We start from the raw sequence: 72,089 nt of genomic DNA, 5'->3' as shown, positions 1-72,089 counted from the left end.
ATACTCTGTGTGCACTGGTCCTCACTGAACTCCCTTTCACAGATGCTTGCTGCAAACCTTGGCTCCAGAGGAGTGGTTGGGGTAGACTTTTGGGAAAGAGTCTTCCTATTCTGGGAGAAATTTTCAGTTTTTGAAGTTTTTTCTGATACAAAGCGAAACAAAAAATTGAACTTTTGTTATTGTTTTGCAAGCTGTTCCTCTGAAAATTACTTGAATCAGGGAGGTTCAGAATTTTTTTTCAATAACAAGCTCTTTGTTTTCAGTCTTGACATTTGCTTTTTTGCTCCACCTTTCAGTGAAGATCAACATTTCCAGGTTACACACTCAAATAAAAGTACTAACCAAACCAATAATTCTGTTGTAAATTTTCCAAACAGTCTCTGTCAACAAATTCAAAAGCTTCTGATGCTGGAATATCCATCATTGATACGTCTCCAGAGTATTGTCATAACCTTGACAAGTCAAGAATGTCCAACAAAAATTCCTTGCTGGTCTAGCCCCTAACACATATTTCTTCTGCCATCCTGAAGGTACCCTTTTGGGAGCCAGGGTGGAAGGGGAAGAAAAATGTGGGTTGTGGGATAACAGGCTCATCCCTAATCCAGAAGGGATGATAGGAGGAAGAAGCAGTCATGGAAGCTTATACAAGGCAGAGATGACAATCTATCAGATGTTAAAATAGTCACAGAGTCAGAGTAGCATCTTTGACTACTCATATATAACATAAAATCCTTTTTCCACATCAGAAGAAACTATGAGCCCCCTAAGGGTACTGCAATTACACTGATTTTACATCATCATAAATCAGAGAACTGTCAAAATTGCTATAACAACAAGGACCAGAATTTCATCTTGCCTTCTCTGTGTGGCCATGGGTCTGCCCTTCATCCTTTCTGATAGGCATTTTTCCTTCATGAACCATTTCTCTGAACACAATTATGTGGAAAAATGGAGAGGCTCATGAAAGTTCCTGAGGCAGTGCCAGCTGAAGGAGGCACACATTCCCATAGCTCAGAGGAGTCCTTAGCTACAGCAGAGACCAAGAGCTACTGCATCTCCCTTTCCTGATCCTGGAGCAAGTTCTGCTTACAGCAACCCAGGCCCTCCCTGCCACATCCCAGGGCAGAGCACATGGCTGCAGTTTGCCATCCTGGGACAAGCTTCATGTAATTCCTATGTAGTTCACAGCAGGAGGAGCGCAGTCTGCAGAGAACAGCCACGTAATTCATGTTTGCAGTGGCCCCCTGCATACATTTTCTGAGATCATCCTAGCAGAGAGCCAATTTGCCAGACCAGATATGCAATATGCTCAGAACTGGGAAGAACAGTGTTGTAGTGTTATATCACAAAGACCATCCCAAAAAAACCACAGGGACAATAAGAAATATTAGTCTCCAAAAGCAAGTGGGAAAGCAATTACGTATTTGGAACTGTGGCAAGCCCAAGTAAAACTTGCCTGTATTTTCCATCTAGGATGGAATCAGGTTTTTAAAAAGCTATTCTAAAGAGAGCGTAGGGTTTCTCAGCTTGAAGGCTTCGTGTCACCCTGTGTCCTGTGACGATGACTACCTCCCTGTTTACTTCACAACTGAATGGAAAGTTGCTTATGTACCTCCTACGCTTTTGCTAGCATCTTGATCCTTGTCTTCCAGCAGCCTCAGGGAAAGACTGAGAGATAAAGAATCCCCATAAACAGAGAAAGAGGGCTTCCTAATCCTATTCCTTGGAATAACCTGTTCTACAAGGACAGTATATTTCCTTGATGGCAGAAAACTATTGTGGAATGTCTACGAGGAAGTGGTTTCAAAACTCTAGTCCAAATTCACGGCAGACACCCCAAAACTCTTGTGTAACACCAGGGAACCTCAGAGATTTCCCAGAGCCTACTGGGTTTACTGGCAGTCTTGCATCTTCCTCTGCCAAGTATGGATCTGTTGAAGCCACAATGATGGAGAAACACCTTAATCTCTGCACAGGGTAGTCACTGAACAGAAACACTAATCCCACCTTGGACCACATTACATTCCTCTCATAAATTCATCCAGTTTAGGCAGGTAACAGTAAGCTTTCCCTCCCTGCAAAGCACAGGGCAGGGAAGACATTGAAAGTCATCAGGATCTCATCTACTGCACAGAGGGGTTCATTTGTGTCTGTGGAAGCCCCATTGTACCCAGATCTCAGGGACAGGAAGGCCTGAGGGCCTGCAGGATGTCAGAGGAAGAAATTCAATAAGAAGCCACTTAAAACCCAATAATTCAAGGGGATTATCACCTTAGAATTCAACTAAATGGAATATATTTCTTGCCAAATAAAGGAAAAATAGGTTATTCATTGTTTTAGCAAGGATTTTTTCATTAAAGCAAACACAAAGTTTATTGTATTCAAGTAATAAAGATAAGCAACAAGGAAACTTCTGAGATTAAATAATCATCTTCTCCAAGAACTAAATTGTTTTTTTACTGTTTTCTTTCATTTTTAAAATGAAAGTTTAGTTTAAATTAAACAATTGAATACTGAACCTCACATTTTTTGGAACAGGCTGCTAGAAGGGGGTTTTTTTGCCTTTAGCTGTCAGCTGGAATGAGTATCCTAAAAATACCAAAGACAAAGATATAAACGCCCCTGACTTCAATCTGTACAATTTAAAATCAGGTTAGATAACTGAAAATATGTGGCTTATATTCCCAATCTCTGCATGCACACCAAGTTTACTAAAAATAAAAATTTTGTCTGATTTACATCTGTTTTATTTTTTTTTCTGTTGAGCTAAGGGTTGATTCTCCACCCACACATGTAAGAGCAGCTAACTCCCAATTAATTTTAAAAGAACTTTAGTAAAAAAAGCATGCTGGAGAGGGAGTGAAGTTACTGGAAATTAAGCATCTGGACTTCTCTAAAGTATAAGGGTTTTTCCATCATGTTGGAAGGTAATTTGACTTTAGGAAAAAATATACAATACTTGACTGGTTGATAGATTTTAGTGATTCATTTTGCATGTAGAAACATGCCCACTCTTGCCATTTGAACCAAACACTAGTTTGTTTTGTTTCTTAAACAGTGTGAAATGGCAGGATTTATACATCTATAATAGTTGCCAAAACTAGATTAAGACCAACCTAGTGCAGATGTAATATGACTTTCCATGGATGTAAGATCTCCAAATGACAGGAGTCCTTTTAAGTGCTGAAACACCAGAAACTGAAAAATCTGGAAATGGAAGTGAGAATACTTCTGTTATACAACACTACATGAAATCATGGAGAGACTAAACAAGCAGACTGGCCTTCCATAAAGCCCTATGAGAGAGACATTGGTGCAGGGCATGTTGATGGTGTCCCATCTGGCTTTCACAGTGTTTGCTCCAGCAGATGCATCCCTTTCTGCAAGTGCAGAGTGTACCCATCTCCTGGGGACTTTCCTCAGCTGTAGAGCAATGAGAGGGACTTGAAGTAATCTTAAAAAGAAGTGGTAGTTAAAGAGAGCAACCCTGAGGGAGAGATGTCATAAGCTGCATCAAAATTCAAAACAAGGTTTCAAGGAGATGTTCCTGAAGCATTCACACTGAGCTCAGCTTCAGCACAGAAGGAAAGCATTACCTCAGGCCTCTGTGTCACACCTAAGCAACTGAGGTGAAGCACATCTTTAGCTTTAAGCATTTAAAAGTTAAGTGTCTACATTAAACCAGTAATAGGACAGAGTGAGGCATAGCCCAGGGATCCCTTATCTCACTGGAACCAGGGGCCCAAGTGCATGGATTGCTGCTCCGCACTGGCCACAGTCTGGCTCCTCTCCTGGCACCTCACACACACAACTTCACACACCTCCGTGGGGTAAAGGCATGTAATCCTAATGCTCAGTCTTCATCTGCCTTGTCTTTGTATCAAAAAGAAATTATAGTTTTATTCCATACATTTATTTTTAAACCACGTCACTTTTAACATACCAGGGCTAAATGGAGAGATCAAAACGATTTCTAGGGATGGTGTTCAGTCAAGACAGCATCCATGGGGCTGCAGCAGAACAAAGGGAAGCATGCAGGGAGACAGTGCAGAGAAAAGCCTCAGAAAACCTGCAGTGCAGCAGGATGAGTAAACTAGCTAACGAAACACTTGATATCTTTGTACAGCAAGCCACAGCAAATGAGGCATGAAAGAGTAATCTGGACATGCACTTAGTGAAAGGAACAGACTGAAAAAGAAAGAACCAGTCATATAGCTTCAAGCTGTGATGTTGAAAAAGAAATAATAAAATAAACAGTTCAGGGTTAAAGAAAAAAATTAGGTATATTTGGAAACTGAAAAAACCTGAAGTATGACTTGCTGTTTCTTTATTTCACAAAACTTAAAGACAGAAGAGACCTTTATATCATCTATTTTGACTTCCTGAATAATACAGGCTTTTACATTTCTCTCCTCTTTTAATACTTAGGTTACCTTTCCAGGTACATTTAAACCAATGCAATGCTTAGCTGCATGAAAACAGGTACCCCTGATTAACTGTGTCATTGAACTACACTGTCAGGCTAAAGGACAGAAGGATTATTTCTGTCCTTCTGGGGATAAACAGTTCCACTCCACAGGCAGAGGACAGGGAAGACAATTCAGCTCATAACTGAAGCCATGCCAAGAAGATAATAATCCATACCACTGACTGAAAAACAAAATCAGAACCTATCCAAACAGCTGTTTTTCCCAGATGCAAAATCTGTATTTTCCCCAAATCTGGCTAGACTTTAAGTGCACAAAGAAAGCTCATCAGTATATTTACCTCCAGAACAGGCTTCCCATTTTTATCCTAACCTCTGCTTGCTCTTTCCATTTTCATCCTCAACAAATGGCCCTCCTCATCAGTTTTGGAGAAGTCAGGAGACAAGCTAAGCAAAAGTCTAAAATAAAAATGGTCAGTTGTTCTTAAGGAAACAGAAGAGGGAGAAAAAAGAAAGAAAATATTCTTCTCCATTCTTACAGACATTCATAAAGCCCTGAAGCATAAGATTTGATTAAAACCATATCTTTATTTAGAACTGCAAGTGCTGTGGGCATACCTAAGGCAATGCTTAACCCTCTGTCCCCTAAACGAGACTCAGTGATTTCCACAGGGTTGCTTGAGAGCTGCAGCAGAGAAGACTCCAGCATAAAATATTACTGTGGAGAAAGAGCTGCAAATCCTGTAGTTACAAGGGGAGAAACAGTAAAAAGGCTAAGTAAAGGTTTCAAAGTAAAAGAAGGAAAGAACAGGGGAATGTAAGACACCTAAATACACAGAAGGCTATCCAGTTTAATACTTAACATAAAAGATGACAGGATTTTGCCTAAAGTTGAATTCAAAGACAGAAATATATGTAAATCTCATCTTAACAATGTGAAACAGAAAATCCAACCCTGCCTCGGATCCTCTGTTTATTCACCCTCATCTGACATCTGGATTGAACACCCTGTGTTCAGTATTCCTTTGACACATACAAGGTTCACTAAAGACAAGGTCATTTTCCTCTTACTTAATACTCTCTTGTCTACATATCCCAACACAGTATCAGTCTTTCATGATAAGCCTTTAACACACTTCTCAGAGAGGTGGTTATCCATGAAGTCATTATTCCTCCTTACTGACTAACAAGGAAAAAAAAAAAGAAGAGGAGAAAAAGAATATAAAGAACATCAATGTCTACCTGTGGATACAGTCTGATGATATGATCTTCAGATCTACCAACTGTACTACCCTGGCTGTTAGTCTCCCAACTTCTAAGCTGGTACCTCACACCACTGTGTATCATGAGACTGTTCTCATGATTTACTACAACTTGTTATGTCTTCTGCAGACTCAGTAATAATGATTTAAATAATAGTTATATTTCTTGTGAGATATACATAACAAGTTTATCTATTCTGAGATAGAAGTATCTCACAATGGACTTCTTTCCAGATATGTTTTTTTAAAGTGTCCTGTCATTGACTTCAAGTACATCAGTGTTTTCATTTGTCTTTTAAATGGTTTATTATTAAAGCAACCAGTTTTCTTGATTTTAAGGAGTCATCACTTCTCACTTTCTTGGAAGGAAGGATGTAAAAAAGTCCCACCATCTTTTTTTAGTACTGCCTACATGAATGTGATGATTTCACTACACCAACAGTCATTTCAATTTTGAGGGAAATGGTAGTTCTTAAAGCTCTAGGTATGTTCATAAAAGTTTGTGGTATATTCTGCTCACAGAAATGAGCAGAGAACACATGAGAGAAAAAGGTGATTTGTACATAAGCAAACATCATGTGTTTAGGCCAGAGGCACCTTTTTTGTCCATAAAAATAAAGTTTCATACTTATTATCTTGTGCAAAGTGGTGGATCTTGCATTAAGAAGAGACTGTATATTAGTAATAAGTTTGCTCCTGGTCACATAGAATCTGCAGCAAATACAATCTGAGCTGAAGCTATCATGTGAAGTTCTTGTGTCTGTATGCTTGTAGCTGCCATATGCAGGCAAAGGCCACTTTTATGTTGATTTACAGTTTGTATCATCTCACCTCACCATTTTCTGCATTGTTCTGCCCTGGCATAGGTTCACTGCCTCTACCTGAAACACTGGAAAGAAAGTGATAATAGCACTTGCCACCATGTAAACAAACTGGAAAAAGAACTGACCTGAAATGTTGCAGTAGATACAAAGGAAGAGCAAAAGTCCATTGCAGTGATGAACTTGCTCAAAGACAAGGATTAAGCAGTGGTTTCCTAGGAAAAATAAGCAAGGGGCATAAACTGCTTAACCTAATCCCATGACACAAAAAGGGAACAAAGGACAACTGACAGAGAACAAAAAAAGGGAAAGAGAAAACAAGGGTTTCTTTCTTTTCTGTAGTGTCTGTGGTTTATCAGATACTACACACCTTGCAGAGCAGTTTAATTGGATGAAGAGCTCTCTGTTATTATCCAACCACATAATCACATTAAAGTTTGACTTACTCACTTCAACCAGAACAAGTAGGTATCAAAGGGTCAGGGAATTATGTAAATTGGAGCGTGCATTTCTCCATGAACTCTGAAAGACTCAGACAGACTTAAACTATAAGAAATGTTTTTTATCTTCTTAAAACTGATTTTTCAAAAGCAAAATTCCGAAACTGATATAATCAAACCTGTGTTGTTGACCTGTCCTCTCTTAAACAAATCAGCGAGTGATGTATGTCACCACAAAGTACGTTAGCTATTTTCAGCAGCTTTTCATGTGTGTTATGAACTGATCTGTGTCTTATTTTAACTATATGTAACAGCAGCTGTGGGGTAAAAAATTTGAGATGTCAACACCTGACAGAAAATGGTCTCTTGTGGCTTTTGAGTACGTCATGCAATGGCTGCTCTGGACCGTAATTCTTCCCGATAATCATCTAATTCCCTCTGGTGTGCAGGCACAGAAAGCGGATGCAGCCATGGTGAGAAGGGGAGATAAATGCTTCCCTGCAAAGGGGTAGTGAAGAGGAAGGAGGCAGGAGGAGAACTGAGATGCAAGATGTGCAGCAGAACCTCTAGTTCTCTCCACCAAATCCACCTGGGCACCAAATTATGATCTCTTCACATTCATAATTTAGTTTCTGTGCTGTTTTTCTGGAGCTGAACCCATACTTTAGTCCAGATGCCATTTTATATGAGCATAACAGTAACACCTCATTTCATCTTTATTTAAGTGGCCACCAATTGCATTATTCACAGCTGCTACGTGCAGATCAATGATCCTGGCCAGGCATGCCTTTACCACCATTTTTACTTATTTCATGCAACTTAGAAGATCCCAAACCATTAGAGTATTGTGAGAACTCTTTTTGTTGTTTCAGTGTGCAGTAACTGAAACTAAATATGCAGTAGTGAAAAGTGGAACATAAATGCAGTTGAAAATGTGATCCTTTCCCTGTATTACTAAACCACCAAACTTCCTTATTAAATTGGAAAGTTTTATTAGAGATGAAGCTGTCTTTCTGCTATTGTTTTGATGTTAGCTGCAAGAGTTACATATTTAACACACAGAAGGGCTTAACTGGCTCAGTGAGATAAAGCTTTTTCATTTTATTTTAAACTTCTTGCAATTCACCATTAAGATACATCTACTGTTTGAGAATAGGAAATTATCAAAGGGTCTGGGAATTCTCTCTGTTCAGGGCAAAGCAATGAATCTTCATGCACACTAGAGATACCAAGTAGCACTTCCACAAGAGTAGGGAAAGGACTGAAGTTAAGATGACTCACACTAAAGAGCTCTTGCTCTCTTTCTCTACCCCCTTCCCTTCTCTCCTCCCCTCTCCAATTTGGCAGACAAGAAGGTAGGCAAGTTGGAAGCTTTCAGTTCTGTCTGATAGTCTAACAAAATACCTAGTACAGATGCAGGGAGCCAGCATAAAAGCATGGTGTCTGATTAGATGAGATACCAGGAGCCAAGAAAAAGATTGCAGTGCCTGCTGAGTTGAAACGGAAGTCAGGTTGAAAGGAGGTGTTCCTCGCTCAGGCAGGCAGCACAGGCACTGGGGAAGGGTAGGAAGTTAAAGACAAAAAAATGTAGGGAATGCTAATGTTTTAGAAGAAAACCTGCAGCAGATAGCAATTAAAAAGAAAAGCCTCCCATCAATCACATTCTCTAATCTTATCACAAGGGGTATCAGTATCACTAAAAGACACTTGGGGATACATGGAAGTAGCAAGCTCCACTGAAGGCCAAAGAGGAATTTCAGATACTCACTGCCATCCACAAGGCTGTACACATGGTTTAAAACATATATGTCTATGCTTAAACGCCTTCCTGAACAAAGCTATTGCATTACCAAGCTCAACTTTCCTGTCATCTGCAGAATAGAATAGAATAGAATAGAATAGAATAGAATAGAATAGAATAGAACAGAACAAAACAGAAAGAATAGTTCAGTTGGGAGGGACCTACAACAACCATCTACTTCAACTGCAATGTACATCAGCTTTTTCATGAATTATAAAATATGACAAAGGTATTAACAAGTCTAGAATTTCACCCAGCTTGCTGTAGTATCTTCCTTCCTCTCTGATACACACAAATAGGTGGGGATACTAAAACCAGAAAATGGGTGAGCAAGAAAGGTAGGACTGAAAATGTCACTGGGGTCAGCAGAGAGAGTGAATCCTTTAAATAGAAAGAGGTGTACACAGTCGAGGAGAAGTTTTTAGTCAAAAAAGAACTAAGCAGACTACCCCCACTGAACTGAATTGTCTTTGTTCCTCAATGTTATTACTTGCACTGGCTGTTCCATTTAATTATGATTAGCACTTGTGGGAGCCAGAAGTGGGTGATGGGCAGGGAGACACAGGAGTGCCTGTAATGCAGCAAGTGACTGATCATGTCACGATCCTCCATGACCTCTTCTATCCCTCTTAAGTGGGAGGGTGAAAGCAAGCAATAAAAGGACAAGCCATTTTTTCTCTTTTTCAGTATTATGCATTCCACATTTCTAGACTTCCTTTAACTCCCACTAGACACTTGAAAAAAATCATGATCTTAAATACCAGGCTTTAGAAAATTTTAATTTAATTTTCTTTAAAAATAAATATTTGAAAAATAATTTTAAAATGTTTGCAATCATGCAGATGAATCTTGATCAAATCACTGTTCAAATTCCTAGTCCCTGTGTAATTACTTGCGTAAAACACCTCTTGTGAATAGCATGTAAATCATTAGTGATTAGATTTTTTTGGATTGTTTTGAAGAGACCCAGCTGCTGTCTTTATGTCAAAGAACATCCATAAGGCACCAGTGATTAAACAGCATGGTATTTTTGCATGTCAGACATCACATGCTTGGATATTAATCACGCTTAGTGCTTTTCAGATGTGAATTGAGAAGCATCTCAGTGAAAAACAGTTATAGTCCCTGTTTACAGACTGGGAAGCCGAGGCACAGGCCAAGTGACTTGCTCATTTCATACAGCAGATCTGAGGTCACAGCCCAGATTCCAGCAGGGGAGAATTTCCCTTTGTTTCCTGACTTTCCATCCACCTTTCATTTTCCAATTCAAATGCCAAGACAAAGAAAAATCTGGATCATTTGATGATAAAGAAGAAGAAAACCCAAATTACAACACAAAAAACCCCCCAAAACCCTAAGAACAAGGCAATCATATTGCCAAGATTAGAACTGAATTTAAATTAGAAAAAAAAACTCCTAACCTTGTTTAATCTTACTTCTTTTCTAAAAAGAAATATAGCAAAGCATTTTCCGAATATACAGCTCTTCATTTGCCCTAAATCACCAACTGAAAAATAGCTCCCCTGTCCAAAAATTGTCATCTTGAATCATAGCTCGATCCTCATTACTGAGATATATATGTAGAAAAAGAAAGAGAAGCATGAGGATTTCTCTGCTTAATTGTGATAGCAGCAAGAGCTATTTAGTATATCTGCAAGACATGTTTTCTGCATAAAATATGGCGGCTTTGCAAGTGACTCTCAGAAGTAATTTTTCACTGTTTATATATAAAAATATACATATGAAACATTCATTGATGCATACATATAATGTTTCATAAGCCAAATGGAACAACAGCTGTAATTCATTACCGAAGTGAGAAATTAAAACCTTCTTTTGTGTCAGCTGCGTAGAGGGCAGTTATTTATAAGATACCCTAAATATATAGTTGAGTTTCCTACTGAACTCAAAAAAAGGTACAGAAGCTACTCATAAAGCTGAGTCAGTGACTGTAAAAAGATGAGTTTGTGGAGCAGTGCTGAGCTGGACCAGAGAGATCATGGTGACATTTAGTGGTTACAATACCACTGGAACAGCAACCAACTCCTCCAGAGGAAGTGGTAATGTGCTTACTCAAATTTTCTGCCCTCCCTCAGGTTCCTGAATTCACAATCTGAAAGTCTTCAGCAGGCTTAAATCCGGAGACAATAATGCTCCTCCACTTCCTTGCGCAGGAAGCTTTAAATTACAAGGATGGATTATTTTAATTGCTACTCTTTGGGTTCTCTGCTTGAGCTATTGGTAAACATCCACGGCAAAACATATGGATGGTGAAGCAATAGCTGTATCAGACCATGGTGTTTTGCAGCCACTGCATTATAAACTTTGCACCCAGTGTATTCAATAAAGAATATAACTGGAAATATTCGTAAAGAACTTGTAGGCAGTAGCTGTATGTCCTAACATTAGTAAACTGCCCACTAAATTAACCAGCATGTGTTGTCAGTAAGCAAGTCTTGAAGATATAGAGGAAGCTCTGAGTTGCTGCAGAAGAAAGTCAGGGACCTCATAGGGCTAAAAGCCTGTTTCAACAATTTTTATTTCTGCATCCTTCTGTTAGTAAAATCCTAATGTGAGTGCTTCTATAAATTAATAAATAGAGAAAAGTTCAAGCTCAAATTCTGGATCCAAATGTATTTGGATTATGATTTTTTCAGGGCCTTTAAATGAGAATTTGGGTCAAGACTGCTACCAAGAAATATTTAGTAGAATTTAAAGATACCATTCCTTTTCATGGGGATCACAAATCATATCCTCCAGTGCAGAAAGAGAACTGCATAAAATGCCCTGCAACCATCTCTGAGTCTTTTCCAGGCTACTGGGTGTCATATGCAGCACAGAAGGGGACAGGGCATTTACTCCATCCTTGTCTTCACCAGCCACTAACCTGGCTGCCTGCTGGCACTCTTCAAATATCAAGATACTTGCTGCTACCACATCAGATGTCATACAGCCTGTTTTCACTTTTTAATCTTAAACTACCACAGCCTCCATGGGCAAGCCTGAGAAGAGACAAAGGACAGGAGGGGAAAGAGAAAGAGGTGAGAGCTCCTGTTGCCCAAGGAGAGATCAGGATCAATAAAAGCTTTTCCATTAGTTTCAGCAGAGAATGCAGCTAATTCTTCTTTCCTTCCCTTTTCTGAGAGATTGCAGCTCACTTCTTCAAGCCCTCAGCATCCAATTTCCTTTCAGACCTGGGCACCCTAGGCCTTCTTGCATTTGGGGGGTGAGGAGTCAGCCCTACCTTGAAGTGCATGTTCCCAAGCCATAGCTTGTAGTAGTAAACAGCACCATGCTCCTCCATAAAACTTTTTACTCCCTTATGGCTGGAAATAAGGGCATGTTTTGCTGTTTCTATTTTATAGAGGGAAAAGTTTAGGTTCTAAAAAGGTCATCCAGTGAACAGGAACAGAGAGCGCCTTTGGGTCTTACTGACCACAGCTGAGATGTCTTAGGGTCCTATTTCACTTTCAGTTTGCCTTTACAGCAAGAAGGCAGCATGCATGCAGCATATATCTACACATCTGAGTGAACAGTTGTTTGTTCCACATCATGATTTTATGTCAGTTAAATTTCAAACAACGTGGTGCTGCATACAGGGATGCTGATCAAGGGCTATATAAATTGCAGTGCTCTTCCAGTTACCTTAACATGCAAACTGCTGTGTGAAGGCAAGAGGATTGTAGTGCACACATGCACAAGTCCCAGTAGACAACTGAGTGCAAACACAGCAGATGGTGACAAGGCAATAGCAGCAAAGAGATAAAACTGTAAATTTAAAGCTGAGCCTAAAGGCATCTCTACCATGCTTTTATTATCAGTGGTGTTGAATTCCCCAAAGTTCTAATATATAAAGAGGGTAAAGAAGGAAATACTGGCTCTTTGGTACACTGTGGGGTTCAGAGTTTGCTCTAGCTGGGCAGCAGCTGTCTCCTCTGAGCCAGCCAGGGTGAGTGCTCCTGTGCCGAGGTTTGCTGGGATCACAGGCTCATGGGAGGAAGGGTTTAGCTGTGCTTCTCCCCTCAGCCACTCCTCTGGCCAGAAGCTGGACAGACCCAGTGCTTTACAAGGGAGGGGGACATACTCAGGATAGGTGTAAAACACAGCTGATTCCCCTACTGCCCAGAACAGTGGGAAAACATCTGCTTTGTTAGTGGCTTATGCAGCTATGAAACACCACATGGAAAATCAGGGTGTTCCAAATAGTCCTGTGTTAAGTAAAATACAAACCCAGATAAAAGAACTAGGAGAATGTGTATAATTTATCTTCATCCATTTTCCAGCTAACTACTTAATCACAAAACCAAATAGTTGATTCGTATGGATTCATTGTAAGGGGAGGCAGTCACAGACAAATTGTCTTTAGACTCATTACCAAATATTCTGGAAAAGACAGGAAGCAAAGTCCTAATCTAATTGTGCTGTTGCCTGATGCCAATAATTATGTACCCAATATGAGAGCTAAATTACTGGGATTTATCTGTCTTATCAAAAAAATATTAGATTAGCTTGTGTTTTCAGCTAACCAATATTGCTTTTAATTTTTATAGTCTTGTTCAATCTCTTTGGTAATTTTGCAAAGGATTAACACACTTTGGTTGGCTAAACTAGTTCTGGTTGCAGTACCATACCAAATGAGCAGATTTCTCTCTTGTTCTGGTCTAGTTACTGCTTCCAGGGTAAGAGATCTTGCTCATGGGAACTCTGGGGTAAAAAGCCAACATGACCATCCCCAAGATCCCTACCAAAACAGTACATGTGTAAGTTTTAACAGCTTTTTCTAGTCCTTTCTTCTTTACAAGGCCTGACAGTGAGCTTGGGTTGGAACAGCTCATAACCCCAGTTGCACCCATATTGCCTGTAAGGACTGAGTTTGATCTTACACCTGAAGTTTTCCCAATCTATGCCTGAAGGATCAGTTACCTCACCCCAACGCTAAGCCAGGGTGGAAGGCAACACACAGGCTGTGGAAACACAAAGGAGCTAACATAACAGCATAGGCATTCCCCCGACATTGCAATGTGCTTCCTTCAAGGTATTAACACAGGACTCAGATCATGAGTCAGCCCCTTTCCTCCCCTAATCTCCGCCCCCTAAAGCAAAGAGTCTGGCTTAAAAGGTGTAAATACATACATATTTACACACACACACATATATATATACACACAAATTTTTAAACAATAGAGTTCTTACCTTTTTAACCTACTACCTTTTAGAACTATTAAGATTTTCCTTATGTTTTCTTGACTAAAAGGGGTCTATTCATCTTTGGAAAGAAACAAATGAGCATTTTTGCATAACTGCTTGAATTCAGGAAGTGGAGAAAGCTAGTAATTTGAGCAAAATGAATATGCTACAATGAAAAAAAAAAAAAACCCTACATATGGGTTTATGTGCTTTACTGGACTGTGTTCAGCCTGGTATGAATGCAAACCATCAGTGTCATGCCTTCAAAAATAGGGAAGACACAGGGGCAAATCCTGCAGGGTAAAGATATTAAAGGAATTTTTTTGCACCACAAGCTGGAGTTAAAACAAATTCCACAGAAAAAGTCCTAACCATTAAAAGTCGGTGAGGAATCTGCATCACCTGCCCAGGCAGAACTTCATTTTTGCTGTTAAATATAGTCAGCTTGTTGTATTTTATTATCACTTATAATTTAAAACTGAAATTTTGCACTGCTAGTTCATTCATCTAAGATGAGAATAAAATTTTTTCCGGTAATGGAAGTAAAAGTATTACCACTATTTTAAATTGCTATAGAAAAACAGTGAAAAGCATATTAAAAAGCATATTAAAGCATATAGTTTAAATTAAAATTAAGAGCTCATAAATGTTTTGCATGCTAAAGTTGCCTTATTAGGAACCAGAATAGAATGACACTATCCTTCCTGTTTATCTATATCTATTCATTCTCACAGCACAAATCCCTTTGTAACACATTTTTCCCTCTAGTGGCCCAACTACTTTAGAGTTTTTAGTAGTCATTACTTTCTAAAAACACTGCAGCAATTTTAATCCTCCAGACATGTAAGACTTCACATAAAAGAGTAGAAATGTCCTACATAATGCAAAGAAGTCACTTTTATATAAAAGCAGCCCTGACTAGATTAAATCTCTGGCACAAGAAGCTGAGTATATAACTATTCAAGTAAACATCCACTTAGGCTATATATTAAGCCTTTTTATCACTTGCTGTATTACAAGAAACAATAAACTATTATAGCATGATTGCTACAGTCCTGTTCTCTGGGAAGTAGTTTAAGGCCTCTTTCCTCCCCACTGCAATTTTAAACTGAATGATACACTCATTTCCTCAATGGCAGGTTTCTTGTATAAAACTCAACAGCAATTTTTAAATCATTCTTATGCATATGGTTCAAAGTAAATTTATGAGTAGCGCACGTGTATGGAATATTTTAAAGTATTTATCTTGATAGACACCAGGAACTTCTCTTTGACTTTTTACTTAAAGTACTATGAAGAACCTTCATACTCTCTGTATTTTTTTTAACTGGAATTCTCTATTTTATACAGTCCTGAAGTTTCAAGGACAGAATTCTAGAGGAAAAATATTTTTTTACTTTCACATATCACAGTCTAGACACTCACATTGACTGGTGGTGTTATTCCAGCTTTGGAAAGGTTGTATTTTTGTCTATCATGCAGACCAACTGATCTTTCTGGAACCACTCAGTCTCTGAAGAAATGCACAGAATTGTTTGTCTGAAATTCCAGACTTAGAAAAATCCACATTTGATGTGTTGCTCCAGTACTTGTAGTAATGAAGTTAAGGATGACAATGTGCATAAGCATTCACAGCAGCAAACTCTATGAGATCAAAAGTGAAAGAAGCTTGACTTTTCTGGAGATAATAGACACTTGCACCATCTTGAAGGGAAAAAAAATGGAAAAAAGAGTGCACAACAAATGGCATCTTTTGTCAATGCTTCAGCTTGCCACAGTCCACACTGAGAACTGGGGCAATTTTTATACAGCAGTGCTCAAAGGATACACAGATGGAAGTGTTATCACAGGAAATGCTAGGATGGCTCAACACTTTTTCTCTGTGATGTTAACTAATAAATGTACAAACACATGCTTTCCAAAGAGCTCAACATGCATGTAGTGAGCTCATGCCACACAACTTGCATTCCCAGAGCTTGCCCATCATTTGCTCTGAATCAGAACCTAGACCTCTTAACTTTTGTTACCAGGTGGAGAAAATGAATTGTTTCTTTCACAGACCATTCTCCTTTACTTAAGGGGCATATAACATACTTCCATTACAACACTATCAGCTTGTCTGTGTGACAGGAACTTTTGGGTCCAAAGGACAAACTCTGAAGGAACAAAAACTTGCTCTTCCTGAAGAAGGAACTAAATGGCCCTGAAAGTCTCTAACCTTCTCCTGTAACAGCTGTTTCCAGGCCACAGATCATGTTAACAGCCAGTGTGGGTGATGTAGGACTGAATTTCTGGCACAAGTCAGGGACTGCGAGGAGCTGCAGGAGGGGACCGTGTTCTGATGGTCTCTCTTCAGAGAGATCAGTTTCAATTACTTCAGACACTTGATCGAGGCAAGGAGGTGTCTTGGTTCAGTTTTCCTGTGGAGTCAACAGAGAGAAATAGGGAGCTTCCCAAGGCAAATCAAAACTTCTCAGCTCTTAAGCCCCTTGGTCCCTTCTAAAAGGGTATGGTACTCAGGTTTATCAAGGCATTACTGGGTAAAATAACCTCTACAAATGTTATTGGATGTTATTGAATGCCACTCCTTTCTGCTCTAAGAGGCATCCATCTCAAAAAGCTTCTGATTTGCACTTCCTTTTTGACACACTGTAAATCAAAATCTTTTCAGGGACGGCTCCTCAGCAGGCACATTTTTGTGGCTGATTTTTGATGCTTAATTGTAGTATTTTGCCCACATCTCTCTCTAGTCATATATTCTTTGTTATGGACTATCTTTGTTTTTTGCAAGATGACAAAAGACAGACTGCAAGTCAGTAACAAGACAGTATTGCTTACTTTACTCTCATTGTGGCTTATCCCATAATGTGAAGGTGGAGTAGGTGATGCACCTATTTTAAGGAAAAGAGAGTTTCATGCTGGCTTTCACCATGCTCTGTTACAGATTCCTCATAAGGAAACAGCTCAGAGGAACAGAAGAGATGCTGAAGGATTAATCACACTGCTCCTTCCTGATGAGAACACAAAGTTCAGCTATTAGCTGAGTTCAGGTAGAAAGCCCTGGGACTTGCTGCAGAAGAAGCCGAGGGTGAAGAGAATAGCTCAGGGATAGAGAGCGTCAAGTTAAAGAAAGAAAATTGTACTGTTTGAAAGCCTTGGCAGGGGCAAGGGAAAAGTCCCTGCAGCAAAGACTGAGACAGTTACTGGTATCTCAGGCAACATTTTAATAAGCTCAAATCTCAGGAAAGTGAGTTCTGCAAAAAAATACTTTGAGGTTCATTTCACTACTGAGAGAACCTGAAGAACATTTTAGCAGGGAATCTCCACGGGAACGTTCTTTCTGGAACTAGACACTTTCCCCAGAGCAGTATGACCCTTCATACACTCCTGCCACAGACACCTCTCTCAGGAAGTCTCTTTCCTGGTAAGCAGAAAGGTGCTGACTCATATCAGACAGGAGGAAGATGCATTGGGCATGGTGAGTAATAGGGCAAAGAATGGCAGAGTTGAGCCATTTGGTGAGGGAAGGCAATGGGTGTCTCTCCATGAGAAGATTTTGAGCCACAGTTTCACACCCTGGGACTGTAGATGGGCTGAAGTGGTTGCATCACATTACAGATCAGGGAGACCAGCTGGGCTACCACAGAGGATCAGAGACCAGCAGAGAGGTCTTGGCCACTAAAGGCTTGCTGGGTGGGAGGGGAACATGAGACTGGAGAAAACCGTGGGAGCAGAAGACTGAAAAGAGTTGACAGGTCTGGCTGGTGGGAAGCACAGGACACTGTCTTTATAGGCTTTTCGGAGCTATTGCAATGGTGTTAGAGGCAATGTCCTAACTGCTTGAAGAAGCTGAACTCAGCCAGATCTCCCAGCTCCAAGTGATTCCTGAATGCATAGCTGCATGCCCATCTTCTGCAGGGCTCTTCCAACAGCTGAAACCCTCCAGAGGGTTAGATCACTCTGAGTGCTGGGGATCACATGAGCCCATCATGTCAGATTTCTATCTGTCCCAGATGAGATGTTGTGTTGAAAACCTTTTCAAATCCCAACCTTCCTAGCTGCTTCTTCCTCCCTATAACTGCATGTATTCAGGTTTGTAAATTAACAAGTGTACCTAAACAGAAAAGTCAAAACAGACTTTGTACATATTCTTAAAACTAGGTTTTGGGAGTTGTTTTATCACTCTGCCCTTATCATCTGACAGCACCTCCTCCTTAATTCTGTTCATTTCTCCTTCAAAGAGGGCTCTTGCCCATGTTACCCCTTTATGAAAGCAAATTCACCTCTTACACGAGGATATAAATACATCGTTGCATCCCTAGAAAAGCACAGATAGATGGGAGTGGGGTATTTTAGGAAACGCAAAAGGTGATGAACATTTCATGACTTAAATTAGATATGAAGGTTACATGTATGTATCTCAGCAGGAAAAAAAAGTGCAGTCACAAAGGGACTGACCCCTTCCTTGCTCTCATTCTGACACCATGACAAAAAAATCAAAATCGTATGGATCCACTGAGAACACAAGGACACGACCTGCAGTCCTGCAGTTCCAAACAGCCATGACTCAACTTCCTGTACTTGAAGGAGAGTCAGAACAAAAGTATCTTGGAGTCAAGTTTCTGAAGTTAGAGAGAAATGATTACATGTTCAGTGCAATGCAATGTATATGGTTCCAGGTCCGATGTGATCATGTGTGTTCTCAGGAATCTGAGAGCTCCAAGTGCCAGTGAAGAGGCAGCAAATGCTCTGAGCTCATGATGCCAGGAATCTCTGAACACACACTGATGTGCACACTCACTTTATCCTCTTAAAATACAGAGCCACTCTGCTTGGATAGCGTGCCTTAATGGCTCACAAAGGAAAAGGAGAACTTGTGACCTGACATCATATTAAAATAAATGTTTAGCAAATAGATTGCAAAAATTATTTGGGAAATTTGCCATAGAACATATTCAGCCCAACATCTCTTTACTTTCCCTTCCACCTCTCTAAGCAAAGACCTCTTTTCTTTTTCCTTTTTTTTTTTTTTAGTTTGCTTTGTATTGGTAATTTAAAACAGGAAACAATTGCTTGACAAAGGATTTCTTGGTGCATTATGAAGAATACTATTACAAATTCTAGTCAGGAAAATGCTCCTTTGAGTAACTGTCTTATTGAAAAGAGGGCAGTGGGTAAGAAAATATTTACCCCACACATTCTTGCGTCTTACCCAGAAGAGAAAAATGTCATGGCTAGAAACTTCCTGCAGTCCAGGAAGAAAATGACGATATGTACTGCATGGAAAACAAAACTGAGCTTTCTAATCTCATATTCTGAGACAGGTCAATTCTTCATGCTGAATGGGGTGATCTTGGAGTGGTCACAGGCAATGAGCAGTATCCTTTGATTAAAAAAAAAAAAAAAGAAGAAAAAAAGAATTAGGGAAAAGTGAGCAATCTGCAGATATGGAGAAACATTTGATCCATCATCCAATTAACTCAATTGATCTACTATACACCATGAATGAACACTAGATCATTCATGGGCTGTCTCAAAATCTCTCAGAGACCGCCCTTCTATTAACTTCAGCTGGTTTTCAGGCCCACAGATGCTGTGCATTGAGATACACTATGCAGATAAGCAAGCACATATTTAACTTGCTCCATGATAATAGGCCCATTGAACTACCAGGATTATCCCCACTGCTTAAACACTCGCTTATATGCTTTGCTTTGGTCATTGACCAGAATTTCAATAGTATTACTCCAAAAATTAATTTGGCTCAATCTTTAATGAAATAATGCAGATATTTGAAGATGTTTGAACAAAATTTAGCGCCAGTTTCACTGCAACACTAGACAGAGAATAGCAAGCAGTAATTATTTCTCTTAAAAATTTTCTGGTGAAGAAGGCTAGGAAAAGGTCTCTACCCAAAGCATTACAGTCCATCATTATGATCACATCTGACATAATGGGAATTTCAAAGCAGGACTTAAAAGTGGCAAGCACATATCTAGTGCTTGCTAACTGCCTCCTGTAAATCTTACCTGCAAGCGTTTCATTCATTGTAGGGGAAAATTTGCAGTGGAATTGCCTTCTTCCTTTTTACTTCTTCTTTTTAATAATTCCCAAGGAAATACTTCTTTAGGATGACTGTTATTTTTTCATGAACAGGATTGTAAATATGTAATGGAACATAAATATTTTGTATTTAGACTAATAAAAAATTTAGTTCTATAAAAGATTTATCCCCACTAAAAATAATTTGGCCTCAAATAAGAATCAGTGGCAGTAACATATGAAGCAAATGTTCCTTCTGTAAGAAAAACAGAGGAGCTAAGCAAATATTCCCAAACATGTTTGGCAGGGATTTGCACAAATGTAAAAATGAGTTTGCGTTAGATGTGCCTACACCTGAAACAACAGAGAAGAGTCCTTAAAACATCCTAAGACCCTATATAAGGGCAGGTAAACTCAGATGATAAGATAGTGTCCTACAAAAGTGTCCATTAGGGAGAATTAGACCTCCCACATAAAAATAATTATTTTATGGAAACACAGCTACAGAAAAAATGCATTCACCCTCTGCTTGTAGCCAATAGTCGGGTCCTGACTTCATTTTACACTAAAGCCTACATCTTTCAGATGATCTGTAAAGACCCCTTCCACCCCAAACCATTCTCTGGTTTTATGATTCCTACATACCAAACAGTTTTGAGAAACTAAAATAATTCCATGTATGCAGTTCATCGGCCCATCCCAGACAGACTTCATCCCAAGGCAATCTTTTCCTGTTCTCGACTGCTTTCACTTCTGTTGTACTCCTGCCATCTCATGTAACTAAATACGAGCAACCACAATTAACTAACATGGCTCAGATTTTCAGTTCAAGTACTTGAAGCAAATTCTGTGTGATACCTCCTAAGCATAAAAATAAATTTTCAGGAGAACACCAGGCAAACCAAAGTCATAAATAAATGTCTGGAAATTACAACCAACTTGCAGACTTTCCGTGAACCAAGAAACAGACTAGTTTTGGCAGGTCCATCTTTCATAGTGAATTATTCACCCCTCTCTTAACACCTCTACTTTAATTATTTTTAATTTCATTGTTATTGGGCAGAGGTGTGAAACCACAATAGTAAAATGAAAGTCGCCTGAGGAATTTCTCTATATGAGTCAAACTGAAGGAAAATGCCTTAAGGAGTACTGACCTGAACATTTTCAGTGTCAATGTATTTTATCTTTGCTAAACTGAAGAAGGGTGTTTCACCCACACATACATGGCTGGTCTATGTGCACTGGCAGCAATTATATGGCAAAAAGTCTGGACAAGTAAGTCAGGAACTAGGAAAGGTATCAGGGCTTCTGCCACTACTGCCAGTCCTTGATGAGCAGTTCTCCACAGCTGATGCACACTACAGAGCAGCTTCATATTCTTAAGGAGTGATGAATGCCACAGGAGATCTGTAGCTACAGCACCTCACTCTCTGGAAGCAGCTGGGGTTTTAGCCCTGTGTTAACTCCAGGACTTCCTCTGAAGACTGGCTAATTTACAAGCTAAGTATATGTTACTGCAAACAAACTGGCAGACCCTGAGTGAATTGCTTGGGTCAAGCTCCTCAAAAGCATGTGGGCTGGAAGTGCTTGAAAGTCTTCCAGTACCCATTGGTAAAATCAGGAAAATAATACAAGTAACTATTTCTAAATTTGTTTTCTATTACATCAAACTGACTAAATTTCCAGTTGGAGCCCGAAAGAATGAGAGGAAGAAGCAGATCCCTCTCCAAACTAAGTTTAGAATAAATGAGGATTCAAGCCAATGGATCACTCATCTCTAGCAACTTAAACTGGCATTAATCAGGAGTTAGTACCACAAAGGCTCAGGCCATTGCTGAAGAAAACATACCAGCTTATTTTTCATAAAACAGGAAAGTTTCTGTCAAGAACAATATTGTGTTGTAAAGAAGGAGACGCAAAATGATATAAAATTCTCCATGGATAAAGGAAGGACCTGGAAAGGGACATTCTGGAAGCAGCCCCTTTGGAAATGTGCACTTGGGTTTTTTTCAGCTAATATAAATTGTCTTCTTTTCTAAAAGAATACTGCAGTTTTTCACACTTAGAATCAGATCTGTGAAAGTCCGTGTTAAGGTGTGGCTTCGGTTGTGGTGGTTCCTCGGAGGAAGGAGGAGGTTGTAGCCCAGATCTAGAATTCACTTATTGGTCATCGATGGAATGCAGTTATTCCAAAGAGACATGTGACTGAAACAGTCATCTGTCTGTGCTTTTTTAGGAGGAACAGTTTACTTTGAGACACAGACAAAGCTTTCCAGCTTTCTGTTACCTATTAAGGTTCAAGGTTATATTCCTGCTGAAAGCAGACACTAGATTCCTCACACAGTTTTGTCAGTGTATTTCAGTAGTGCATTACAATACCCTTTCTGTGCTTCTAGCAGTCCTTTCATGAAATGGGACTGTTTTGAAACTTGGACAAACAACTGCAGCCAGATTTGGTTCATTCACAATTTAATCCAGACATGACCATGTCAATCCAGTGCAAAAGATTTCTATTTTGATTTTTTTTTCTTTAGTTTGAATTGCTTCATCATACATGGAAAATCCAAAGAAAGAAACAGAAATAGAGATCACCTATAAATATCTTTCCAAAGAAAAGTTCCACCTTGGCCAAGAAGAAATCCCACCCAAAATAACTATGCAAATGTCCTGAAGCACCCCTAAATTTCAGTGAGCAGGTCAAGGGATTATATGTACCCATGTCTATTACCTCAGTTACACAAAGTCATTCTTTTCATAAATACTTTTTATAACTCTGCACATGGTCCTCTGGGTCAAAACTACACTTGGAACCGAGCAGAGCAGATCCCAAGGGAGCTGAGCCCATTTGGTTATGAGCATCAAGTAACCTGGTCAGATGGAGTCACCTGACTGTTCCTGACCTCCCATGGCAAATGCAATCACAAGTCTCTTCTGCCAAGAACGGAAGTTGCAGAAAGTTATTATTCCTCATTTGCAAAAGAACTTCTAACCTTCAGTATTTTTATCACTGGTTTATTAGTATTCCAATGTAGATTTTATTTTACTTTTGGGATTGCACCACCCTATTCCTGATTACTTTGTTTTTCCTAACGTGTTAGCTGCTAAGCTATGTATTTAAATCCTGAGGAAAATATTAGCTCCTATCCTCTGTGATAAGAAAGGGCAAAATAAGCCCCCAGTAAAAATACTGTCATCTCCAGGACACTACCTAGGCTTGCATCATATCACTGAAAAATGAATGTGCAATATTGGAAAGCTTTTCTCCATGTGGTCTTTGCACATGACAGTAGCCTCTTAATTTATGTAAATTAATGACAATAGTTGCCTTTGAAAAACTTTCCAGTTGCAACTTATATTTACCTCAGTATCTATAATTGCCATACTTAGTGTACTGTTAAATTCAGCCAACTGAGCAGACTGTTAAAGTTTACAGAGGCTGATAGCAACAGAGATATTTTACAAGGGATGCACAATTTCAGAAATGAGACTTGTCTCCCAGCTGGTGACCATCTGGCATCCATGACTGTATGTTTGAGTATTAGTCTAAGTCATTATTGTGTCAGTCTCACACACACAGACCACCCAGCACCTTACTGGCCCTACTGCTCAATGCCATAACAGCACCTTTGTTTCTCCCTCAGGAGTGTCATTTGTGCACTGCAGACTACCTAAGGGCTGTTTCCTGTCCATGTGTTCTTTGGCCTTCTGCAAAAACACAGTCCCTCCAGGGGAAAGAGTGAGGTTTAATATTGCTGAAAAAAAACCACTTTAGGAAATATATTCAGAGCTATAATTAATTACATCAATATATATTTCCAGTCCCTTTTGGAATCTAATTATATTCTTGCCCTTGATTCTCTGTAGCTGTGACTTCCACAAGCTAATTACAGGTTGGCTGAAAAAGCATTTCCTCCTATCTCTATCTCAGTTGTTGCTTTGCACACTTTTTTCACATCAATCTCCTGCTATGAGTGGTCTGTTTCCAAGTTTCTTGAGCACTTTCAGTTTGTTTTGAATAGCTCCTCAAAATACTTTCTTCAGATGACAATAATCTTTACTTCACATAAATTACAGATGAGGACATTTCTGATTTATAGAAGAGTACATTAGTAATCCCTATTTGGATTGTACAAAAAAATTAGCTACATTTCTGATCTTGACTTCAAATTGAGCTAAAATGTCTTAGCTGAACTATCTGTGAAGTGCTCTAGTTTATTCTCTTGAGTCATATTGATTCAGCATCACTTTTAGATGACATGTTTTTGTGCTATAGCAATTTCAGTTGTCAGTTATCAGAACAAAGTTCCACATGAGTGTTAGAGATCTACATTTTAATTCAGACAGAGGCAGTCCTTGGCCACTGGTAGGACATTTTCTGGCCTCTAAATTGAAGGAATCTTCTCTGGCACAGTAAGTAGCTACTAGAAGTCAAAGTCAAAATGCCTAACCTCTATCATGTGCATGTTTGTGTAGCTACAGCTCTTTATTCCTCCAAAGGTGGACTCTCTCCATTCTGGTGTAAATTCCTATTTGCTCAAGCTGACAGATAAAACATTTATTTTAAAATGTATTTCCATATCCAGGCATGTTAAAGGTACAATTGCTCTCCATATTCAGGCATGGTTTTTCCATATAGACTTAGAAGACTTGGCATCACTGACGTCTTTACACGTTTGATTTATTTTGATGACTTATTCAATTCTCCCTAGTCCTCACCACCAAATAATATAGGAGAGTTCAGTGCACAGAAAACAATTAGAAGCTAAAAGCAGGGAAAGAGGGGTTTAGTTCTTGCCTATAAAATAAAGAAAAAAGGTTCATCTAGGTGTAAATTTAAAATGCATTAACAACATTAGAGCTATATATTAGAAACAGATAGGTATACATAGACTATGTTTGTTGCTGCCTGTTCTGAGCTTCCCCTTCCCCTCCCAAAGACAGGCGCTTCTGCCATGTGCTCCGAGCTCCTTTGTTCCAAGCGTGGGCAAACCCAAATGTAACTCAAACTCTTTAGCAGTGTCTGATTGGCCGCTCACCCCGGGTCCGCCCCAGCCCTCCCCTTTCCCCTTCTCCAAATAAAAGAGAAGATCAATAGAGGCCCCGCCCTCTCTTGGCTCTGCTACCTTCCTGTGAGCACCTCTTGTCTGTTTCTTTTGAAAGCTTCTAACTGCGGGAAATTGAGCGAGCAGAGGGTATTTGCTTTGCAGCTGATACAGGTACCGATTTTAGAGCTACTAAAGTGCTAGATTGCCCGTGCTACCTCTCTAGGCTGCTCGAAGCTTTCTAAGGCATTAAGACACTAGCCTAGCCGGTAAAAAGCTGAAAGATACCGTCCACATTTGGCGCCCAATGTGCTATCTCTGAACCCCAGTTCTGAGAGACTTTTAGAGTGTCCTGGCAGCTGCGTGTCTGCTGGAGTTAGCTCTGCACGTCCTGCTGTGCCAGCTCTGTGTAGTGAGCTGTTACTTTTTGTGTAACAGTGAACCCAGAGCTTCAGCCTATGTTCACCTTGTACCTCATTTATATCTTCTCATTTACCATGCATGAAACTGATGACATTTGAATTTTAGCATCAACGGTAGAATTGCTACTGATTTAAACAGCATGCTGAAAAAACTTACTTTTGACTCAGATCTCTGTCTAGTGGCAGACCCACCAGTGCTGACCAAAATACCAGAAAATTTCCTTGAAAACACATGGAAGTCAGTGAGGAACTGCCAAGGTGCTGACAGAATGTCCCCAGTTTGTGTGATAGGATCTGCTCTGTAGGATTTGTACAAGGATCCCTTATGATCACCATCCAAATCTCAAATGAAAAAGAAGCAAACAATGGCATCTGTCTGACATAAGGTGTGGAAATGATTTATAACAAAATAAACCACTACTCAGTGGGAGGAATAAGAAAGGATTTAAACCTGGCCTCAAGGGCCTTGGGCAAGCACTGTGCAAAGAGCAAAACTTGTAAACAATAAACACATTGTTGCAGTTCTGAAGCCAGTTAGATATCTAATTGCTTGTTGGGACCTTATTTATTCAGCAGCATATGTGGTCATCATCTTCCTCTTTTTGGAGGAAGATTAATCAGACTCTGCCACATCCCTTTTTCCCTGTCCTAAGTAAACAATTACATCAAGTTGTCTAGAGCAGAAAATGAGGCTAAAGAACCTAGTGTCAGGAATATTATCTCATATAGTAAAGGTAAAACCACAAGCAGATATCACTATAGAGATATCCTCTCCTCTTTTCTGTCATAAAACTACAACCTCCCTGTCTCTCTTAGTTCCCCATAATCCCATCAAGACTGCTTCATTTCTGGGAAACAACATCAGAACGACCAGCTGCAAAATCCCAAGACCTGCCTGATTCCAGAGTCTTATGATGGTTCCCTCCATCCCAAACTAACTGTACACCCACACCCCTAGCCCCACCAAAAAAAACAAACACCACCCTCCCCCTCCACCCATGCTAAAGAACATGGAACAGCATAGCCCAGTCTTTTAGAGATGAGAGAGCCTGGAGCCAGTCATTTCCACATACTTATAAGGTTCAGCTGTGGTTTACTGAAAGAAGTATTAGAAATGGGATTGCAAAAGAGAAACAGGCTCCTAGCACAGGCCCTGAAGAACAGGGATCTGAGGGAGGCTTTCATAATAAATAGTAACATTTCATCTGAGCACTTCCCTAGTTTTCATCAATCAGAAAAAATCCGTTTGAAAGAGACGTGACAACAGGTGCTCCTGGTACCGGAGAAACAATCTGATTGCTCCAAAGGTAGCAGGGGCTGCCCTTTCTACAGTGAGAGGCATAATGCATCCTTGGTCCCAGCTGAGAGGGAAGGGATTCACCTGGAGCCTGACCACTTTAGCCAGGACATTCTGTGACAACCTAGTCAAAGTTTTACCTGCTCTGGTCCCCATTTCTAAATAACATGTATGTTCTTAATTTCTAAAAATTTACAGCGTGGCAGTTTGGAACCTTATTCCTCTTAACTCTGTGCATTTTTTTTTCACACAGAGGCTTCATATGGTCTCCATCCTCTAGCTTTCTTACTCCTCTGAAGTAGATAATGGGTTATTTATGAGCATCTTCAGCTCCTCTCTGCCTCAAAGTCCACTGCTGTGTGAAGTGACATCAGAATGGGGAAAAACATGGGTGTATCTGTGTAGGAAACCAAGAAAGAGTGCTCCAAACTGCTCACTGCCTCTTATTATACACTTCTATAATCCCCCAAAAGGTCAAGGACTGTGTCAGTACACTGAAGATTTTCAGATGACTCCCTGGTACTCTCTGCACGAGGTGGGGAAGGCAAGCACAATGACGGGATTTTCTCACAATATTTTTTAAATCCAAGGAAGGATGTAGCCTTTTCCTGTTGGGGTAATTTCCAAGAGCATGACTCAAAATCCCATTTCTGGTGTGTATAATCTCTTGAGTCATTAATATCTTACCCAAGCACATAGAAAATTGGTTTCGTTTCTTTTCTACATTTAAGCTCTCTAGTTTCCCTTTGTTGGCATATTCAGTGGGCATCTCCCACAGCTTTCAGGCATTTCAAAACAGGTTAATACACTTTGGGACTGACCTGAAAACAGGGCCTGAGCGGTCCTTTAAGTCTCTCTTAATGGATCAAATTTAGTAGGTCAAGTTATTCACTAGACACAAGCACTTGGGTTCAGTATGTTCATTAAGATACTCCTTTTTTGCACCACAATTTTGCCAGAAATGCATGGATATTAGGTGGAAAACAGCACAAATGGGATTCTCTGGGGAAAGGCATATTGCAGAAGCAAAATAAAGTTGCATAAAATCACACCCTCTCGATTCTTCCCACCAGAACTGGCGAATTAGTAGTCTTAGCATATTAAACAAGAAAGGTGGTGGCCTGCAGGACTTTGCAAATCAGACAAATTCAGTTCAAAATAAATTTGGTTTTAGTATTGTAATAAAAAATTAATCCTCCTTTTATATGACAATTTTGTGTTGGTTATCTAATATAAGCAAAGTAGCAGCTCTCATCTCAGGTGCTATAATTATGGAGCTGAGCTAATCCACAGCCACTGAGATATTTTCCAGCCTTCTATTCCAGGACCAAGAGCCATAACAGATTGAATATAGCTACAAATAGCTATAGGCTTTGTCCTGTTTTCATGCATTTATGATTTCATCTTAAAGTCAATGCTGTTATAACATTGTTTACTGAATGTTTAATTTGCTGAACACACACAATTCCAGCTGAAGCTAATGTGAATTGCAGGTGCACAAACTGCTGAAAAGTAAACTGCCCCTTTTGTATTTAAATGTATGGTAATAGGGATCCATCAGGTTGCTGTGCTACTACAATGATTAAAACATCAAAGAAGTCAATAAATACATTCATAAATAAATAATTATTTGGGAAAAAAAGAACCCACCTCATATTACATTGTACTTCCTGTCCTTCATCCCAGCTCTTCCCAAAGGACTTGAACACAACTTCCTGAAGTCAGTTAAAATCTTTCTTTTGCATTTAGCAGACTTTGAGCCAGGCTCTATATGCCTGGGAAGAGACACGAGCCTATATGACCTGAGCAATGTCAGTGTGGGCCACCATGCTCCAGTGCAGGGGGAGCACTGAGGGGTGGGATGTGGCACAGGAAGTGTGGCTTTCTCAGCTCAGTGTTACAGCAGCAAAACCAGAGATCCTGGCATGCAATAGAGGCTGTGGTACACAGCAAACCAGGACAGGGCTGCAAAAACACATTTGTAGGCAGGGTCTTGTTCACCCTGACAGCTCTGCAAGGCTGAGTTCTTGGGCTAAGCACGGGGCTATGTTAACAGGATGTCAGGGGAGATTATGTATCATTTCTACCATTCATTTCCTTTCCTGGACTTCAGCCTAACTCTTCAGTTCTTTTCAGGACATTTCAGAAAGCATTACATAAAGTGAAAACCTCAGGCTTGCATCTAAAATCCAAAATTAAGCTGGTTTTCATATCTCCTGGTCACCTTCAGATAAAGAATAAACAATGCCACTGGCCAATATATTTGCCAACTTTTGGGGGTCATCTGGCTTTGGCTGTGTGACTGAGAAACTGCTTAGGCATTAGGACCACAGGCAAGGGAGGACCTAAAAAGAGAAAAAAAAATCTCCCCTACCCATTACTGTTTAGTGGAGCAATGCTGTGGAGTAGAACTTTAGTTTACACAGTAACTTTACAGCCTTGTCTGTGGCAATACATCCTTCCACCATCCCCTTTGGCTCACTCCCCTCACCATACATCATGGAGAAAGTTACAAGACAAGGGTAAAGAGGTGGCTGCTTTGGGGCAGGTTGGTTGTTTTGAGATTTAAAACTGTGGGAATAGGATCAGATAATGCACTTTCATATTTTTTAAAGCAGTTTTCTCTGTATCTGTGGAGAAAAGAAAAAAATAATGTAAGTTGTGGCGTTTCTTGAGAACTTTGCAACGTGTTCATTTCTTGACCTTTCTAAGCATGAAATCTCAGCTTCTGTGTACAACCTAGGACCAAGTACAAAACTGCAGACTTCTGAGAGGAAATTTTATTTATTGAGCAGGCAAGAATGTATTGTGAGTCACTGTGTTTTTCTGCTGTCTGCATTAAATTGGAGTGAAATTGAAATCATACTTCAGTCCTTATTTAAATGCCTTTTCTTGGCAGGAAGAAGGAAAGTTTGGCCTCTGCACTCTGATTGGCAGCATGCTGCTTGGTTGGTAGCTAGCACTCAGCCTTACTGGGTCCTCCCTGTTGTCAACAGGACGGATCTTTTCCAACAAAAGCAACATCCTGTCAGATACTCCTTCTTCCAGGAACCTGTCTTTCCCTTCCCTGCAACTGCTCTCTTGCTCCAGTTTCGAGCAAGAAAACAGTACTGCATGAAAGAGAGAGAGCTACAGAAGGAATAGCCATCAGACTTTAAATTCGTGCTTCCCATGGGCTGTGTAATAGTCTTCCCCATTCATAAGGTCATAAAGAGTGAACAAAATGCAGCCTTTGTCTTTACCTGTTAAGGAGAATTAGATAAAGGGGGAAAATATTTTCCTGTGAGGAAGTCATAAGGAAAGAAGGGGAGATATTCTTAGGAATCTCTCCAAATGTCTTACAAATATTATCTTGGGGGTGCAGCTACAGGAATCCCAGAAAGGAAAACCGAGTTATTTGGGACAAGGAGAGCAACCAGGCAGGTAGTACAAAGACAATGCTCAGCTTCTGCCTGCATTCCACCACTGAGACGAGATCCCACACTTAAAGGCTCTTCTGAAGGGCATATGAGGATGTATTTCCAGACGTTAGAAAACAGCTGTGTAAAAGTGGAGCATTCTAGGAAGAATGAGAAAAGGAGGAGGGAATGAGGATGGCTGCAGACTAGGTGTCAGTTTCTCATTTCAGGCTGGACAGACAACAGTGCTTTTTTTGATGATCTCTTCTCTGTGATTCTACATTCCTCTGTCTTTAGCCCAGATTTGGAAAGCCATCAGAGAGACATGATCCATAAAAAGAAGGAGGAAATAGAGCTGCTCATGGATGCAACTATCAGAGCAATACCAAAGTCCTTCCATTAGCTCCAAGGGAGACTCAGGACCTTAGACTGTAAGGTACAGGAAGAAGACCAGGTGTTGCCAGCCAAGAAACATGCAAATGTCTCTTCATAAAGGAACTATATGGCAGAGAAATTGCTTTCTTTTCACAAGGGAAAAGGAAAAGGCTGAAAAGCTGACCTAGAAACAGGGGATAACACATAATGGGGAACAGGCAAGAGAGCTGATGACAGCCTTAGGCTTGACTTCAGTATAGCCTAATAATTTAAAGGAATGGTTTAGCTGAGAATATCCCATAAAGAGTGCACAGTGTTTTCAATTAATACTTAGGTATATTCCATAATTACAAAATACCTTTGGGCTATCCATTTTTCAATAACGTGTCTATATTAATCCTGTATGGCTTTATCACTAAGTGATGGCTGCTACTGACTGCTAAGAATGTTCTGCTTCAGTAAACTTTGATTTCACTTGCAGTTGTGCATTTATTAGGCAAGATTATCATCATCCAAGTTTCCAGGGTTGGGAATTCATTTGAAAAATATGGTCTATTTGCATTTAATTATCACATATTTACTGAGGAAAAATATAAACACGCCTGTTTTAGGCAAGGAATGGAGCCAGTAATGTACTGCAGACTTGGGATTGTGCTTTTTAATATAATCAAACTACTGTTATAAATAATTCACAGTTTCCACTGTGGAAAAAACTGAATATGGATTTCCTGATAGGTTGTTGTGGGGGGTTTTAATGTTAAAAAAAAAGGACATTTTACAAAATACTAAAATTACTAAGATTGTTTGTAGCACATGAGATATTATTAACATTCACCTTGAAAGAGGATGTAAAGGAGAAAAGAATCCCCTCCATGAGAAGTAGCTACCAGCTCCAGCTGCTAGGAGAAGAAAAAAGAAGAAATACATTTTTATAAGACACCAAAGTAATACAACCAGACAACGAGATGAGGAAATGTCAAATTAACTTTTGGGAAACAAATCCTCTGTTCAAAGTTCACATAGTTCCAGTCACTGCACAGACACTTTATTTTGTCACCAGTATAATTGACTCACAAAGTGCAGATGAGGGATTCTGACTTTACAACAGACAGGAGGAATTATTGAACTGCTGTTAGAGAAGAGAAACTAATCTTATGGCATTTCAGAATTCCTGCATGTGTTATTTTCTTGTCCATCTGCTGTGGTGTCCTCTTTACAGATTTTGGTGGACTCTAACTGAAAGAACAATCAGCTTCCTTTCAGCAGAGGATTCTCATCCTTCCCATGAGCTGAAGGACTGTCACTGACACTTGCCAAGCTATTAGTCAACACCAGCACTCTGGTTGCACTGGGCTAGAAAAGATAGACCCTGCAGGGTACTGGTGGGCTGATGGGTGGGTGCTTGCTGCTGAGCTAAGGAGCAGGTAACTTGGGGGCAAGGATGTAGGATTGAAGTGAGAGGCTATAAACTGCTGAGAAGTAAAGCTGAAAATGTCAACAGGGTTTGTGAGGCATGTCAGGGGCCACATGGAAGTGACTAGAACAAAATGAGAGGCTCTATGAACTTCACTGGTAGCCCAGACACCAAGCTCACATGTGAACACACTGTCAGAGACCTAAGCAAGTGTCTTAATAATACCTGAGATGCACAAGACATGCTGCTGTGACAGACCTTACACAGACCTTAGAGAACACCTGCATCTTCTCAAACAGCAGCTGAAGGCTGGGCCAGCCAGCCCAGGGTGTCTCAAGCAGTGCCAGATACCTGTGTTTAAGTAACTGAATCCCACCTTAGGTGAGGAACTCAGGTGCTGCTTGGTGGCCCCTGAAAGGGACCCTGCAGCTGAGAAGAACTCTCATTAGGTGAGGAGAAAGGAAACATTCTGCATATTAAACAAGGTGGGGAAGCATCCCATGCAATTACAGCTGTGGGAGTGGCAGAAGACCTTCATGATAGTAAATTCAGAAGTCTGCACGTAAGACTTCCTCAGATACCAGTCATTTCAAGCTCATAGTTCCCCTGATGTGATCTTGTTGAATTACAATAAATTATTATTGCCTAAAATTTCCATTTTAAGCAAGTTCAAAGTGGGTTTCTCCCTTTTTAGCTTGATTTTGAGACTCTCTGAATGTTTTCTTGAAAAGCAAACATTGTAAATTACATATTGTAAAAATTACATTTTGTAAATTTCTACAGGTTTCATTTTTTATTATTGAACAAACTAATATTAATTCCCGTTCCTGCTACTGCAAGAAGTATAATATTCCCTTTCATTATATGCTCTGTAATTAGTTTTTACTTTTCAGCTTCCTTCTTTCTCTTTAGATGGTGTCATTGTCAACTTTGTCACATCTGTCTTGCACAGTCTTGAACTTAAGAGTTTGGTATATCAAGTAAGACAACAATTTCTCTGCACTAGTATGTTCTTTCAGAGAAATCAACACTCAGTGAGATCCTAATAGCATGAGACAGATCCAATTTCATATTTTTACAAAACATTTCAAGAGCCTCTATCTTTGCGCTAAACACATTATCCCTTGCTTTTGAAATTACTTGGAAAACAATTTGCTACTTCTGAATTTGATTTCTTCTACCTGCCTTTTTGAAAATTAAAAATTGCATAGGGGTGTATATGTTGCCAAAAGCAAGTAAATTTATGCCATCAGCTAAAGATTTGTGACAACTAGAATTTCAGTCGTAGGCTTAAAAGACGTTGCACAACCTTGGGTTTTTTCCACCTTCAATTCACCACTACTGTCAATGGTCTACTTAGGTGTGTAAGTCTCATTTGTATGAATAAGTACTTGTAGTTATGTGCCATGAAGAAAACAAAAAAGGCTTCGGGCAATTGGCCAGCTGATTGTTGATGACTTGACATTTATGCAACTCATTCTCCCCATGAACAATAACATTTATTGTATTAAGAGTTCAGGAACTGAGTGTAGCAGGAACCAGAAAAAGATGACTAAAATTAAGGCTAAGCTTTAATTTTAAGAAAGGAAGGCCATCATGTAGAGCCATGGCTGTTATTTAATAGCCCTTCAGAAATGAGAGGAAAAAACAGGACCATTATTTTATCCATTCTTCTTCTCTAAAAAGAAAAAACCCAAAACAACAAAACAACAACAACAACAAGCCAAACAAAAACAAACAAACAACAACAAAAAAAACTAAAAGGAAAAACAAATAAAACCCCAACCAAAACAAAAAAAAGCATAGACACAGACCACATAAACTCCAGACCCAAGGTTCTGTTTTGCAAAGATTCAGCTTTTGCCAAATGGGCATAATTAAGAGTGTGGGATGACTCCAAATGAAAGCAAAACTGAAGCTGAGTATGAAATATCTCCTTCCAGTATCCACTAAAGAGAATGGCAGCCTGAGGACTGAAACAAACACAGGATCCAAAGGGAATTAAATACAGCATCCATGCAGTAAGACAGCAAGGAAAAAAATCAGCCTTTTTTTTTTTTCATTTTTCCTGGAAAAGTACCTAAAAGGTTAATTCCTATCATCTTGCTCAATAATGAACCAAATCCTGAGAGAGAAGATGGTCACCATTTTTGATGAACTTACTCTGCACATTGCTGTGTACATTACTGATGTATAGTACTGTGTAAGCGGTTTTAAAGGTTTTTTAAATCTTTAGATTTTCATTTAGGAATTAAAAAGAAAAATAATTCAGTGGGCCTATAGAACATCTAAAATGAAAATCTGGTCCCAGTGAGGTCAATGCCTGGGCTTTGATTCTCTTTAGCTGGTCTAAAATTTCCACCACAGAGCTTTTAAAAAATCCATGTAGAACCTAGGCTTAGTTTTTCTCAATATTGATGAATGTTTGGCTAATTCACTTGTGATATTCAACCAAAAGAGTTCTCAGAAAATAACTAACTGATTAAAATTGACAAGAAGTGAGAAGCAGAACATACACCTCTAACTTATGTTAGCAAATTAATTTTTCTGATTGCAGTAGTACTGTATGTAAACCCCAAAATGGTAAGCCATGGAGGACAACAGTCCTAAAAATAGAGGAATCAGCATTATTTTAACCTGGAATAGCTGGGATATCTTGATGCTGGTTTAAGAAGGAGCTTTGTGCCCAAAACAGTTTCTCCTTCAATTGTATGCTCTCTTACAGCATCTGATCTGCAATATAGTGAAGAGAAACAGGACTGAGAAAATCAATATACAAAAAGTTAAAGTCAGTAAACCTATTTGTCCACCTGGAAAGTATCTTGGATATGTCTGGCTTCGTATTTGATTCCTTTCCTGATGGTGACTGGTAATTAGCAACATCCCACACAGAGAAGTAAGCACATAATTATATTGGCCAGAAAAGATAAGAAGAACCCTTCTTCTGGGGTTTCTGGTTCATTCACAGCTAGAAAAAGAATTCCCCTTCTGACAGCATTTCACAGTCCTGTTTTCACATGTTCTGGGGGGGAAAACCCCAAAACAAACAATTAAATAGATGTGAAAAATTAAGCTACAAAAAACCACCCCAAACAAATAAGCTAAAATTACCTGATGTCTTTTGATCTCATTAGATTGAGGTTGTGTAGTTTGGGTCAATTATTCTTTTATCAGCATGGTTCACAGGTTGCTACCAAACATGATTTAATACAGTGTATTTACAAATTCTCTCTCTCTAAAACAGAAAAGCAAAGAAAAGCTGTTAGAATGAGCTTATTCTTACTGCATGCACACCAGTCCCACTTCAGCAAAGAAAAGCCTTATTGTTTAACAGATTGAGACATACTAAAGAAAAATCAAGTGACTTGCTGTCTGTTGGACAAACTATTGACTGGAACATTATAATTTATGCTGATTTCAAAAGGCCAAATCTTACAAAATCTAAATTAAATTCTGCTACAGTGCATTCAAGTGTGATTGAATGTAATAAGAGTTGGGGATAGTGTTTGTGCTACAGCTTGAAGGCTTAACTGTCTTGCAGCAATTACAAAAATCAAAAATTGCCCACTCTTTTCAGTTTCTGTATGACTCTCCAAATGTGGGAAATGGAAGGGGGAATATTTCCTTTTCAGACTGTGGATTTTGAAGGGGAGAAACTGCAATACAGCTTTTTGTCTAACAATAATTTACTTCATCAGATCACTGCACTCCTTAATTCATTACTCAGGAGCCACAGCACCATTCACAGGACAGGGGGAAGTCCAAAGGGAACAAATTTGAGGTAGAAAAGGGACGGGAAGGGAAGGGAAGGGAAGGGAAGGGAAGGGAAGGGAAGGGAAGGGAAGGGAAGGGAAGGGAAGGGAAGGGAAGGGAAGGGAAGGGAAGGGAAGGGAAGGGAAGGGAAGGGAAGGGAAGGGAAGGGAAGGGAAGGGAAGGGAAGGGAAGGGAAGGGAAGGGAAGGGAAGGGCAGGACAAGGCAAGGCAAAGCAAGGCAAAGCAAGGCAAGGCAAGGCAAAATTAATAGATTCAGATCGGGAAGATGCTGGATGACTATGGAGATTTGAGTTCTTTCAATCAGTTTGCTGCATTCCTTACACCTAAATTTTTATCTTATTTCATGTAGGCATTGGTACCATCCGTCACCTGAGTCATTCTGCCCTAGAAGCTCCTCAGTGTGAAAGCAAATCTGTGCAATGAGGCATCTGCAACCTGCTCCTTTTTCACTAGTGGTTCTGCTTAGCCCTGTTTATATGAAAGGAATGACAGAGCAGCCTGAGGAAATGGCCCTTTGTCATGCAGCATGAGAACTCATTCCTTACCTAGATGACCAGAAGAGACCACAGAATGGACTTCAGGTTTTTGTCTATGTATAAACACATAGATGTAATATGTAAGTATTTTCAAATTACACACATACAGAAGTATATTTTATTACAGTAATTTTAATATATATGTATTTTATGGTATTAATAATACACAATATTTACATAGCTGTAATACAATTTTAAAATACCCAATTAATAAGAATAAATAATGATACAAAATACTTTTTGTATATTGAAACTCAGCTTCAGACACAGTTATTTTTGAACACAGGTCTGAAACTTGTAAGCTATTTCCAACATGGCATGGGCCAGAAATGGGATCAAAACAGCATTATTCCTGTAGGTTCCTGGTGTGAAATGGCCAGCTAAGTGCTTTTCAAGTTGCTCTGATAATATGCATTATTTTCATTTATTTCTGACATTTGGGGTATTTTGCAGAGGAATACTGAGTTGCAAAACAATGATGTATATTATTAAAACCACTTAACCACAAAACTTTTAAAATCCACTGCTCTTAAAGAATATAATTTCTGAGAGGCCTAGAAATTACACAAAACTTTAGTTTCCTCCTCTGTCCATCAACAAAAGTTGACTTTGGACATAGGTACACAAAAAAATGGTGATGGCATGGAACAAATTAACATTTTTTTTTCACTGGAAAAGTACTCAGCCAGGCCTGCATTCCTTTCAGTGGCCATATAAGCCCGCAGCAGCTGAATGAAATAAGATTACAACACAGTAGTTAGAGTTGTGCTTACAACATTTCTTGGCTTTTGTAGTGCAGTTCAACTTCAGCACCAAAAATAACAAACAAGTCAGGCCTCCAAAACACACACAGGTTGTTTAAAAACGCTGAACTTAAAAAAAAAAAAACCACATCTGAAAATACTTTACTGCATTTTGTCATTTTAGTTTCACTGCAAAATCATAAGAGACATTAATACAAAGTTTAAACCAGGGGCAGAAAAAAACACTCCAGAAGATGAGGTCTTAAAAAAACCCCTGAAACTACAAATCTTTTGTTAAAATATGAGAGTAAATGTATGAAATTCTTGAATGTGTTGACTGGGAATTGTGCATTGCAATGGGAGGTGGGACAAGTGACAGAGTAGCAACAAAAAAGAGGGACCATGGAATGTATTGGGCTATGAGAAGGAAGGAGAGAGTGCTCTGCATTCCTCTCTCTTTGTCTAATTTCACTCTTTTTTAAAAATAAATTCATATTTACTCTTCCCCTGTTTCACAAGCTCCCCTTCATGAAGGCTGTTCATCCGAGTAAGGAAGGGGGATTTGTTATAATTAACCTACCATAATTAATAGATCAGGAAATGTGTGTTGCAATAATCTCTATCAAACACTAAGTACAAGTAATTTGCAACAATATTCCTTTACAATAGCATTTCCTATTGCAAGGAACACCATACAGGGTTATAAACAAGAGGACATCATACCTCCACCTCATGAAGGTACTGAGTTTGCCCTTGCAACACTTTTTTTTGTGTGAAACCATCTAAAGGCTGGATTGGGAGTATGTAGCAGAACTGAGCTGAAACACATCCTCTTAGGACTCTCCTAAACTCCACAGCCCTTCACACAGTGGTGCCCACCTGGGTCTCCCAGTGCTGGCTTTAGGTAAGAAGATGCTTTGAGACCCCGAAGAGGGGCTTTGCATACTGACTGCAGCCTGAGTATCCTTGGAGAGAGAATTCTTGCTCTGGAGTACTTGAAATGGCCAAACACTGGAGATGAATAAATGTAGGCAGCTCACTGAGTAACACAGGCACCTTCCTAACAGAAATTCAAGGCTATGACTATCAACAAAAAAGATTTGTTCCTGGCAGTATTTCCACTACTTGTCTGGACTGAGCATAAATAAATAAATAAGTATATTCACAAAATTAACAATAGCAATAAACCCAACAAAACATCAGTGTGGATCAGAAAGGATCCCTGTTGACATTGTCTCACTCAGTTTGGTTTCATAAACCAGTAAACCATGCTTACCAAACCAGTAAATTTAAACTTTTGAAAAAAATTTCTTTTTTATCTTATAAATCTGAAGAACATGATTGCTTGCTCTGAAGTATAGTAATATAGTGTGTAATGTAATCCAATGTTTGATGTAATTAAAAATTACTGCTTTAAAGAAAGCCTTCAGAAAATATACTGTATGTTTTTGCTGAACTGATATTATCCAAGGTATACATGGAGCATCTAAAATGACAAATAATACCTCAGTTTGTGAGATTTTTATGTGATCTTTTATCAGAGAAAGACCACAGAAGGAAAATTATTTGTTTTCATTTACCCTTAATAGATTGTTTTCTGAGTCTAGTTGCTGAAGTAGATTATTGTATTTTGCTTTCCTTTCAAAAGCTGGGTTAAAACCTGCTTAGGTTCTGTGAGAAATGGGTTTTGCAATATTAGGTCAGTTGCAGCTAAAGTTCATAGATAAAATTTGTACAAAAAACCCACGAAGAATTCAATTAGAAAAGAGCAGAGGCCTTGTCTGAATAACAGCATGAGGCTGCTGATATCATAAGATAGGACATACTGTACTTGATCCTAAAACTATTCAACAAGTCCAATATATTCATTTGACTTCAGTAGTCAGAAGGACCCCCAGTCCTAGGCATATCCAGAATTTATTATGCTGCTATATACAAAGATAGAGAAAAGTCCTCCTGTCCTCGTCCCAAAGAACTTGCAACTCAAGTTCACATTTTAATAGGATCAGCACATGAATAGATACGTTCTACCTCATTATCTTTAAATTTATAAAATATCTTTGAATGTATAAAATATCTGTTTGCACACATGTATCGCTATCCCAAGCTCCGCAGGCTCTGTGCTGGAGCGCAAGGATGCAGCGATCTCTCCAAAGCATCTCCAAAGCATCTCCAAAGCGAAGCCGCTCAGCAGGACAGGCCACACGCTCACCCAGGCGTGCACGCACAAACACACGGACAGCTTCAGTAACAGGAGTTGACGACAAAGAGGCAGGAAGGGGCTCTGCATAGAGTTCCACAGGAGCAGTTTACTGCTTCCACATTGTGAAGGATTCCAAGGGCAAAGACAGAAACAATGCAGAGTCCAGGTTTAAGTAGGGGAGCGGGGCGAGCATCAGGGACCAATGATCTGAGGGCACGGGGGCGGTACACAGGTTGGACTAGGGAATGGGAGCCAATGGAGAGGCTCTGGGGGAGTGGCAAGGGGCAAAGGCCAGTGGAGGAAACCTGGAGTGGAGAACTTTTGGGGATATGAAACATATAAGGTAGCAAGGGGGTGGGGACAAAGAACTGGGGTACATTAACACAGCAACACAGAGCATTCGGGGACAGGCTTCTCTTCTCACCCTAACCTGCAGAAGTCTCTGTTACTAGCGACTGTCTTACCCGAGCGCTCTCTTTGCCCCTTGTAGCACAGGCTAAGTGGCTACCACACACATGGTTATTTTATTTCCTATGTTTGATGTTCTTGTTGCAGTGCCGTAGAAACCAATGGAAATGTGAATTCATACATTTATTTTCTTACTGTTTGTGTCAGGCTAAAAGTAGGATACAGTTGTATATTTGAACTACATGTTTTGGTTACTGTTTTAAATAACAAAACAGTTCTCAGGCAATGGGTGTAGGTCAGCACTCATCTGATCAAGTATCAGTGTCTGCTTTGGGATGAGATTAATCGCTCTCTGGGCTCCACAGCCTGGGCAGATTGGGTCTTCATGAACTGTTAAGAACTAAGACATCCTTCCTGCAGAAACCTAAAGCTCTGTGTGCTAAAACCCACCTGAGGGTATTTAAGGAATCTAAGAACTGAACTGGTTGCTTCCCCTGTTATACAAGGTAACACAAATTGTCAATTATAAAACCTGTATATTTGCATGGGCAAGGATTTCCCAAAAAGGTGAAGGACAGGGTGCTCCCACCTCCCATCAGCTCCCTCCCTTTCAAACTGACAGTGTTGCTTGTTGCAAACCGCCAGCCTACAGAAGCAACAAACCTTTCCCAGCTCTTCTTGCTGGAGAAATAAGCTGTGTTGCTCTGAAACAGCTGAGGAATACGTCGTAACTTCCTGTTTCATCTTCTTACCCAGCTTGGTGCACAGAAGCAGAATGGTGCATGCCCACCGCCTCTCCCATTTGGGACTGTTCATTTTTGCAGGTGCACACACAGCCTCATGCTCACATGCCAGTGCGCAAACCTGTCCATTTCCATGCTACCATCTTTCACTGAAGAAAGACAGGGATAAAGTTCCAAGCCTTTATTTATTCAGAATACAATTTTGCAAGAGTTGCATGTGTAATTTGTCATGAGTGATGGGGTTGCAACATCGGGCATGAACCAGTCAACCTATAGAGACCCAGCTTGAAGGAATTCATGTACTGCTACACTGCTGGCTACAGAGGAACAGGCTGCAGGGATTTTGTGGCTATTTTTGTGGGAGGAGAGAGTGAAATATATAATTTCTAGGGCATTATATCTATCAAGGCCGAATCTTACAGATGTAGTCTTTGATATTCTGTTGGTAACTATTAGCTGTGCCAGGGTAACACAGAGATGAGCATACACTAACACTTGAGCTGCACTGATACTGAATGGATTTTTTCACACATAATTTTAAACCTACCATTACACTGCTTTTCATTGCTTATAAAAATACATCTCCACAACCACCCTGAAAGAAAAAGACCATCTCAAACCCTACACACTCTTGAGATAGGTATGTGATGGCTCAAGCTGGAAATCCAGCTCTGGTTTTCAGCTGGAAGCCAGATATCTGTTGTGTCCACATGGTTAAATCCCAGGGAGCAAACACATTTCAAGCTACCATCATGACACTGTTTTCATCTTTGCTTTGTTGACTAAAAAAAATAGTGTTAGATTCCTAGCAAAACTGTAACACCAAATAAATATTATGTAAGGGCAGTACATAAATAGGTTATAGAAGGGCAGGATAACATCATAAAGGGAAAGTATTTGTGACTCATTTTTTCTAATTCTTTTAGGAGTTTTCCTAATGTGCAGTGCACAATTGAAATAAATGGAAACTTTAAGAAATATTCTACATAAGACAGAGTCCAAAAATGCAGAAGGTTATGCAAGGCTAACTGTAAAAATAAGCAGACGAGTCCTCTAAAATAATATTGCAACATTTTTTGGCTTCCATTTATTGGTTGCCATAGGATTTTTAGTCAGTGAGCAACTGCTAAACACAAGGCTGCCTCATACCATAGCTTGGCTTTTAAGAGAAGAAAAACATTAACATTGTTTAATGAACACACTTGTCTGGAGAAGTACTAGCAAATGCTAGGAACTCATTTTCCTACTGCCTAAAACCAGAGAGATTTGCAAGTGTTATGTTTATGATGCTGTGCCCAATTTGAATCTTCATCTCTGACAACACGCAAATCTCTCTCCCAAATAAAAAGCAACTTGTGTTTGAGGGAAGTTGTTAGAGGAGAAAGTCCAAGAGCAAACAGGTTAAAGTGCCATGTACACAACAGAAAGGATCACAAGGCACTTTTAATGAGCTATTTGAGTTGCATCAGCTGCTTCTGGGGACAGAGAGAACATCCACTGGTGGACACTAAAGGGGAGAAATGGAAAATGCTTTTCTAAAGCACTTAATTTCTCTACTGAACAGGTGGTTTAGTCTGCTCCATGTAGCACATCCTACATGGAGGGGTAACGAGAGGAAAATAAAATAGTGACATGCTATAAAAAGTAAATAAATGCATTTGTTCTTGATCTTTTATCCAGTCTCCCAGTATATCTTGATGTATCAACATTCATCATTACTATTTTTTATTATGCTGATTTATGCTCTCTCTGCATTTGGGTTTATTTCTGTATTTTGTCCAGTGACTGCTAGATGTAGAAGGCTTAAAGCAGCCATGTGTGTCCATGGCTGAGCTCTTACTCACGTGTTATATAAGTGTCACGCTCCTTTGGCCTGAAACCCTTCTGGGCCAACAACATTTGCCAGCTTGTTTCACAAGTGACCATTTCCAAAGAGGGAAGGAGAGCATTTTCCCACGTAAATTACACATGGATTTACATTTTTTTAAACACCCAAGGGCTGACACCTAGGAAACTCTCAAGCAAACAAGAGAATCCTGTTCTGAGACTTAGGTTTATAAAAGTTAAAGTCTTCTGGACCACCCTACATAGATGTCCATAAAGATGTGTCCACTCACTGCCATTTGAGATGCTTGAGGGCACCCCACCACATCTCCATCTGTCTCTTCACAAGAGATCCTTCTTCCACAGCCTCTGTCTCTCATCTGCAAGTCTTGTGTGGATGTCTTGGATACCTGGTGTATCTCAAAGGAAAAAAGACTTTTCTGTGTATGCAAACAACTTGGGCTCTGGCAAGCAGGGAAGATTATTCCCATTTAACTTGAGACATCCATGCCTGAGCTAGGCATGCTGAGCTCCTTTTATAGCCAGCAGAGAGAAATATAGTTGTCAACATTTAGCTGGACAAATCCTACCCCCAAATTCCATTTGTGTAAGCCCATTACTTCCAGCTTCAATAGCATTAGATAGTCTGAATCTTGTCTTTGTCCTCCTTGTTAAATGTAAAGCTGTAGTGGGTTTCTCTGCAAGGAACTTGATTTAAGAGCTGAGCAGAACAAAGCTTGGGCTTGACTATACTGACTTCAGAAGTGCGGTCAATCTCCCCTGCTGTGCTCTGACAGGGTAACCTTTTCCTGTAAAAACAATCTTGGAACAAGCTTTAAAACTGTCCTAAATACCAGAGTCTTTGGTCTAGTTCTGCAGCAAGAGCATGATGATTCCATCCCAGACAATGAAGCCTATAGCTTATCTACTAACCTGCTGAAAGAAGGTCTTTCCCAGGTCTCTGGGGATTATATCTGTTATTGATTCAGCTGACTGGAACTCACAGTAAATTGATGGTGTCAAGAAGTTGCAAAGAAGTATAGAAAAATGTGGTTTAGACACTTCTTTCCACTTCCCTGAACAATTGGCATTGGAAACATTACTTATGGATGGGAGCGGCAACATTCAGAGTCTCTTAATCCCATCTACTATTAGAAAAAAGATGGGAAGCCTTCTACTCTTTAAAAAAGTCTGGTGTTTCTGAGATAGATAGCCTTTGGGTATAATACACAGCACCCACATTTCTCTCTTACTTCTATGGTGCGCTCACCATGGTGGCCTCTAAATGCACTCTGAGTGACCTGGCAGCATAAGCCCCATGGTAACAAGTGTCACTTACAATTGCAGTTGTCCTAAATAAAAGCAAAGTGTATTGGCAGTGTGGAAAAAATCAGGAGATAAAACTATTTAAACAGAATGACCAAGGGATTTTCATTTTTGTTTTGTAATTTTAGAAAACAGATTACCAAATATCTATGATTGCTTGCATAAAATACCCTGTATTTGTTATGGGTTTTAGCTTCAAGGCTTATTTATAGGCAAGACTATCCAAAACTTAAAAACTTAATTTCCCCAAAAATTACTAACTACAGAAAATGGTGATGGTGCTGTTGAAAAAGAACTGTGGAAGAAGGAGCAGATATTGTTAAATCGTAGTATTTTTTCAAAATCAGTTGTACAATCCCAGCATGCTTGATGGAAAATATAAGGTACAGCCCCCTCTTGCTTAAATAGCAAATAAGTAGAACTCAAAATACCACTTGGCCCTTGATAGGTTGGCATGACTATTATTCTGGAACAGCTCAACAATGTTTCTACTACACAAGGAGCAAAGGACATTATCTTCCCTACCTTTACCTATGCAGAAAGACCACTCATAACGGGGGAAAAAAAAAGAGGAAGGGCACAATCGCTCTGCATCTCATGTGCTCTGAGGACATAAATGCAACCTTGACCTTGTCCTGGCTGTCTACACAAAGCTAAATTTATCCAGGAAAAGTTTAATCCAGCAGGAAAATGTGGGTTATCCTCATGGCCTGATCAATCAGCAGGGATGAAATCAGGCAACATTGACTACTCCAGTTTTATCAGCTGCAGACGATAGCCAAATGTCACTGGATTTCTCTGAATCATGCATTCATGTTGCTGATGTTCCTTTTTTAAATTAAAGACAGCACACTGCGAACTTTCTGACAAATCTCACTGCTGTCCTGAGGTTACATGAGATCACTGGTTATTCATGTTAGCAGCTCCTCAGACAGGGCAAAGACTCAATAATCTACACAGTACCAAGAAAATGGATTTGTCAACATTTCTCGTCAAGTTGAATAGAAAAAAAAGGAAAAAAAAGATTTTTTTCTCTGCCATAAATTCTCTGTTGCAATCAGGCTATTGCTCTTCCAAGATCTGTTCCTTTGACTGAATTAGAGAGTTTTTAAAAAGTAACAACTGGTAAAATATGCATGTACTTACTCATCTTGGGCATCCTGATTTGATTGGTCTTGATTTGAGCTACCAAGGAGAGTAGGCATGTTATGTAATTTTTGAAGCAACGTTTATTCTAATAAAAAGTTTGTATGTAGTAAAGTCCTTTTACCCTAATGCAGCTGGAGCCCTGTCAGAAACTCAGTATCCAAAAGAGCTGCAATTTTTACCCACAGATACACTCCATCTTACAGCAGCTCTAAAGGCTGTTTGCACGGATCAGACACATTTTTGCTAATGTGAAAACTAAAATTAGTAATTACAAACACTTAGAAATTACCAATAATCTTCTGTTGTGGTGATTACACATAGGAGGAAGTAGAAATCAACACAATATGAAGCAATAAAATGTGCATTGATGACCAGTAAGCTAGAACTCTCCTCTTCTAGCAGGTGGATACTGAGCTTTTAAAATTAAACCACAAATGCATGGAATCTGACACCTTTTTCAACCTATGATATTCTAATTCTGTCTAAATTTTTTCATTACTTCCAGGGACTGAATTAGACCAAATTTTAACCCTACACTGTTATGAGAGAAACAATGAACTCACTTGGAATTAAAAAAAAGGGTCAGGTCTCAGCATGAGTAGAAATCAGACACTTAGCCAGCTCTGCCCCATACCTTGAAGAATTTGACTTGATCCATAGAGCACACTATTGCTAGGTGTCATCTTACTTGGTCTGTTCAGCCTGGAGGAGACTGAGAGGAGACCCAGTTGCAGTTACAACTTCCTAGAGAGGGGAAGAGGAGGGGCAGGCACTGCTCTCGTCTCTCTGGTAACCAGTGACAGGACCTGAGGGAATGGTCTAAAGTTGTTTCAGGGGAGGTTTAGGTTGGATATCAGGAAAAGGTTCTTCACCCAGAGGATGGCTGGGCACTGGAACAGCTCCCCAGAGAAATGGTTGCAACACTAAGCCTGACATAGTTCAAGAAGTGTTAGGACAACACTCTCAGGCACAGGGTGTGACTCTTGGGGATGGTGCTCTGTAGGGCCAGGAGTTGGACTCAATGATCCTTGTGGGTCCCTTCCAATTCAGCACATTCTGTGATTTTTGGTTATGGGTGGAAGTCTCTGTTTACAAGGGTACGTTTGGTCACAGCTGAAGGAAGATATTTGCTTTCTGTTGCTTTACTCCCCATCTACAGCACATCCCAGCAGATGGGGGAAACAGAGGCAGCGTGGCTTGGTCTCTCATGGCAGCAGCTGGTGCTGTCTGTGTGTTCTGCACAGTCAGCAGATGAGGCAACTGGCGGGAAAATGGGCAGCGGCTGCAGGGAGGGCAACAGCCAGAGCCAGCAGCCTCCCTCCAGCCAGCCAGCAGCCATTCTCTGCTGACCAATGGCCCACACTTAGGTGAGCAGTGGGCAGAAGAGGAATGTTTATACTCTGTGTCATAGCATCCCTTCTTATTTTGTCACTTTGATAGGCTTTGAGAATGCCAGAAGTTCAGACCTGGACTCCCCTGTAAGGAGGGGCTGCCCAACATGCACCTGCAATAAATTATGTGCTCAACACTGATGCTTGGAGATTTAGATGGAAAAAAGTCCCTCCCAATAGTAGCACCACAGATTTTTACAGGAGCCTTATCAATATGTTTCAGTCTTTCCAGGACTGACTGATGTCAGGGCAAGTGGGAAGCATGGACAAACAGTTTCCTTCTTTGTGTACTGCTCTCCCAGTACACATTTTGCCAGCCTAATCAGATGGAGATAAACACCTTGCAATAGACTGTGCCACTGACGTCAGCTTTTGTGTGCTTGGAATGATGTCAGCAGCAGCTTTGCAATGCTTTAACCTCCTGAGCAGAAATAAGCACAGTAGCAACTAACCTATTACCTATTCCACAAGCTGCCACACCAAGGTTATTTCCTTTTGCCCTACTGGCTACAGATGCTGGGTGAAGGAGGCAGGAAAATCAGAACAATGGGATCTACTCCTGTATCGAGCCAGTTTTTGAGAGGAGTCTAAACAAATTTAAATTGAGTAATATAAAGAATAAATGACACCTCTCGGCACAGAAGTCAGCCCTATCTAGGTCCTTAAGAAACAGATTCTGCTCATTTGTATCAGCGCAAATAATATCAAATTAATTTCTCAGAATTTATACTACCATCACTGTAAATGTAATTTTCCACACATTTGCATGCACTCACCAATACACATAAAACTTTACAAGTCAAATACGGCCGAGAGTTTCAAACTTGTATAGAGGCCTCTGGCAAGGCATCTCTAGAGGATCAAAATTTCACTCTAATAGCCTACATTTGTTTAATTCAGGTGTCAAAAAAGCCAAAATGGAGGCATGGAAACTGGTATCAAGAACATAACTGTTAAAAAGATTGGGAAAAGCAAATGTCAGTGGCAGAACTGGCCTGATTTAAAGGTTTTTTTGGTTTCTTGTTTGGGTTTTCTTAAGAAATTTTCCTCAGCTGTTTCTCCTGTTCCAGGGGAATTACACCATATTACAGGTCATTTATACCCCACTTTTCTTACACTTTGATTTCAGTTTGTCTCATTGTGTTACTAATTTTCAACATTTGCTTCTACTGAAAGACTAGGAAAGTTACAAGCTAGTTAAGTTGTTAGCTAGACTGTCACTTATTAAATTAGCAAGTTTTTCATAGAAATCTTAGCCAAAATTTTAAGAATAAAGAACTGATTATTACTAATTCTTTTGGTATGCATTATGCTATTAGTCACAGAGCTCACTCATACATTTCCAAATTTCAACACAATCATTTCAGGATGAAGAGTATTATTTTTTTCCCTTCTTAATAATTTTTCCTTGGCATCACGTTTCATCCCCTTCCTCTCCAATTGCCAGGAAAGTGCAGTTTGGGATTCAAGAGTCTTGGGTTGGGCTTTTTTAGTTTTTTTCTTTCCAGAAACACAAGTTTACCAAGGTTATTTCATCTACAAGAGAATGCGTTTTTAATTGACTTGTTTATCTCCCTAACACATGCACACCTCAGCAAGGCTAAGGGATCAGGTTATATGACATCATGGTGCCAAAGGAGTAATTGTCACTTGTTTGTGCAGTCCTGAAGAAAAGCCTGTAGCTTGAAATCACACACAGTGCTGCACCAACAGAATATATTTTGCAGTGAATAAAACCCCAAAGTTTTTTTTCAGCTGGGAGGGGTAGAGGAGAAGGAGGGGCTGGAGGGCTTCCGAAGCCTGCCATGGGGTCATATTCTATGAAACAGTTTTGTTTGTAGACATGGCTCTTCACCCTGCACAGTTGTGAGATGATCATCCTTTTCCCCAGGACTGAGGCAACTAAGACTATCTGACAGTCTGCTCAGCAAAATCCTGAATCCCACTGCAGTTGCTACCCAAACTGAGGGTTGAGCAGCACTAAGAAAGCTGTCTCAAGCATTTCTGCAGCAAGCAGTGCTATACCTGTGTACTTGACTAGAAGTGCCCATGAAGCAGAAATAAAAAAAAAAAAAAGAGCCAGGAGTCAGAATCACAAATCCCCCTCTTGGGTTTAGATTTAGGAACAAGGAAGCTCCAAAAACAAGATGCCCTTCAGCATTTTACAAAACTGACTTCAGCTGCCAAAGGATTCCTCTGCAGCAAAACCAAGAAAGCTTTATCCTCGAATAAAAAATTCACTGCAAATGAGCAATCATTAGTCAGCTGCATTTTCCGTATAATTACTGGCAGTGAAAAAGCAAGCATGCAGGTTGCTGAAAAATAAGGTCTAACTACTTCCACCCAAACAGAACAGAAGCTGTTCACAGAAGTTTTAGTGGGGGAGATGGAAATCCTCAGTGCTCCCCTTCTCTCTCTGACTGATTACAATCTGGTTTTATTCTATAAAGCACATTTATTGTGGGAGTTTGATTTGAAAGAATTTCAAGTAATTTAAACTTTGGCTGCAGGCATACAGATCATTTAAAAACTGATCTTTAAGTGTTTCTACATGTTAATAACATTTCTGGTTGGTGCTATAATCAACAGTTTTAATTCTCAACCTACCGGCTCAAACACATGCCAGGAATTACCTAGGATGAAATCATGTAGTTCACAATTAGGCAGGCTGATAGTAAACCCCGTGCTAGCAGTTTTGGTGCAATAATCTTTATTTTGTAATGGGGAGTCTTGAGGCTGAGGGGTTTCTTAAAGGGTGACTGTCAGCCACCTATAGCTTTTTCAAACTACAGAGGTGCTGAAAAGAGCCTGCACTGTGGTTCAAATCAAAGCCTAGTTCAAACTCTTTTTAATAGACGAGGATTCATTTGTCCTGCCTCACGTTCACAAAGCACCTTATTACCCCACATGCTCTTATATATGATGTCACTACCTGCATCTGTTAATTATTAAGGTGAATGACAGAAACAGAACCTGGCCTTAAATAAAAGACATGAAATCAGGAGGTGCTAATTCAGATCTACCCTGTCTGGAACTGAGGTGCAAATGCAAGATGCACATTGCCCTGGGATTTTGGAAAGTGCAAATTCCAGCTCACTCCATTTTGGTAACTCTCTTCATCAGCCAAAGAGCCTCCCACCACCAAAGTTCTCACCACATTTCAATACCCTTCTAAAAAAAGTAAATGGGCTTGGTAAGAGGCAGGGACAAGCCAAAAGAAAATAAAATAAAAGCCAGTTTTATTAATAGCAAATGGTAAAATTTTTGATGAAAAGGGTTACAGTGTTACCTTGTAAATAAATGTAAGTGCTAAGTTTTCTCAGCTCATGGGACTGGCAAGAGCTTGTCAGCAAGACAAAAAATACCAGCTGAATGATCCTAACGGAGCAAACTCTTGCAGCACCTCAGACATTCAGTAAGAATACTGTTCACCACTGAAGTTTAGTTAAATATGCACAATTTTATTTATTGAAGAGATTAGGACAAAAACATGAAACCAAATACATGACAAAGCACCAGAGGCAGTAAAACCCCACCATGCACATCACCAATCTTTCCTCCTATAAGGTACTTATAAAATAAAAAAAAGTCCTTCTTGACACAGCACCATCTTCAGAGTGTAAAAACATTACTCCTTTATATTCTTAGTTACCAAAATAGAACCAAGGCAGGTCAGCTGCAGCTAGCTTTGTCTCTTGATAAAGAACTGTGAAACATCCTCTTGAGAGTGGGACCATAACTTTCCTGCAAGGCAGGCAAATAGCATCCATACGTCAAATGCCAAGTAGCTGTACGCACATGCCACATACTATAATTAAGCACAAATTCAAGTAACATTTACATACTACAGAGTCCACATGTACCTACCCAAAAAACATGACCACTTCACAAAACGTATACAGGCAGTAATATCAGAACAACTGAGGTACTGGAAACACAAATATTTATGCCAAGAGATTTCAATATCATACAGCAATATAAAAGCAGTAATAAAAACATTTGCCAGTCTAAATCAAATAAAGCTATCTAGAAAAAAAAAAAAGAAGCTAAATAAAAAGTTATTTAGGGACAGAAATACCTGAACAGAAAAGAAGTGTGTTAACTACAGCATGTAACATGTCATCCCAAGTCAACCCGTAATTGAAGTACTGGCTTAATATATCACTACTGTGACATTTTCTTCAATAAATAGAATAAGTCTTGACAATACAAAAGGTGCATATTACTGTGTATGTTTCAAGAGGAATATCTGTAATATAAATGTTCAGCTTATTAATACCCTCTTACTTCTTAGTCTGGACATAAACAAAAATCAAAACCAAACAATTCTTTTCCCAAGTTTAAAGGAATTCAAAGAAAAAACCCAGAATACTCTTCCTCAATAATAAAGAGCCCTCTATTTACACATGGGCCAGTCAGTAAAGAAGAGATTGGTTCTCAGATGAAGACACCGTTAAGGGCTTTCTGCCTTCTCTAGTCATATACGTGCAGCATGGCAGATATGGAAGCCAGTATCTCATATCTTTAAAAAAAAATTATACAGTTTTCTTCTTTTCTTTTTTCCCCCCCATTATAGCAGTAATGCATCTGGAAGTTCGAGTTATAATAGCTTCCTGCAACAAACCATTTGACAGAAAACAGAACAGCCTGTTAAATGACAGTTACTTCCCCTTAAGGGAACAAAGCATTAAAATGTCATTTCCTGACAAGAATATTAAGTAGTTTATTTAGAAGAAATGACTTGAAAATAGCTATCAAGAGACATGAACTGAAATTTTGCTTGTTTTTAGCACCCACTTTTCATGTCCATCTTTGTGCACCTAATTTTTTTCTTATATTAATCCCATTAATTATTAGACATCTGATTAAAAAAGTTAGCCAATTGTATTTTCCCTGAATAATGGCTGAAGTTAAATATCTAACAGTGCGATGCCAAGATGTGAGCTGAGGCAAAAGTTTCTATTTGTTGTGAATTACCACTGTTTTTAATGAAACAGAAACAGGAGTGATACAGCTGCACCAGAATTGGCATGTGCAGTCTCCTTGGCTCCAAAAAGGTGAGAAGCTACAATTGCTCCATGCTGCCTTTTCTCCTCCAAATCAATCTAACCTGATAGCAAGCTCCCCCCGCCCCCCCAGTCTGTCCCCATGCTACATTTGTTATATTAGCTCCTTGTGGAGGTTCCTTCTCAATCCGAGGACCTCTGAGTGTCTTTTGCTACCAAGCTAGGCTGATGCAGGATGTGATTGAACGCGGTCAGGAAGGGCTCCTTCATGTGTCCATCTCCAGGTTGTGTACCTTCTGAACACCAGTCTTTGTGCTCAGTTAAAGAATGGGTCCAAGTCTTCTTCCATGTTGACATCAGGCACCAGCTGATCTGATACTTCCTTAGCACCATATCCTGAATTCGATACATTAAAATCTGTAGAAAACCATGGATGGTCCAGAATTTCCTGTGAAGTCAGCCTTTCTGATGGCTCTCGACGCAGTATGCTACGTATGAGGCATTTTGCCTTAGGGGATAGAGTTTCTGGAATGTTAAACTGCCCACGACGGATCTTGCTGAAGAGGGAACTAGGCTCAATGTCATGGAAAGGATAGCGTCCAACTAGCATGGTATAAAGCATGACACCTAGACTCCATACGTCCGCTGCTTTGCCAGAGTAGCTGCCATTTGTGTTCAAGATCTCTGGACTCACATAGGCTGGGCATCCATGCTTATCAGAAAGAGAGTCATCATTTCCTCTTAAAATATAAGCATCTTCTAGGCTTTCCAATTTCACTCTAGTCCTGCGGGCAAAAAAAAAAAAAAACAACACAAGGTAAGCAAACATCAAACACAAATTCTGGCTGTTGCAATTACATGGTTGTAATAGTCATACTCTACAAAATTTGACAACTGCAGAAGTGAATCAGTTTCAAATCCCACTTGCAGCAGTTGTAACAGATAATTGATATTGTCTCTTCCATACTGGTTAGAGATATTAGAGACATATAGGGAATACTATCACACAGACAGATACAAGATTTCAAATACAGTTATGTCCAGTAAAGTCATTAAAAAGTTTATCTCTTAAAAAGAGAAAAGGAAGTGCCATATTCATGCTTTTGACTAATTTTACATAGACATGTTTTCCAAAAGGAGACATAAACCTCAAGATCTTTTCTGTGCTGGCTGCACTCTAATGTACCCACGCAGGATTCATGCCCAAATACAAACTCAGTCCTAACTACACAAGGTTATTTTGATACCTTCATGCTGGCAAAGCTGCTTCATACACCTGTAATTCCACAAGGTTTAATAGTAATAAAGTGGTCACTCTGGCCCTAAATGATCCCTCTGACCAACCAACATTTTCCTTTACCCCACTAATTTTAAGAGAAATTAAGGAAGAGCACTTGTAACCGATTTCAGTCTTCCCAAATAGACTTTTGGGCAAAGGGAGACAGGTGAGGTGAAGGCCAAGATTAACAGCAAGCTTATCTACCCAGGCAAGCCAGAGGAGCTCCTCGCACTGGAATGAACAGAGAAGCTGGCAAAGGAGTTGCAGAGATGACAGGGATGCCTTATCTAGATTGCAAACTCCTGCTGCCTGCAAAGCACTGTGAACTTGTCATTGTGCTGCAGTAATTATCTCTGCAAGAGAATTTTCTTCCCTTATGGATATCACACCGGAGCAGAAAAAATGATGCAGAGCTGCTTGTCATAGCACTAGATGAACATAACCTTTCTTTCCATTCAATTCTCACTGCTAGGCTCCATATCTATATTTAAAAATCTCTCCCTGTTGGAGGTATCCAAAGGATTACCAAGTAACCTTTAGACTATTTCCCAGCAAAGGATGGTTTTGAGAACAGAATCACTACAATGCAACAGGGCTTGTCCAGTGCCTTGGGATGGCAGAGTGACCTAGCAGTAGTGCAGACTTTCCTTTCAACAATCTGGGGTCATAACTCAACTTTGGGTATTACTGCCCTCCTCCCTCAACCCCACAGATCTGTTACAATCACTCTCAGCCCTGTGTCATGGCCATGTTCCCATACCACAGACATTCACAGGCAGGGACTGAATTTCATCCCAGAAAGCAGAACTTGCGTCTTTTGACTAAAGCACGTAATTTAACCGGCATTAAAATAGACAAGGAGAGCCTTGTTTCTTAAATGTTTACCAAAGACAACATTGCTTGAGCTTGAGCTGCAAAAGACATCTGGGCCAGCCTTGGCTTAGATTTAGTTCCAGGGCAGCTCAACCCTATCTTCTTTGAACCAACAGAAGAGCATTTTACTCTGCAGAGTACTCCAGAGGCAACTGTGCCATAAACTTTCATGACACTTGGACCTTTTCAACAGCTAGATACGTTTACTAGCAGAGGTGAAAGCTCCTCTGGCAACGTGGCCCAAATGAGGAAGTCATAAATACAGAACTCCGAATACCTGGCTCCCAAGCACAGTGTGTCAGGGCAGCTCCTTCTCTCCTAAAATAGGCCAGTGTTTGCTCCTCCAGTTCGGTTCTGATGAGCTTGGCTCAACAGACCTGCTTCCTCATTAATTCCCACTGCCAGTCTAACAGTACTTCTGGCCATGGACAACCCTCTCATTAGCACTCAAACAATACTTTACAACAGCAGTGCCTCACACAGGAAGTAAGCTGCAAGGAGAAACTGAACTACAGTTACCAAGACCACAGAAATTTCCCTCTGTACACAAAGCAGAGGGTCCACAACAGGAGAGTGACTTGAGAAGAGTCCTTTCACAGTGCTCAGCTTTGACACATTCCAGCACCTGCACAGCATAGGGAGAGCAGCAAGGAGAAACGCCCAGAGGGAAAAAACATGCCAAAGAGGGCAGAGAACAGAGAAGAGGAAATGAAAGGGAAGGCAGGGACATGAGTTGTGGTTCCATTCACATTGCCCACCTCAGTTTTTCCATAGAAAAGCATGTGTAGCAATAAAACAGTGAGGCCAGCTACTCAAACATGCATTAAGTCACTGAACTGCCAGACAGGAAAGCATCAACTCACTCCTGCTAACTAACAGAAGCAGAACACACACACAGGGAGTGGGGCAGAGCAGGCTATTTATAAACAACTTCCAGGAGGGAATTCACCCCCCCACACACACACTTGCCTGCCATCCCAGCGTCAACAGCACAGGGAAATGTTGTTTACTTTCCTATCCTATTTTACATTTCTGGAAGTTGCCAAAGACTTTAGAAAAACAGTTCAATAAGAAGCTTTTATATTACATAAAATTATTGGAATTCCCTAATCTCTCATTTCCTGCAACGGACACAGTACAAAACCACAGAGAGCAGACTGCAAGGTGTGTCAAAAATTCGTATTTTTTCCAAGAGAAGAAATAGCTTCTTGATAATAAAACAGAAGCAGCACACAAAAGCCATGCCCCCGTCTTGCTTTCCTTGCAAGGTGCTGCAGCCTCCACACGATACAGCGGGTTTTGTTTAAGCAAGCAAATGGAACAACAGCTGGCCCTTATCTGCCTGCTCCTCTGTAAGCTGTGGGCAAATGACGAAAACACTCAAACCGGGTTTTTCATGCTGCTAAGCTGAAAGGCTTTGAGGAAACAAAAGGTCCCAAATTAAACAAAAACACAACCTTCAGTCCTCTTCCTCCAGGTCAGCCCCCAAACCCTCACAACCAGGAACACCCTTGTGTGCAAGGTGCAAGTGGTGAAATGGCTCCTCTGCAAGCAGGCAGCATTCCCGCAGCACCGGGCACACATTTCTCTGGCAGACTGCAGGGCCTGCATCCCCTGAGCATGCACTGCCAGCTGCATGGCCTTAGTATGGCTTTCTCCTGTCCCAGTTACACCCAGACACAACTCGGGTGGTTCCCAGTCTCATTTGTAAAGCCTGGTGTCCTTGCACTAGATGACAACACAGGTTTTCCAACTGTACAGCAAGGAGAGCACAGGAGTACAGGAAGGGCTGTCTGACTGGACACAGCTGGCAATAGAAAGAGCTCACAGGGTGATTTCTGCCAGCACCCCTCACCACCAGCCAGGACTGGGGCTGGGCAGACCCACTGCAGCCCATTTTCAGTGACAGATGACTTCACCCACCTCAGCCTCGCAGACGGAACGCAGTCTGTGCAGTGCTACCACTGGGTATTGCACAGGTGTACATGGCAACTCTCGCTCCCCTTTCATCAGTCAGTTCACGTCTTTTCAGGCAATCAAAAAGGAACAGCCTGGCTCAGGAGCTGCTATTTCCCAGTGCACAGCACCCCATCCCTGTCAGAAACAGCTTCCAGCTCTGTTGGTCTTCCCTTCCTCCGCATTTCAAGCATTGCCTAAAAGAGCTCTGTTTTCTGCAAGAGAGTTTTTTGGGTTCGTTTTTTGGGGTTTTTTTGGGAGGGGACAGCAGGCAGGGAGTACGGAGAGGAATGGGAAAAAGGGGAGTCAAGGTCTAAATACACAGAAATGCAGAGACACACCGAATGAGAAGCAATCTCTCTCTCCCCCACACTCTCTCTCTCAGAAAGCACTGAAATCAAATACCCAGGAAAAGGAATAAAAGCCAACAACAACAAACAGACCCTGAAAACTACAAGTCGATTCTGAGAATACAGAACCTCCACACTAAAGGGCGGGGAGTGCATCCAACTGCAGAGTAACTGGACAACCTGAAATTTGACATTTGTTAAGGCAAAACCAAACATGAGATGTCAAATCATAATCAACTTTGAAGTGCCTCCCATCACAGAGAAGAAAAAGGAAAAGCAAAAATAATTCTCTAAAAACCTCTTATTCTCTAAATAATTAACTCACATCAGTCAACTAAAGGATCCCCACAAGAGAAAAAAGTTTTCCAAAAGCACCAGCATTTGAGCTCGACAAACAGTTGCAATAAAATTAATCCCTGAAGTTCAAATGTAAGCTACTGTCACAGCCGGATGAGAATCACTTTATACACATACTGTAGGGCAACAAAGATTTTGCCAACACTTACGTAATTACAATACATAATTTCAAGTTTTAATGCAGACCCCAAATAAGCACTTGGAAAAAGAGCATTATGAGTCTATCAGATCATTGATAAAACACTGCATTAGTTTAATGCATTAAAAAAAAAATACAGCCCTGAATCATGGCTATGTAAAAAGGGGAAGCTATTCTGCCTATGAATGCTTTCCCATTACTGGTGAATGAAACCACAGAAGTGCAATCAGAGGGCAGCAGCAGCAGCACTCGGACGGGAAATGCGTCTTTGTCCCCATAGAAACCGTCAGGGAAACCCATGAAAAACAATACCACTCTGAGTTTCTTATCAATATGCCATTCATTACTTGACTGCATTCAGACTTTGCTCTTCAGTAATGTAACAAAACCTAATCAATTAAACGTCTTCCAGAAGATTCTTCAGTGCAACCTCCTGAGTTAGCACTCACCTCTGCCTTTCTTGCACATCCCACACTTTTTTCTGACAGATTCCCATTATTCTTCCCTGCAGAGCTTTGGGACTACCAGCAAATTGCTATCCTGCCTTTTGACATCGAAGCCAGGGCTGTTAAGAATCCCACATTCACACTTGCTCTCCAAAAGCAATTTCCATACCAAAATCAGTGGAATTATTCAGAGGGCTCTAAACACATAAGGCAGGAGGAAAAAAAAAATCTAGAACATTTAAAGCAGAGATAACAACTGATAGTCTGAGTGTTTCAGAGGAAAATATCTTCACTGCAGTGAAATAAGCAGTCACTAGTAAAGGAGCTTGCACCTGAAACAATGAAAGCAATTGCCTCTAGTCTGTCCCTAAAGCCATCTGTATGAGAAATAATACCTGAACAACACCTCAGCCACCCTTCCCAGTTTGGGAACACTAACTGCAGACCAGACCCACAATTTTTGCACAGCAACACTCCCCATATGACAGCCAAATAAGCTGCTTTGGGAAGAGACTGAAGGAGCCATCCTGCTATGGACACTCCAGATACACCATCACACCATCCAATTGTTACTTAGGCTGGGTCAAATTAGACGATCCAGATTTACAGGTTCTATGCAGCAGACTCCAGCAATCAGGATACAACCATCACTGCCATCTAAACTGCCATTTTATTAATACAATTGCAGGTAAATATAAAATGGCAATTTCTAAAGGTGCTTCACAATATTCCTCCAACAGTAAAAACTGAAGGCACCCAAGCAATGTTATCTCATATTTCAGTATTACTCTGACTGAGGCCAGGAAAGCCTTTCCCTAGGTAGAGGCACTCAAGCCACTGACTGCCCAGTAGACCAGGGATTGCTCCTATGTGGCCAATAATTTACAGGTCATTTAATCGAGGTCAGTTGCTCACACCCCATCATAAAGATGAGAAGAGCATGCACACAATTAGAGTCACAAAGAGGCAAAAAAAATAAAAGACAAGCTCAACACTGGAAGCAGTTATCTTTCACTAATTGACCTTTTTATTTTTTTAACTAAGGGAATCTCTCCTAAATAATGCAGAAGTAAGCTGCCATCAGGGAGCCAGTGAGACAGGGAAGGCGGTAACGAAACTCCAGGCAGATGATTTGCAGCTTGGTGCAAAGACTCGTTCTGAACTCACAACTACCTGATCTCCTTGGGGGCAGAGAGGCACACAGGAGCAGGGGGGAAATGTTATGCCATCAATTTAAATCCTGCTCCTTTCAGCAGTAGATCCCTTTCCAGTTTGTAACAGCACAGAGCATGGGAGTTCACCACACAACATCCTACACAACTTCGGGGAAGAAAAAAACAAACTCTGCACAAAGGCTGTTAGATAAACAGTCTCTTGCATAATGAAACAGGCTCAAGGATATGTTTCGAAAGACAACTGGGACTTGCAGACAGCACAGGTTTACAGGATGAACCTTGTTCCTAAGGGAAGATTCCCTCACTGGTACTTCCGCACAATAAGGAAGCCTCTAAAAATTACATCTCCCCCACCTTCCTTCACAGAGATGCTAACAGCACAGTCAGCCCTGCCTTCACCCCCTCCTGATGTGCAGTACCTAGCAACTTAGAGCTTTTAACTTGTTTTAAGCTGGTTTGGTTTTTTTTCCTACGGAATTCCACTTAAAAATGCTCTGACTCACCTCCAGGAAGGGCTGGTGCCCCAAAGACCTCAGCTTTACGACACTCAAATACGATTGCTGGAAACAGCCTGTCCTGTATGCCATGTACTTCATTTCTTCCATGCCCCTGTTGCCTAAGCACAAAACATGTTCCCCAGAGAGTAGGTAGGTAGCGATGCATGTGTTGGGGTGCAGGCTGTGAAATCCAATGCAGACCCTTCCACAGAGGAGCTCAGTTACACTACCCTGAGCAATCCATTTTTTTATAAGAATCTGGCTCAGGACAGCTACTTCACCACCTCACTTTTATATTTTTAGATCACACTGATGATCGGATTTTAAAAGGCTGTGCTGTCAACCATATGCTGTGTTCCCCATCTTCTAGAGATCTCTTCATACAATGCATGATAAAGCTCCACAGGGAAAGGAGACCACAATTTTGTTAACATAATTGCATGTTGTTAAAACAGCCCTGCACTTTCTGAGCCTACAGTGGGTACTCAGCATCTCTAAGGCACAGCCATGCCATTATTTCACAACCTTACTGAAAACCTTTTGCTTAGATGTCTACAATCCTGTTTCCAAGCAATACAATCTACCAAAAAAGCAGGTGCTTAAGACTAAATATGCCCCAGGTTAGCTCCTGTTTACAATCTCCTTTATTCTCCCTCCCAAGCCTGAAGTAATCTCCCAGTGTGATAATAAGAACAATTAGAAGAGAAAGCAGCAGAAGAATTTCACTCTCACAATCCACTGTAGCTGTGGGCTAGCTGGGCTCCTGCCTCCCTTCCTCACCCCCAGCACAGACATCCACAGACACTACCCTCAGTCTCCACTCATAAGTCAACATGGACCATTTTGCAGCAAGTTTATGGATGTAGGTTTTGAAGTCTTGGAAAGAACCAGCTGTTGAACTCAATTTGAGATGTCCTAAGACGCATCTACTTCCAGGGACTACAAAGCACATTTCATCAGAGAGATCAATCCCATGATGGGCATCTCAGAAGAGGCACCACCCATGACTGGCATGACAGCCAAAACATACTGCAGCATCCTGCCTGAACAGAGAGAGCGAAGACAAGGCCCTACTATGAGCCACAGACAGTCCAGGGATAAAACCTCCTGCAAACTCCAGCACTGGGTACAACAGCAAAGGTTCTTGACACTCATGGTCTCACTGAAGGGCCTTGAGCTGACTCAAGGTCCACCTGAGTACCCATCCTCATCCCAGGGCCAGCCAGCAGCCAAATCTTCCCTGGCTTTTGCTTTAATTTATAACCTTAGGCGCAACAATTAACCTCTATGACTACCTATGCCCTTAGGGGGAGATTTACACACTTCACAGGGCGGGTGCAATGTTCACTATCTGCAGCCAGCTTCCCTCTTTCCTCCAACTGGGAAGGGCACCACACACCCAACAAATTCAGTGTTGCTCCCAGGAACATGGTGAGAGAACAGAGACTTAGTAACCAAACCACATAAAGGCAAAGGGGGGCATGAACCCTTCTGTGGAAAACAGTTGTGCAACCACTTCATCTTCTACCCTCAGCCTGACAGCAAAGATTTGCTGCCCATGAAGAAATTCACCTTCCTCCCATATTCTAAGAATAATAATTTCTGGTTTGAAATCTGAACTGTGATTCTCCACTACTGAAGAACCAGTGCTCTTTGGCCCTGTGGGCCCATTCAGGGTAGCGTGAAGCGCTTACATGACAAAACAGATGAAGACTGTTTTTATTTACAAATCTTCAGGTACTTTAAGAGCATTCCCATTTTGTTTGATTTTCTTCCACTTTAGGACTCTCTAGGACTTTTTGCATGTTCTCTATGGAACTGTAGGGGTAACAGCAAGTTCTAACACATTGATGAAAAAGATGCTAACCACATTACAATTTGACAAACGCTGGGAGAGAAAAATTACTAACTAAAGAAAATGAAAGGTCGACATGCAAAAAGGTTGGTATATGCATTTGTATTTTTTGTGAGATGACGTTTCTATCATGAGGATTGCAAACCACATAACTCAGTCATGTTAAAGCATCATCCACTCAAAGCTGAGAAATTATAGAGGAAAAAAAATATTCTAAGAGCACCAAGTAAATATCTTATGCTAACACAGGCTTTCTAAATTAGTGTATTGTACTGGCTGCATTCCTCTGGCATAGAGCAAAAAGTGTCAAATCCTATTTATTTTTATAGAGTCCCACCTGCCTCATATTTACTCAAAGAATACAGGAAAATTACAGTATCTAAATACCAAAATTATTTTAATTTTCCCTTCAACAAGTATGATGAACGTACAAGGTCTTTAAGCTTCAAATATTACGACAGCTAATATTTTAATATAATTAAAGGCTTAAAAATGCAGTAAAGAAATTAATAATTCCCTGACAGCAGAAACATTCTTGTATTAAGCAAACCATTGAAACAACCAACACAGAAATGCTTCATTTAATTCTGAGATCTTTCCGATGGCTCTTTCTCAAAGCATCTGCTATGGATCAGACTGATGAACTCCTTTATTAGCTATATACTGTGTGTAGCACTATTTTTAGCACAACCCAAAAAAACCTGCCTGTTCTACAACATCATTATGGGACACCAGCTAGGAGAAGGGCACAGTTGTTCTGCCCAAGGGCCTACTATGAGGCTGTACATGGAAAACAGTAAATACCATGCCACGACCACAGATAAAATACTCAAAAGCAAGAGCCACACAACATCAACCTGGCTATTAATACCTAGGACAAAAAATATTTAGCAACATGGATGAAAGCAGAAAACAGGTAAGACCACGTTTTATTGTAGGTCATCCACTGTTTTGGATTCAAGTTTCATTCTGAAGCGTAAGGACACAGTTATTGAAGTATTCAAGTATCTTAGAGGTACCTTAGAAAGTCTGTTGAGACTCAACATGGTAAGTCAGCGTTGTTTTCCATATTTGCAGTGTTCTGGAAGCCACTGTGCTCATTTAATAGATGTGCTGCTGCTTCCTAACCCAGTCTTACAAAACGTTTCCAGCCATGCTGTAATGTCTTAGAACTTCTGCTGCATCAAAATCAGCTGCAGGTTTATGGAGTTTAACTCTGAAATTTCGATACTACAAGACTGGCTGTTTCACCTGTAGTTTACAAAGGGATCCACAGACACACCTCCCCCTAAAAACCACAACTGCTCTACCTTTTACACAAAACAAAAAACCCATGTTGCAACAGCACGCATCATTTTTATGGAATGAGATTTATCCTATCTTCAAACTCCTGCAGTTCAGGATTTAAAGAAACTATAAATTACCTTGAAACACAGACAAATTGCTTCTGTTTGTTCCCACACTGGAATTCCAAGTTTCATTTCAAGCACTGATGTACATACACACACACCATAGTGTAAGACACGATCGCAGTCTGGCTTTGATTTAGCACATTAAGAGAACACCTCTAGTACCATTAGGGCCCCTACAAAATGCTCAGTGCTACCAGCCTACAACAATACTTTATTCCACCTTCTTACCTCCCAGCTCATTACAAACATCCCAATGCACTGTGATTTGCAACATCCAAGTAACAGGCATTTTTAGCAGGGACATCAGTTGAAGCAAAGAGCACTCATGGTGCTGCTAGATTAGGAGCTCCACCTTTGCAAATTCCAGCTGTAATTTAGGTAATGGGAATGGGGTAAAAAAGAGTCTCAACACTGTATGCACCCACTTGCAGAACTTCAGCAGCTCTGTTTTCCTATTGAACTACCAGAACCTCATTAGGATTAATGGAAGAAAATGTACTAAGAAATGCTTTAATTGATTTTCTTTTTTAAACAAATGGAACTGCTTCCATCTAACCTTCACATTTCCCTTTGGCTCCTCCAGTCTGGCAGCTCTCAGCTAACAGCAGACAATCATCTTACTAAAAAAAAATAAAACCAGCAAGTTTTCCATTCATGTGTTGCCTGCATGCTGGATATCCCATCTTTGCTTCTACCAAAATAAAAGCCATGAGAGTCTTCAAGAAGAGGAAGATTCAAAGTGGTAGGTACTTAAAATGAATTACAGAAAAACAGCCTTGAAGAAATAGGAGAAGAACTACTAAGAAAGAGCTCCACTGAAGAACAGGTGATGCACAGAAGCAGAGTTCACACACATTTCTCAAAACATCATTTTTATCTCTTCTCTCCCTCTTTGGTTCATTATGAGTACGAAAAAGCAAGGGATGGTGCAGCATCCATCTGCCAGGCACTGCTGCTGAAGGCAGCTCCTCAAGGACTGCTCGGCACACAGGCATCCTCAGCAGCAGCCTCAGACAAATGGGAGCTCAGAGGGGTGCAAGCAACACACAAACACCTCTGTGAACTCAGGAGGACCAGGAAGATTTTTCAGTTCTAAATATAGCAGCAGATTGAAAGTGATGACTGATTACAGTATGATGATCAGAGGATGTGAAAAAAGGCAGTCACTGCTGTTTCATTCTATTTCTATCTCAAATTATTTCATCTCTGTTTACTTAGCAGAGAAAGGATTACAATACCTTCCTACTTACAAACCAACATTATATCCAGAAGAAAACCGCATTATGATTATCTTAAAAATAACCAGCAAGTCCTATTTGACCTTTAAAGTGAATTATTGTATAATTAGAAGACAATGCTCAAAAGTGAGTAACAGTGTCATTTTGCAGACAACAGCTAAGTTAAAAACATTCATAAAAGCCAACACTGCTATTACAGTACACACCACTTTTCTTGGGTGGCTGAAGGATTTGGCCCTGTGCCTCCTGTGTTGCATTCAGTTCCTAGTAAGCAGCAGGGTAGGAGTTCAACAGCATTCAGCACAGGCCTATGTCTGCTCCCACTGCACTGCCTGAGCTCATGCTGCCTTCTCTCAGAGGAGCTTTTCCAAGTTCTGTTCTTCATGCAAAACCCCACAGGTTTACATATATCCCCAGGAAGAAAAATCTACTTTAACATTAGGATGTTATCAGCTAAAACAGAAAACAATCCCCCTTCTCAGCTGTTTTGCACAAGTTTCCTTCTTATCTGCATCAGAGGTGCTACAATGGTGTTTAATTATTAAACTGGGAATAAAAGTTGTGGAAGTGCAGTTTATATCTACCTGCTCTGCATTTCTCTATGACTAGACATTAAGCTAGTTTCATTTTAGGCTTATTTATTTGGAAAGGATGAGAGGGCAATTGGACATTGGGGCTGTGGTAGAAAAATAAAGAACTAAAAAAGCTATCTGCTTTGTGGACAACTGTCTGAACTGAATTAAGAAGTGAAAATACGTATTATTTTTCAGGCTGCAAATAGATTAAAAGGAGAAGCCTATTTTGCAAAACTCAACTTGCAATAAAATTTAAGTAGCGAATATTTAAACGGGATAGATGATCATTTTTATGATGTCATTTTTATTTTAAGACCAGGAACTTCTCTTTCCTGAATGAATTGTGTATTACTTTTTTCTAATTTTTGGATCACCAACTTCCTGAGCCTGTAGAGAACTTCAAGAACTTGTTTCTTGCTTGCAATTCCCCCAAACAGGATTGATATTCACTGGTTATTTTTAACAAAGCTCTCCAGAACATCCATTTCACTCTGCAGCAGTTTAACAAGTTTTCAGACAATTTTTAGGATTTAATTAAAAGGGCTAAACATCTCCCCATCGTCTAGTAAGACAGGAAGAAGCACAAAGGCAGGCTCTGCTACCATTTAGATGGTTTTTGTTTTTTTTTTTTTATGGTCATCTTTCAATTTAATCAGGTGAAAACCTGACATTATTCTGACAGTATTTATTGCTCTTATGTGGAAGTTGCAAATAAATTCATCATTCAAGACAAAGAAGACTGGTAAACACAAGGAAAGAGATAGGAAATTTCCACAGGTACAACAGTATAACTATCGCTCCACATCAGAAAGAACACTTAATCAGTATACCCAGAGCATCCAGTGCTATTTCTTTCCCTGTCTTCCCATACTCCTTCCCCAAATCATTTACACAGGAGGGTGTGTAGGAAGGAGATATTATTAAAAAAAAAAAAAAAGTAGTTCCCCAATTACCACAGCAGCTGATACTACACACAAGCACCCACAGAGCAAGGCAGTTTTAGTCTGAGTACGATTAGTGACCACATTAATAACCTTACAAGCAGCCTCCAGACCCTTTCAGGATGGAAAACAAGATGTCCTCAGAACAGTCCTACAGATAACACTTGACTATTCTTCCTCTTCATGCCTCCTCACTGGAATGAGCCATTTCAGCCCCCAGTTCTCTTTAACACACTGGATCCTCTTTCCTCTTTTAACACCAGCAGCCTTTATGATAGTACAGCTCTTACACCAGACACTCTTTCAGAGCTTTCCTGCAGCAGATGTCTCGCCATGAGGAATGAGAAAACTCCTCTAGGTGGAGATGAAGACGCCAAGCACGGATGCAAACAGTCCTCTACATTTGCTTTACTTTACTCCAAAACCTAAGCCAGAAGATAAAATGGCACATCCACCCCACAATCAGGTTGCAAAGGAGAATAAAGTGCACCACAAACAAATGGTACAGTAATAACAAAGGACACAGTGTCCTGCAACTCCAACTATCTGACCTCAGGCACCCCCAGCCATAAGTGAGGGAGACTCTTACCTTTCTTCATCCTTGAAAATAAACTTTCGCAGCTTGAGATCTCGCAGTACCAGTCCACCATCATGGCAGTGTGCAACAGCAGAAGCTATTTGATAGAAGAGTTTGGCTGCCTCCTCTTCTTTAAGCTTCTTGCAGGTACGAACAAACGAATGCATGTCCCCATAGCTCCTTTCAAAGAACACATACGCTTTTGTCTCCCCAAGAATTATTTCAGTAATTTGGTTGATATTTTTATGCGCAGGCAGACAAAAACATGGTGCTAATAACTCCTGGTAGCAGCCAATATCAAACACCTGCAGGAACAATGACAGTAAAGCCAGAGTTAGTGACATGAAGGACAGTGAAGTCATGGTACATCTGATTCTGCTAACAAAACCATCTCTAAGTACAATTTATGTTGCTGCTAAAAGCTACACCGATGTAAACAGGATGTCACAAGCTCACGGGACTGAGGACAAGACAAAGCAGACTGTACAACCCCACACAGAAGACACACATAACCTTAGCAGGAAAGGCTAGTCTTCAAAACTGGTAGCAAGCATACTTAGATTAGCTAACAGCTGATCAAATCTAGAATGTAATCTAAATTAAACTGTGAAGACCAGTAATGTATAAGGGCAATACTCAGAAGGAAACGTGTTTATCTTCTATTTTCCATCCAAATAAACTTATAAAAAATACAGCCAGTAGCTTTGTATTGAGAGAAGCTGTCACATTAAATCCACCCTGATACACATGCCTGACTCTTCTAATTTTATTAACCCATTAAAGCCTTAAGGATTTTCAGGCTTAAAGTATCATCTATTGCTATTCCTATTTACTTCCTGCCTTTCTTTCATCTCTGAAAAACAGCAAAGTCACTTTCACTTTCCAAGTCTCAGTTCCACAATGGCTGTTTATAAGATCAGAAGGGAAATAGCTCTGCCTGTTGGAGCACAGACAAACACCCTTCAAAAGGCAAAGACAAAACCACCCTGAACTCTCTGCATTTCAATCAAGTGCTCCATTAAAAGCAAAGTGTCCCTTTACTACTAAGTATGTTATCACTGATCTTATGAATGAGCTGTAAGAACTAAAAAAGCTGCTGGGAAACCCAAATATAAAAAGTTACTATAATCTAGTGATGACGAATGAATCAGTATTTGAGTCAATTGAGAAAAGACCACATTACAAGAAAATGAAAGACTTCATTGAGAATAACTGAAGTCAGTGTGTGCTGAAAGAGACTATGAGCTAAGTATTGATAGGAGTGATTTTTAATTATACCTGCTGCAGAGGACTACGAAGCAAGGATTAGCGTTTCCACCAGCATAAAAATTCGATTAATATGTAGCTTACTTGTGGGTGTTCTGTTACTTTGGTAAAAACAATTTAAGGTAGTCATGTGTCCTTTGAACAAAATATAAAAATGAAGAACTGGTCTAGTTCTCTAACCACTGTTTTAAACTTCAATTGTTTTTTTCTTTTCTGTATTCTAGCATTTGTGTTCTGATAGTGGATATTTGTATCCTCTCTGAGAAGCAAACCTCTCCCTGCTTTCTCTAAAGCTTTAAAAATTGAGTGAAAAAGATACAGTTCAATCAAAATTTACCTGAGGCTTCAAAACCCGCATCATTTAATGCTTCAGAGCACAATCCTAATAAAGTCCTTCCACAGAAAAGAACCCAAATCCCAAGAAACTGGGACACCCCCTCCTCACCCACTCCCTTTTTTCTCATCCCATACCTGCGTTGCCATATCCTGGCACAGGGAAAAACAACCTTAAAGGCAGACTGCCAAACAGACCCAGCACATTTTACAGGGGGAGGATTAGCACCGAGGCATTCTGGTGACATGGTGCACCAGGGAAGCAGAACCAGGGCAGGGAGGAGGTGTTGCTAAAATCCCTGGTGTGCAATTCATTCCAGAGAATTCATTGATATTTGGATCTCAAAACTTGTAACTACTACATTGTAAGTGAATGGCTCTTCTACAAGCAGCTACTTGTAGAAGAAATAAAATTTAAAATAAAATTTAAGCAGGAATATTCATGTAGCTCAAACCCTCATGTGAAAAAATGTCTTTCCAGAATTCTCTCCTAAACCAGATTATCATAATGTAAATTAGTTACATTTTATGGTTCTCAGACTATGTTAAATAAGTAGTTCTGGATATGTACCAGTACTGTGTTTGAAAGGGGGTAAATAGGAAGCACTATCATCCTGCTACAGTCTCAAATACCTTCTATAAAGGGCTTCTTTGTATCCCAGCTTTTAAGATCCCTGGCCTCAATTCAGCAAATGTCCAATAAGCTGCAGTTTGATTTAGTTCTCGCTGGGAATTGGAAGTGAGAAGTTACCATTGTTTGGATGCCACAGAGCCTTGAAGCAAATAACAGGATCTGTACAGTCGGTGGGTGCAGCCAAATGAATCTTGAGAATCATCAGTATGTGTCTGTTATCCAGCCCAGTGTTTCTGCAAGCAATCTCTAAGAGCATCTTCAGTAAGATACCAGAGAGCAGGTCTCTTTGCCGGAAGGCTACTTGACAAACAGTTGTCATGATACTGCAGGCATTTTAAAGCGCACATTAAATTAAGCTGAGTTCAGGACTGACAACTCCATACTCACAAACTAGCAATCCAGGCTAAGATCATATTTTTGGAGCACAGCTAGTAGTGCCTCGCACATATGGAAAAACTGATACTATTCAAATGTCAGGATCAGCTCAAAAACATACAGCTTAAATGGAAGGGGAAAAAAAATAACAGCCCAGTCTCTGTGAGCTGCAGTTATACTGCTCATACTGTTATCAAAACAGTGCCTTAATCCTGCAAACCAAATAGGAAACAAAGAAGCGCATAGCCCTGGCTTTACCACTTGCTATGCAACTTCACCTAGAATTTCATGCAGAGCAGCAGCTTTGTGGGATCTGTTTATTTCATGAAAAGATGGCCATGTCCTAGAGTGCAGCACTGCACTACTGCATCGAGCTGGGCTTTCATTCTCGAAATTCTCATGTTCTGTTTCAGTTTAGTAACAAAGCATCCAGTTCAGCATGCAATATTAGTTCTTTGCAAAGCCATGGGCCTTTTTTCCCCTAAATAATCACATGAAGTCCTAGGCTGCCTTAATTTCAGATTTTATAACTCAATCAGTAAGCACATTTAAATTGCCCTCTGAACTCCAATCTTCACAAATAGCAAGGAGGACCAATTATTTTCACTTCTCTGCTACAGCCTAGTCCATAACTTTTTATGAATCAAGTATGAGAAAGTATGGAACAGTCAGCAACACTATTATTAATCCCTGGAATACTAGTAAGCTATAATACATTTACTTTTCCATCTAGAAATTTGCCAAATGGCATAATTCCATGTTTTGGGAATAACACAAACACTGCAGCATGTGTTGCAAGGTTGCAATTTGCTACGTAGTTACAAAAACTACTACTGGGTACTGCTTCAGTTTGCTGGACATAAGTCTGTCTCACTACAGACAATGAGAATCGCAATTTGGGAACAAAGGATAATATTCCCTCAGCTCAAAAGGAGAAAAACATCCCTCCACAGATGTGCACGCATGTGGATTTCTTTTTCCCACAGCTCACCTTTTAATAGTAGGAGAAAATTGGAAGGAGGCAGAGAAAAGCCGGCAGGCTACAAAGAGTGGGATAGCTATTCTGTCTGCACTTCTAAAAACCGTAGGTGTGCAGGTTTTATTCTTGTTCAGTTGGGCAATGGGGGAGGATGCTGTTTGCAAACAACCTCCACCGTGAGGGAGCTCAGGCTGATTAATTAGATGTGCTTCTTGTTTTTAAATCACTTTTAAGACAAAGCTGGTGGCAGTCGGCCCCCATCCCCTGCTTCTCCATCCTCTTCCGTACCCCAACGCACAGAATTGGGGGCAGTAAAAATCGAGGAAGCCAGCAGGTCCCAACACCTGAAAATGAGCTGGGGATTCCCTACTCCATTTTGAAAAGTGAGAGTGGGAAGATGAGGCTTTCTCCTGGTCTGAACTCACGTTAAAACCTACTTCAAGAACGGCTCTTTCCAGAACAATATCCCCCTGCCAACAGAAGGCAGACCTGGCACCGGGCCACCGGCTAAAACGTGGCCATTGTCTGGAGAGAGGGAAAAGTTACAGGATGCGCCTTTAATCCTGTCTCCCCGCCTTTTGTTTCTCCACTGTTCAATAAATGAGGTACACGGCCGTGCTCGCCCTCCTGCAAGACACGGGAAACCCAGGCACGATAGGGGAGAACCCGGGGTGGGGGAGAATAAGGAGAAGCATTACCTTGCAAACCAGCTCCTCGCCGCTGTGCAGATGTACGGCTCGGAAAACGTGGTCTCCCTCGAGAGGCTCCAACAATAAGTATTTCCCGATGCAAGAAACGCAATGCGACAAGTTCGGAGTCTCCGGCGGGCTCGGCGAGCCTAGATTCGGGCTAAAACTCTGGCTTGGCTCGATGGACCGTATGGACGAGAGCTCTTCAAAATCCTGGGTTTTATTCCGCGGTCTCCCATATCGTGCTATCGTGATAGGGGTTGACCTTTGTATGTTCATGAGTATGGAGAAGACCAGCCGAGACGCTACACCGGAGCCCTGGCGTGGAGCGCGGTCCCTCGCCCGTCCAGCTGCGGCTGCCTTTGTGTGGCGGGGGGGGCGGGAGCGGGAGCGCGGCGGCGGCGGGCGACCAGCCTCAGCGCCGCGTCCTGGGCACAGGGAGAGAGCGCTCAGCCCGCGGCCCTTTGTTCCCGCCGCCGGCCGGGCGCGCAGCGGCGCGGAGCAGCGCGGCGGCGGGGCAGCGGCGCCCGGGGCTGGGGAGCCGAGGAGCGGGCGGCGGCGCGGCCAGGGCTGGGCGGCCGCCGCTCCCGCGGGGCGCGCAGCGCGGGCGGCAACAAAAGGTCGGTAACGCGGTGTGCGCAGCGGGACCGTCCTTCCGCTCCCCTACGGCCCGGCAGCGCCGCGCTGCCGCGGCCCGGCTGTAGATGGCGCGGGAGCCTCGCCGCTAGCGCCCGGGGCGCTCCGAGAATGCCCCGCGAAAACAGCGAGGGAGCATTTAACTTGGGGCCGACAAAGGAGTGGGACCGCGGCGGGAGGCTCGGGGGAGCCGCACCGGCACCAGGGGAGCGCGGCGGAGCGCGGGGCAGCGTGCACCGCTCCGCGCTGGCGGAAAGGAACGTGCTGTCGTTGTCGCGACAGAACAAAAAGTGCAACCAGGGAACAGAGAGCGCTCCTACGCTCCCCCTGCACAGAGGATTTGTGAGCGGGGGCTCGTTGCCTTCGCCGCGTTTAATGGAGTTCACGCACAAAGAAAAGAAAAACCGGCGCGGCGAGAAGGGGCCGAGTTCTTACTGCAGGGGCTGGGAGGGCGATAAGCGGAAGGCCATAGGGGGCATTCAAGTGGAATCGCTTAAAAGAATAAATGCAGGGAGCAAATTTTGTTTGATTATATATTTTTTTTTTCCCTTGGGAATAGGACAAGGGGAGCAGAGGGGTAGCCGCGTCGCTCCCCTCCACCGAGGCACCGTCTCCCCCCGGCGTATCAGTAACTACTTACGTGGCGGGGACGCTGGCTGCCTCCGTGCTCGCTGCCGGCCGCCGCACGCCCGCACGGTGCCCAGCGCGCAGCCCGACTGCCCCGCCGCCGCCGCCCGCCCCGGCCCGGCCCGGCCCGGCCCCACCGCCCACTGCGCCGCGCCCCGCCCCGGCCGCCCCGCCCCGGCCCGCCCCGCCGCCTCCCCCCGCGCCGGCCGCGCTCGGGGTAAACAAGGTGAGACGTCCTTCCGCAGCCGTGCCGAGCCGTGCCGAGCCGTGCCGGGGGCTCGGGGGCGGCCCGCCGGGTCGGGGCCCCGAGGGTGTGCCGGTGTGCGCCGGTGTGCCTGTGTGTCCACCAGTGTGAGCAGCTCTGTGCCGCGGTGGGATGCTGGCCGCGGCTCCCCGGCTGACGGAGCTCCGGCAGGTCCAGCCTCTCGGGGGATTGCCCTTGCGGCTGGGGGTGAGATGTTGTTATTAATTTTAATATCAAATAAAATTATTATTATTAACAATAATAGTAATAATAATGGCTTAAGCGCCCCTAAGAGCAGAGTCCGCCCTGCTGCCGGGCCCGGGGCCGGTGCGGTATCGCATGTGCTGGCCGGCTTTTTTTCTCAATGAAGCAATCGTTTTTTTCCGGGCAGCGCGGGGCCCCGCATACTTAGGGGAGTACAAGCAGTTGTACCCCGGTGCTGTCGGGTGGGAGGAGTTCTCCCGGCTCCAGACTTGTCTTAATCCGTCCCAAAATTAAAACCGGGGGGGGAGGAGGGTGTGCGGGGGAAGGGAAGACAAGGGGAAAACGTAAACCTTTTTACAGAGAAAGCCATGAATGAGGTCGGTCTGTCTCCGCCCAGCACCACTGCGGGCTGTCGTTGTTTTTTTTTTTTTTTTTTTAATCGGTCCCCTTTTGTTTATATAACAGGAGTTTGGATATATATTGAAGTTTGATGAGCGGTTCCCTGAACTCCTAATGAGCCTGACATATACTCCCTAGTTTTTGTCTGGGTGTTGGTGGTGAATTTCTTTCAAACAACGACCGAAAAGAAACTACCCCAAACCAAATACTCATACCTCTTCCCCCACTTTCCCCCGCCCCCCCCCCCTCCCAAAAAAAGGGGGGAAAAAGAAGCCAAGCCGACAGTAGGACGAGAACAGGGCTGCGGGGAGAGCACAGCTCTGTCCCAGAGCTGCAGCCTTTGCAAGGTAATGCCAAGGGACTGTCCATGTCTTTGCGTTTCCTTTCCCCACATCAGCACAGGGGAGGATCAGAAATGGGAGAAGGCTTGTTTTGGGGTGAACACCTGCGAGTTTGGGTGATGCCTGTTTTCAGGGGGTAGAAAGAAGTGAGTATGACAATAATGAAATAACCAAAGGAGGAGTCAGTCCCAAAGGTGCCTGCTTTGAGACAAAGAGAAATCATCTCTGAACAGGGCTCCAAAGAGACTAGGGATGCTTCAGTCAGGGTCTAGTCTTGACGGAAGGCTTCGGAAATCTCTCTCCATAGCATTGCACCTGCCTCATGTCTTGTTCTCCACTCTAGGAGCTGTACAAGCCCTGTTTTGCAGTTATAAGATAAATACCATGAGAAGAGGGTTGTCATGATCTTGAATTTGATGTGGAGAAGACGAGCTTCTGGCAACAGAGGAGATTTGACCTGGTGAATGTCACTTGGGTAGTGAGGAAGGACATAGACCCAATGATCTGCAACAACCCGTAGGACAGCCTGCAGACCCAGTGTTTGCTATTTGCTGTAAAATGAAAGGGTGCTTTTCCTGCCTTTCCTCACTTATTCCCATCACCTCTGAATACTTTGTAACTTTTCAATACCATTTTTAGAAATGAGATGAGCAGTGCCGGAT

At 41.1% G+C, this 72,089-nt stretch overlaps 1 protein-coding gene and 1 long non-coding RNA gene across 3 annotated transcripts; one reads left to right on the top strand and one right to left on the bottom strand.

Moving 5' to 3' along the window:
• The first annotated feature begins 25,104 nt into the window (after nucleotides 1–25,104).
• On the top strand, nucleotides 25,105–36,322 carry LOC138107403 (uncharacterized). Of its 2 annotated transcripts, XR_011149491.1 has the most exons (4): nucleotides 25,105–25,195; nucleotides 34,653–34,823; nucleotides 35,626–35,708; nucleotides 36,051–36,322. It is a non-coding gene; the product is annotated as an uncharacterized lncRNA (long non-coding RNA). The 2 variants fall into 2 exon arrangements; XR_011149490.1 differs by lacking the exon at nucleotides 34,653–34,823.
• Nucleotides 36,323–49,464: 13,142 nt separating this feature from the next.
• TRIB2 (tribbles pseudokinase 2) lies at nucleotides 49,465–70,322 on the bottom strand. Its single transcript, XM_069011612.1, has 4 exons — nucleotides 70,253–70,322; nucleotides 68,986–69,404; nucleotides 64,713–65,005; nucleotides 49,465–51,815 (listed from the first exon to the last, which is right to left on the bottom strand). The coding sequence occupies exons 2-4, from the start codon at nucleotides 69,253–69,255 to the stop codon at nucleotides 51,347–51,349; spliced, it is 1,032 nt and encodes a 343-aa protein (XP_068867713.1). The 5' UTR covers nucleotides 69,256–69,404; nucleotides 70,253–70,322; the 3' UTR covers nucleotides 49,465–51,346.
• Between the last annotated feature and the right edge of the window lie 1,767 nt (nucleotides 70,323–72,089).

This window comes from Aphelocoma coerulescens, chromosome 3 (genome assembly GCF_041296385.1).
Source record: "Aphelocoma coerulescens isolate FSJ_1873_10779 chromosome 3, UR_Acoe_1.0, whole genome shotgun sequence".
Taxonomy (NCBI): Eukaryota; Metazoa; Chordata; class Aves; order Passeriformes; family Corvidae; genus Aphelocoma; species Aphelocoma coerulescens.
This window is presented reverse-complemented; position numbering and strand designations above follow the sequence as displayed.

Coding starts and splice junctions, on each gene's coding strand:
- TRIB2 (XM_069011612.1), bottom strand. CDS start 69,255: ATGAACATACAAAGGTCAACCCCTATCACGATAGCACGATATGGGAGA. Junction 65,006..68,985: donor GCGAGGAGCTGGTTTGCAAG/GTAATGCTTCTC, acceptor TTGTTCCTGCAG/GTGTTTGATATTGGCTGCTA. Junction 51,816..64,712: donor ATTTTCAAGGATGAAGAAAG/GTAAGAGTCTCC, acceptor TTTTGCCCGCAG/GACTAGAGTGAAATTGGAAA.